Source organism: Adiantum capillus-veneris, chromosome 13 (assembly GCF_014529385.1).
Source record: "Adiantum capillus-veneris isolate H3 chromosome 13, ASM1452938v2, whole genome shotgun sequence".
NCBI lineage: Eukaryota > Viridiplantae > Streptophyta > Polypodiopsida > Polypodiales > Pteridaceae > Adiantum > Adiantum capillus-veneris.
This window is the reverse complement of record NC_140943.1, coordinates 22,988,641-23,060,670: the sequence shown is the minus strand read 5'-3', so window position 1 is coordinate 23,060,670 and position 72,030 is coordinate 22,988,641. Positions and strand designations below refer to the sequence as shown.

Genomic DNA, 72,030 nt, shown 5'->3' with positions numbered 1-72,030 from the left:
GTCCGGACAGTAAAGCCTACATCATGCAAGGTGGGCTTGAAGGACAAGAGAATTTCGACAATGTAATTTCACTGTTTTTTGCAGCTCTTGTTATGCACTTTTTAGGATCCACCAAGACGATACAGAAGCGCAATAAGGAAGCTTTCTTCAGAAGTAGACTCTGTGATTTGACCCAGGTCAAGAAATATCAACAGCATATGACACAGCTAATGTATCATTTTTCTAGGGGTTATTTCAAAACAGAGTACAAACAATACTACCTGAATTCTTTCCCCGAGCCTTTCTCTAATTTGATTGAACAAAGGATTAAAACTGCAGGTTTGCATGTAGATGAAAATATTTCTCTAGCACAGATAAATTCATTCATTGATGAAGTCACTGACTTAGAATGTGCTAAAATAAGAGTAAGGAAAGAAATAAAGCAGGTAAAAGGATTCAATACAAGTTTCTATGAAAAGGAAACAAAAGCTAAGGCCTTTGGATACAGAACAGCCAAAGAATGCAACTATAAAGTCAAAGCTCGAAGAAATAAATTTGGCAAGAAATTCAAAGTGGTTCGCAGAAAAAGGAAATTGAGTAAAGACGAACGAAGGCAAGTGAAGTGCTACATCTGCAACAAGCCAAGACATATCGCTCATGAATGTCCAAAAAGAAAAAAGAAATTTGGGAATACTGTCTTAAAGGATCGATACGAATACGAGGTAATCTATTGCAATACCTTGCACAAAAAGGATTTTCCTATTACCGAGAACATTGATTTTGATGCTGATGAAGAATCTACTTCAGACTCTTCTGAAAATTCATCTACTTCAGAGATTCCAGAGGAACCTGTTTTGTCTGACGACAACGAGCCTCGACTACGGAATATGGTAAGGAAACTCTTTTCCTTTCCTAGGCAAAAGAAGCAACAATCATCTAGTCTAGGGTCAAGTTCTAGCTCATCTGAATAATTGGAAGAATGGAGAAATAAGTATCCGCCACTCAAGCTTGATCTGTCCCACAAAGACCAACAGAGATATCAACCTTTGCCTCTGTTTAGAGATATGGTTGAAGATGCTCCTGCGATTGCCCTAAGGGAAGATTGGCGCAAAATGATGAATCATAAAAGAGAATCTCCTACACCTCATCAGAGCAGAGAAGCTACTTCTACTCGTTTCTTTCCCAACAAGGAAACAAGTAGATATCAAGAAAAAACTCCTCAGAATCCATCAGTAGTGCAATTTGATGAAGATATACCTGAAGCTTCTACCACTAGAGATCAGCCTCTAACAGAAGCTTGTGAGTATATTCAGATTTGTAGCAAGAATGATCAAGCTATTCTCCAAGCTATACAGAAGGTACATGCTAAATGTGATCAACTACAAAATCAGATTCGTTCTGTTGAAAGCCAATTAGCTACTCTAGAAACAAAGATTGATCATGTTTATGAAGTAGCTAACCATCTGTCTAATGTAGTTGCTATGAATGATATAGCTAATGAAGACCCTACCGATTGGATTCCTACTAGCCCATAAACAGCTGTAGTATCATCAATTTTGATCCCAAATACAATCAAGCTTTCTACTCTGAAGCATGGATCAAATTCCCAATTGAGCAATCTTTTAGACTTGATGCTTTATGGGATTCAGGATCTGTTGTTTCCTACATCAACCAAGCTCTGGTTCCTCAACATTTGGTAACCAAGCTTTCTCATGGTATTACTGTTTCTTATGCAAACAACACTCGTGGGCGCATTTCTACAATTGTCATGTGTAAAATGGCTTTGGGCCATGCTAAGATGCAGGTCACTCTCTATCTTCATCCTCATCCTAACACTGACCTTACTCTTGGTGCTGATATCATATCTCTGCTCACGCCCTACATGGTAAATCTCGATCTTTCTATCAGCTTTTGCCTTGATGGCAAACCCTATACTGTGCTTACTAAAGCTCGTGGAGCTCTTTTGCTGGGGAGGGTAATTCCCACACTCCCTAATCCTCACAGAAATGAACGCTTTTTGGCATGGTTTGAGGCGGAAAAAACTAAAACATCATGCTGAGCTCCCATCACTTGCTAATCATCTGGCTAAGCAAACTAGTGAAAACCCCTTAGCCTTCTGGGACAAAGAAGAATACTCGGTCTCACTACCTGGTACCCCACAACTGGCAGGTTTAAAGGCTACTCACCCAGGAATGTCTTTGGAAGACGCAAAGCTATGCAAGGAAGAAATTGATCAGCTACTGCAAACTTGTTTAATCGTCCCCTCTAATAATGCTTTTGATTGTCAAGCGTTTTATGTAAATAATCATTCAGAGAAAAAGAGAGGGAAGAAAAGGCTAGTCATTAATTATAAACCAATCAATGACTGGCTAGAGGCCAAACGTTTTCCTTTACCACTAAAGGATGATCTGCTCCACCGAATCAAGGACAGTCAGGTATTCTCCAAATTTGATTTAAAGAGTGGATTTTGGCAATTTAAGATCAGACCTACTGATCGATACAAAACTAGTTTTATTGTCCCCTAAGGAATGTTTGAATGGACAGTCTTACCGATGGGACTAAAGCCTTCTTCCTTTGAGTTCTCTCTTCTTGATAGTAGAGGTGTGTGGATGGCTTCAAGCATACGCCAGTGCTTGGTAGGTGTAGGAAGGTGGAGGTGTCACTTTACAGGGTGTCCAGCACATGCAAATTCTTTTAGAGATAGTGCGTGGTAGGTGCACTTGTCACTTTACAGGGTGTCCAGCACATACAGGTTACTTTAGAGAGTATAGAGTTTGAATCTCTTTATAGGTGTCGATATTCAAGATGCGTGCAGGTATATATACAAAAAGTACAGTATCTTTTGCTTTAACTGAGGTTGAATCCATTTTTTTCACAAAGTGGAATGTGACATCATGGCTTAGGTAGCTTTGACACGCGATAACAAATCGGCAATATTATTTTTGCACCCAGGCACATATTCATAAGTCGCATCAAAATGACTTAGCTTGTAACCCCATTTGTAGATGCGAGCATTTCCCACCTTTCCTGCATTCTTTTAGTGGAGGAATTTATGAAAATGTTTTAAATCACTTCGTAGGGTGAATGGCACTCCTAATAAAAATAATCAAAATGATAGCACATCATTCACTCCAGCTAGCAATTCTCTTTGGATTGAATGATACCGTTGCTCAGCATCTTTGAATCTTCTAGAAGCCCATCTACAAATGATAGGTGTATCATTCACTTTTTCACATAGTGAATCAAATGGAAATGCTCGCATCTACAGATGGGCTTACAGGCTAAGTCATTTTGATGTGACTTATGAATATGTGCCTGGGTGCAAAAATAATATTGCCGATTTGTTATCGCATGTCAAAGATACCTAAGCCATGACGTCACATTCCACTTTCTGAAAAAATGGATTCAATCTCAGCAGTAAGGTCAGTGTTAGGATGAGGATGAATATAGAGAGTGACCTACATCTTAGCATGGCCCAAAGCCATTTTGCACATAACAATTGTAGAAATGCGCCCACGAGTGTTGTTTGCATAAGAAACAGTAATACCATGAGAAAGCTTGGTTACCAAATGTTGAGGGACCAGAGCTTGGTTGATGTAGGAAACAACAGATCATGAATCCCATAAAGCATCAAGTCTAAAAGATTGCTCATCTGGGAATTTGATCCATGCTTCAAAGTAGAAAGCTTGATTGTATTTGGGATCAAAATTGATGATACTACAGCTGTTTATGGGCCGAGTAGGAATCCAATCGGGAGGGGCTTCATTAGCAATATCAGTCATAGAAACTACATCAGACAGATGGTTAGCTACTTCATAAACATGATCAATCTTTGTTTCTAGAGTAGCTAATTGCCTTTCAACAAAACGAATCTGATTTTGTAGTTGATCACATTTAGCATGTTCCTCCTGTATAGCTTGGAGAATAGCTTGATCATTCTTGCTACAAATCTGAATATACTCACAAGCTTCCGTTAGAGGCTGATCTCTAGCAGTAGAAGCTTCAGGTATATCTTCATGAAATTGCACTGCTGATGGATTCTAAGGAGTTTTTTCTTGATATCTACTTGTTTCCTTGTTGGGAAAGAAACGAGTAGAAGTAGCTTCTCTTTTCTGATGAGGTGTAGGAGATTCTCTTTTATGATTCATCATTCTGCGCCAATCTTCCCTTAGGGCAATCGCAGGAGCATCTTCAACCATATCTCTAAATAGAGGCAAAGGTTGATATCTCTGCTGCTCTTTCCGGGACAGATCAATCTTGAGTGGCGGATACTTATTTCTCCATTCTTCCAATTCTTTAGATGAGCTAGAACTTGACCTTGGACTAGATGATTGTTGCTTCTTTTGCCTAGGAAAGGAAAAGGGTTTCCTTACCATATTTTGTAGTCGAGCCTCGCTGTCATCAGACAAAACAGGTTCCTCTGGAATCTCTGAAGTAGATGAATTTTCAGAAGAGTCTGAAGTAGATTCCTCATCAGCATCAAAATCAATGTACTCGGCAATAGGAAAATCCTTTTTCTGCAAGGTATTGCAATAGATTACCTCGTATTCGTATCGATCCTTTAAGACATCATTCCCAAATTTCTTTTTTCTTTTTGGACATTCAGGAGCGATATGTCTTGGCTTGTTGCAGATGTAGCACTTCACTTGCCTTCGTTCGTCTTTACTCAATTTCCTTTTTCTGCGAACCACTTTGAATTTCTTGCCAAATTTATTTCTTCGAGCTTTGACTTTACAGTTGCATTCTTTGGCTGTTCTGCATCCAAAGGCCTTAGCTTTTGTTTCCTTTTCACAGAAACTTGTATTGAATCCTTTTACCTGCTTTATTTCTTTCCTTACTCTTATTCTAGCACATTCTAAGTCAGTGACTTCATCAATGAATGAATTTATCTGTGCTAGAGAAATATTTTCATCTACATGCAAACTTGCAGTTTTAATCCTTTCTTTAATCAAATTAGAGAAAGGCTCGGGGAAAGCATTCACGTAGTATTGTTTGTACTCTGTTTTGAAATAACCCCCAGGGAAATGATACATTAGCTGTGTCATATGCTGTTGATATTTCTTAACCTGGGTCAAATCACAGAGTCTGCTTCTGAAGAAAGCTTCCTTATTGCGCTCCTGTATCTTATTGGTGGATCCTAAAAACTGCATAACAAGAGCTGCAAAAAATAGTGAAATTACATTATCGAAATTCTCTCGTCCTTCAGGCCCACCTTGCATGATGTAGGCTTTACTGTTCGGACTGAGATCATCCCACCAGGCTCTTAACATCCCCGGAAAACCTGCTATAATCATGGACAGAGATTGCCTCTGTGTTAGATCTTTATAATTGATTCCATATGGGGTTGAGTTGTAGATGAATTCGAACACTTTCCAAATCTGCTCCTGGGAAAGACCGTCGATATCAAGTATGGTCATATCTCCGATCTTTGTTACTCCCTTTAAATTTGAGGATGTGGATGAAGGTGATTCAACCTTGACTCCTTCAGTTTCCATTTTGACAGGATTTATTATCCTATCTTCTTCATCAGAAGAGAGCAGGTATTCTGAGTTAATTACTGACTCATCAGAAGAGGAGGCTTCTAGAATAGAAAATATTTGGGGTAACAGCACATCTAGCTCCTCCAATTCTTCTTCTTGATATTCCACACATGCGTCATCATGGAATACTGTCCACTCACTATCCTCTGGTAGGATAGTTCTGACAACTTCTTCTTGTTGTTTCCTCTTTTCCCAAGTCTGGACTTGAGCATTAACCCCCCATCTAATATTGGGATTAAACCCAACATTAGGGTTAAACCCATCCTCTAAATCTTCTAGGGCAAACGGTGACATGTTTGCAGGCAGCTGGGTTACTGATTCGATGGTGGGTTCATGTAAAACAGTTGAAAACATTCTTGGGAAATTCTTGTCACTGGATTGATTGTGGTTCTGAATCAATTGCACAGGCTCCACAGGTTTTACTTCCTTTCCTTCCTTTTTATCTTTCATGTCTTGATATATTACCCCCCGAGGAAAAGAAGGTAAGGACGAAGTAAGCAAAGAAAGTTTGTTGAGTACCTGATACTGCAGAGCAGCAAGTTTGTTGAGTACCTGATACTGCAGAGCAGCAAGTTCCTTCAGAGCATTAGTGTGCCAATTTGAAGAGGACTCCAAAGGTTGTAGCCTGGTAGTAGGTGAAGGCACAATATATGGCATACTATGAGACAAATCTTTATCATGGATGTCCTTAGCATTCAAGATATCAATGCCATTAGGAACATAGGCAGACGCCATGATGAGATTACATAACTTGCACCGAAATAAACCTTCTGAATCTTTGTAGCTTTCGGGGTGAAGACAGTCCAGAGACGGTGGTGACCGTATGGCTACAAGAGATTCGGCAGAGCTTGAAGAAGAGGCATAGTACTGGGGTTTAGCTAGTACAACATCTAACTGCTTCCTTAACTTTGAGCAGCCCAGTATCTTGTACTGGTCTGTAGATCCAAGCCTCTACACTTGTAGGGGAGAAGGGGCAGTGACTTCATTTAAAATATTTTTAGAAATATCTAACTGCCATTCATCAGGGAATGTAACTTCTTGCCAGGAAACCATTTCAGGTAAGGTGCCTTGAGTGGTCTCATCTACCTTCATGACAATATTATGTCCCTTGACTAGAGATGCATCTTCCTTCAGATACCCAGAATTGTATACAGAAGGTAAACATGTGTTTACAGTTTGAATGATCATGCGATATGCAATCTGGAGATGATCTGAACTATGCATAAGATCTAAACCATGGGTTTTGATCAATAGAGACACAATCTCATCAAAGTATTTGTCTGTCAAACTACAAGGGAAATTAGGAAAACGTTCTATATAGATGGGTCCATTTGACAGGCTTCCTTGTAGGACACTTATAGTCTGGTCTGCCAGATTCTTATGTCGAGTGTCCAACAGTGCTCCAATGCATGAGACATTCAAACATTTACGTAACAAAGAGATTATGCCTATAGCTATATATCCTATATGCATAAACTGATGACCTTTGTAACATTTAATGGCCTAAAATCTTATTTGTAGCGGAAATTAGCATGAACATAGTGGGCATTTCATTAGAATAGATTCCTAATGAGAATTACAAGAGTGCTTGGGTGGAGAGAGCAACAAAAAGCATAACACCTAGTTAGATAGCATCGACAATACTTTCAAAAGAGAGAGCAATTAAGCTATTGACAACAGTTGAGGACCGGATTTGCATGGAGCCGGTCCCCCCTCCAAAAGGCTTTGTATTATGGTTTCTCCCATCAAGAGAGACATTGTACAATACAATTCTTTGTGTTCCTTCAAGACTAGCTAGTGCAATGAAGATGGAAGCTTCATACACCAAGCAAAACACTTAATCAAACACAACTTGAATTATCCCCGTTCTCAGACCCAAGACCTCACACACCTTCGAAGATGGTGAGAGCTAGCAGGTTATGAGAGTAGATTGAGAGGAAAAAGAAGTATCTTACGAGAAAGAAGTACATCTTAGCATAGCTTAGCTTAGTAATTAGCTTGGTAGAGAAGATGAGCATGCATTGAAGCTTGGCTCTTGGTTGGATTTGCATCCACATGCCAAGAGAGTGTTGATGTAGGCTTCTATCTCACAAGCTTGGAGTAGGTGATGAGCTCTCCATTAAAGCTTGGGAGGAGATAGAGTATTTTCCCTTCACACATGGTCAAGTGTGAGAGTGTGTGTGTTAATGCCAAGCAAAAATCAGCCCCCCCCCTCTCTTGGGCGATCCCTAGCTGCTAAATTAGTCTGGGTTTTGCCTCATTGGACCTCCCCAGGTCAAGCCAATAGGGATTAAGCAGCATAAGTGATAGCCTTCTGACATGTGTCCCCCTTTCCCCTTTTGTGAGAGCTTTAGGTAATTAAATAATTAAACTAAACTCTCATTGGACCCCTTTGCCTCCTGGCCAATAGGAATCAGGCAAGCCATGGGGCTCTTGAATGCTCATTGGACCCCTTGGGAGACTGCCCAATAGTCTTCTAGGACACTTAATTCTTATTGGTTTCTTTTATTAAATGTTTTTAAATTAATTAAACTAGATTTACTCTAGCCTAATTCTCATTGGTCCACTTCAAGGGTCTTCCAATAGGAATTGGGCACACCTTGTGGGCATCTGGCCTAGGGAGCTGACATGTGTCCCTCATTCCCTTTGTGTAAAGGGAGCCTGTGTGTGTGTGTGTGGCTTTCTCTCTCATCCCCTAGCTTTGGGGCTCGCCCCCTCCCATGTAGGGATGTAGAAAGACTTTTTGGGCACACACTAAGCATCCAATTTTCCCTAAGGTTGACCTTTGGACACAACCTTTGAATTTTGGAACCTTAGTATTTTGGAAGTCTTAATGGGCTGAACCTTAGGGTCTTTTTAGCCCATTGTTTCACATGGCTCTGTTGCAGATGGCCCCCCCTTTGGATCCCTATTTTCCCTCCTTTGGATCCCTACTGTGGCCTGTCTGCTAACTTAACCAATATTCTAACTTTTTCTCCCTTGGCACTTCCCCACATTAAATGATCAGTTTAATATGAGAAAATCATTTAGGAGAATTAGATATTGATTATTATGACATTACCTCTCTCTTGAAATCATAGTCGTCCTCGACTATGGTGTAGAGAAGATAAAGCATATGTATGAGTCCTTTTCTTAGCGGGTAGAGGATCCCTATGTTACCCTACGACATCATTCCATAATGGATGACTAGTCCATTTGGCGCTTGAGAGCCTGAGGCTGCCGCAAGCATGTCTGCACATTAGTCCTATCAGTCTTCCATAGTAGAGTGACAAGCTCTACTTGGTGTTCGGGAGACGTCGTCTCCGCAAACTTGATCTAAGCATGCATACTACTTTATTTTTGTGCACAAATAAAGAAAAAGAGAGTCTTATAAGACAAAAAAAATTTGTTCATTTTTAACATTTTGTACATTTGCTTACTCTTGGGAAGCATTGTAAGCATTGACAAGGTTTAGGTTATCCTTTAATTGTATGCCTTGCATCCATCTAGCATCTTCAAAAGGATAATTCTTAAACTTAATAAGATATCGTCGGATAGTCTTACCGCCTCTTAATACCTTGTCTTCATGTCGGAGAATGGACTCGGGCTGCAGCACCTCCTCGTGGTCCTCGATCTCCGGTGGGTCTTCAATAGTTGGTTCTTGAGGTGGCTCTCCTTTGTAAGGCTTTAAGAGGCTCACATGAAAAGCATTGTGTATGAGCCAATGATTGGGCAACTTAAGTTGATAGGCCATCTCATTGATTGGCCTAAGAATCTGGAAGGGACCATAGTACCTTTTTGCTAGTTTAGCATAGTACTTTTGGTGGCCCGTAGGATTCTTGCCCGTCGTGTGCCTTAATCGAGCCTTGGGAAACTTTAACAAGACCCAATCGTTTTCTTTAAAGGCTTGGGCTCTTCTGTGCTTGTCAGCAGCAGCCTTTTGCCTTTGTTGTGAGATAGAGATAGCATCCTTAATCTTTTGGAAAGATTCTTGTAGGTCTCGGCTATACTCATCTGCAGCGAAGATCTTCCCATGTACCTTAAGTAGCAAGGGACTTTTTGATCTTCCCTCAATTACCTCGAAAGGTGCTTTTCCTATAGAAGTATGTACAGTGTTATTGTAAGCATACTCTACTAAGGGTAAGTACTTCTCCCATTGGGATCTTTGATCTACTTCCGTTACATAGGCTTTTAGTAGATCGAGAATAGTTAGGTTAGCTATTTCACTTTGGCCATCAGTTTGTGGATGATAGGCCGAAGAGAAGTTTAGCCTTGTTCCTAAATTCTCAAAGAGACCCTTCCAGAAATTACTGGTCATTCTAGGATCTCTATCCGACACTATGGACATTGGCAAGCCATGGTACTTGAAAATTTGTGAAATGAAGAGGGTTGCCATTTGATGGGCTTTGATAGTCTTTTTGACAGGTATAAAATGAGCTTGTTTACTAAACCTGTCTACTATCGTCCATATTCCGTATTCCCATGGATAGACTTAGGCAATCCAAAGATAAAATCCATGGATATGCTCTCCCACGGTGAATTAGGGATTGGCAAGGGTTGAAGCAATCCAAGTTGCTTCCCTCTATCAAATTTTGTCTTTTGACATACCACACATTTGGAAACATACTCATGTATGTTCACTTTCATGGTAGGCCAATAGAAATATGTTTCAATTCCCTTTAGGGTAGACTGAATCCCTCTATGCCCCGCATATGGGGGAGCATGAGATTCATACATTACTTTCTCACGTAGTGAGTTAGTAACGCATAGTCTATTGCCATAGAGAAGATAACCATCTTGTAAAGTAAATGGTTCTTCTTTCTTCCCTAATGCAAGGGCTGAAATCACATCTCTAAAATCGGGATCAATAGCATACTCATCTATCATTGAAGATAGATCATTGTGAGTTGCTATGGAAACCGCATTCACTCTCGGTCGTCTTGAGAGTGCATCGGCTACTTGATTATGCTTGCCAGCAATGTGAGCAATATGAAAATGAAATTGCGAAAGGAAATTTGCCCACCTCATTTGTTTGTCGGAGAGCTTGGTCTGCGTCATGAAGTACTTAAGACTTTGGTGATCCGTTCGCAGAATGAAAGGAGTCCCCAATAAATAGTGCTTCCATGAGTCTAAGGCATGTAGAACTGCAAGGAGTTCTTTTTCGTATATGCCTAGAGCTTGCTCAACAGGGTCGAGCCTTCGACTCTCATAGCCTATGGCGTGCCCTTCTTGGAGCAGAACAGCCCCAAGGCAATCACCACAAGCATCACATTGGACCTCAAATGGTTTTGAGAGATCCGGTAGTGTAAGCACAGGTTGAGAGATAAGCTTTTCTTTAAGCTTTTCGAAAGCATTGTTCTCCTTAGCAGACCACGTATACCTAACATTTTTCTTTGTTAGGTCATGTAATGGTCCCGCAATTTGTGAGAACTTTTCTATGAAGCGTCTATAGTATGCACACATACCTATAAAGCTTCTTAGTTCATGAAGATTCCTTGGTTTAGGCCATCCTTTTATTACCTCTAACTTGGATGGATCCATTTGGATTCCATCTTGAGAGATAATGTGACCTAAATATTGAATCTCTTGCAAGAAAAATTCACTTTTCTTTCGATTAACATAAAGTTTATTCTCTCTTAAAACTTGAAATATTACCTGGAGGTGTTGCTTGTGTTCCTCTAATGAATTAGAGTAGATGATAATATCATCAAAGAACACTCCAGTGAAGGTTCGATGAGGTCTGAACAGCTTCTCCATCAAGCGGTTAAATGTGGCTGGTGCATTAGTCAAGCCAAAAGGCATGACAATGTATTCGTAAAGACCAAATGTAGTACGAAATGCGGTCTTTACAATGTCTTGATCAACTATCCTTATTTGATGATAGCCACTTTTTAGGTCAATCCTACTGAAGTAGGTCGATCCTTGTAGCTTATCAAATAGGTCTTCTACCCGTGGAACGGGAAACCTATTCTTGATAGTGATCCTATTTAGTGCTCTATAGTCGACACACATACGATATGTGCCGTCTTTCTTTTGCACTAATAGCACAGGTGAGCAAAATGGAGATGAGCTAGGCCTAACCATGCCCTTCTCAATTAACTCATGCACTTGCCGCATAATCTCCTCTTGTTGAGCTTGAGAAACTCTATAAGGAGGTTTGTTAGGCGGTGAACTTCCTGGAAGAAGTTCAATTGCATGGTCGTCATTACCTCGTTTAGGAGGTAGCTCACAAGGGATGTCGTCAATAAAGACATCTTGAAACCCCTTGAGAAAATTGGATAACTCTAATTCCTTTTGGTTGCTTTTATTTTCTTTTGCTAAAGCATTAGGTTCATTTTGAGAATCTTTAACAAAAATCATGTACACGGAAATAGAGCTCTTTATTGACTTGTTGAAAGCTGGTGTATGTACAATGGGATTGTTACCCATCTCCCTAGCATCTATATACATGTCCTTTTCCCTGAACTTAAAGGAGATTCTCCTTTCAGGAAATTTAACATGGGCAGCCAAACGGTCAAACCATGGTGCCCCTAGGATTACATCCTCATGCTTGAGAGGAGAGATAAAGAAGTCCTCTTTGTCCACATAGCCTTGAACATGAAGCCTCAATTTCCCGATTAAGGGAGTGACTGAAGCTTCTTGCCCCTTGAAGGCACTGTCTGCGGGTAGGATATCTCCCATCTCGTAGGATTGTATGCCTAGCTTGGTGGCTAACTCCATAGATATGAAATTGTGAGTAGAACCAGGGTCAAAGAGAATAAAAGCATCATGTTCTCTTACCTTTCCCCAAGCATGGCATAGAGGAGATCCTTTGTGGTGAGTTTGGTGAATCTCCTCCTCTTGGATTTCAACCAAAGAAGCTCTAGGAGGATCTTGGCGGTTGTTCTTTTGGGGACAAGCGCGGTACGCATGCCCTTGTTCGCCGCACTTGAAACACCGGTTATCTTTACGATAACGCTCAAGCTCTTCAGGAGAGAGTTTATTCTTTCCTTTGTAAACTCCCTTCTCTTTAGCTTTGTTGGAATTGCCCTTAGGAGACTTTTGGACATTGTCCTTCCCCTTAGGCTCATTGGAACCTTTGTTTTCCGGGGGCTTATTATTTCTTTTACCCCCCGTTTGGAAATTGATTCGCGAGGCCACCATAGTATGGTGTATTACCGCCGATATGGTACGTGGCCTTTGGGAGTTGACATACTCCGCCATTTCTTCGGTTAAGCCCGCACAAAATTGTTGCTTTTGCTCTCCAAAATCCAACTTTTTGAAGACAGTGGCTTTGAGTTGTAGGTCCCAAAACTTGTCTACATATTTGTGGATGGATTCATTGGGAGAGAGCTTTAAGCTTCGCCATTCGGTGAGTACTTTGTCTTTGGCATCGGTGGCCAAAAACTGCTTCATAATGGAAGCTCTTAAAGCCTTCCATGTTCGTGGAGCTTCACCGTTGGCTCGTAGGCTAGACCACCATTGTCTGGCGGACTTTTGAAAGTGCATAGCTACATGGCGTAGCTTAGAGGACTCCGTGAAGCCCTCATCTCCAAACGCCGCATCGAATTGCTGGATAAAGGCCAAAACTTTGTCTGTAGCACCGAAGGTGCCATCATAGGTAAGGAAAGAGATGCTCTTCCCTCCCTCTTTGAATTTCTTCAGCTTGGACGACCTCTTCCATGCGGCATAGGATTTCCTATGGCCTCTTCTTTTTGATGGTTCAAAAGTTGCACCATCACTTTCTTCAGAAGATGAAGAATTTGAAGAAGGTGGAGAAGAGGGTGACCTCTTTCTCGCCTTTTTCTTGTCTTGATCTTTGTCGTCTTCACCATAGCTTTCATAAGAGGAAGAGGATGAAGAAGATGGAGAAGAGGGTGTCCTCTTTCTCGCCTTTTTCTTCTCTTGCTTTTTATCATCCCTCTTTGAATTATGGCGTGGAGAAGAGTGTGATGGTCTTCTCCGCTTTGGTGGTGATGGAGAGCGTTTAGCCCGCCGTCTTCGTGGAGCCATCTCCGCCGAGGTGGCGGGAGACTCGCTTCTTTCTCGTTCCTTCGGTGGAGGCTCTTGAGTTCTCTTTTGGGAAGGAGATGCATCATCAAGAAGTAAGTTCTTGAGCCCTTCATATGGATTCTCTTCTTCTTCCCGAATCGGAGAGAGACCTCTTTTGGTAGTCTCACAAGGAGGCTTCCTAGGTATTCTCTCGTCATGGTGATGAGCTTGGAGAATCCCGTGAGCACGGAGCTGCCGTTGCACTTCACTTTGGAGAGATGGATTGCCCATGGCTTGTTGAAGCCTAGAAACAAGATAATTAACAAGCATTGAAGCATCATTAGTAGCTTGCTCATGAGCAAAATCAAAGTTATCAACATTAATTTCACTCTCTTTAATATTGTCAGCCATTCTAACAACTTTTAGGTGTAAACTTTTTAGGTGTACTTTGGCACTTCAAGCCCTAGTTGCTACTCCTCTTTACCCCTTTAGAAAAAGCACTCAAGCTACTGTACCCGCGGCTCGAATACCATTAATTGCAAGGAATAGAAGAGAGGGTCTTTCGACACCAAAACAGCACCGGCTCCTGTCAAGCTTCTAATAGCTCAATAGTGGTTAAGCCGTAGGCAAGCCCCGTAGGACTCCACTATTAAGACCATAGCTCTCGACGGTGATGCCCCGTTAACTGCACAAAGGCAGGCGCACTGCAAGGCTAAAAAATCCCTATTCTACTTACTCACAGGCAATTAATAATACCAACCATTTGTAGCTAGCTTGAGGACCTCCCTTCTTGAGCAAGAAAAGAGAAACCTTGAGCTCTGATACCAATGTAACATTTAATGGCCTAAAATCTTATTTGTAGCGGAAATTAGCATGAACATAGTGGGCATTTCATTAGAATAGATTCCTAATGAGAATTACAAGAGTGCTTGGGTGGAGAGAGCAACAAAAAGCATAACACCTAGTTAGATAGCATCGACAATACTTTCAAAAGAGAGAGCAATTAAGCTATTGACAACAGTTGAGGACCGGATTTGCATGGAGCCGGTCCCCCCTCCAAAAGGCTTTGTATTATGGTTTCTCCCATCAAGAGAGACATTGTACAATACAATTCTTTGTGTTCCTTCAAGACTAGCTAGTGCAATGAAGATGGAAGCTTCATACACCAAGCAAAACACTTAATCAAACACAACTTGAATTATCCCCGTTCTCAGACCCAAGACCTCACACACCTTCGAAGATGGTGAGAGCTAGCAGGGTATGAGAGTAGATTGAGAGGAAAAAGAAGTATCTTACGAGAAAGAAGTACATCTCCTCACATAATCACTCATATTAGCATAGCTTAGCTTAGTAATTAGCTTGGTAGAGAAGATGAGCATGCATTGAAGCTTGGCTCTTGGTTGGATTTGCATCCACATGCCAAGAGAGTGTTGATGTAGGCTTCTATCTCACAAGCTTGGAGTAGGTGATGAGCTCTCCATTAAAGCTTGGGAGGAGATAGAGTATTTTCCCTTCACACATGGTCAAGTGTGAGAGTGTGTGTGTTAATGCCAAGCAAAAATCAGCCCCCCCCCTCTCTTGGGCGAGCCCTAGCGGCTAAATTAGTCTGGCTTTTGCCTCATTGGACCTCCCCAGGTCAAGCCAATAGGGATTAAGCAGCATAAGTGATAGCCTTCTGACATGTGTCCCCCTTTCCCCTTTTGTGAGAGCTTTAGGTAATTAAATAATTAAACTAAACTCTCATTGGACCCCTTTGCCTCCTGGCCAATAGGAATCAGGCAAGCCATGGGGCTCCTGAATGCTCATTGGACCCCTTGGGAGACTGCCCAATAGTCTTCTATGACACTTAATTCTTATTGGTTTCTTTTATTAAATGTTTTTAAATTAATTAAACTAGATTTACTCTAGCCTAATTCTCATTGGTCCACTTCAAGGGTCTTCCAATAGGAATTGGGCACACCTTGTGGGCATCTGGCCTAGGGAGCTGACATGTGTCCCTCATTCCCTTTGTGTAAAGGGAGCCTGTGTGTGTGTGTGTGGCTTTCTCTCTCATCCCCTAGCTTTGGGGCTCGCCCCCTCCCATGTAGGGATGTAGAAAGACTTTTTGGGCACACACTAAGCATCCAATTTTCCCTAAGGTTGACCTTTGGACACAACCTTTGAATTTTGGAACCTTAGTATTTTGGAAGTCTTAATGGGTTGAACCTTAGGGTCTTTTTAGCCCATTGTTTCACATGGCTCTTTTGCAGATGGACCCCCCTTTGGATCCCTATTTTCCCTCCTTTGGATCCCTACTGTGGCCGGTCTGCTAACTTAACCAATATTCTAACTTTTTCTCCCTTGGCACTTCCCCACATTAAATGATCAGTTTAATATGAGAAAATCATTTAGGAGAATTAGATATTGATTATTATGACAACCTTTCTTCAAGGCCTTTTGCCTGAACTCAGAAAGCTCTTCAAAGAGATGGATAATATGGTTACCTGTCTCACTATCTCTTTCAGTAAGCTTTCCATGTGTTTCATGATACACGGTGCTAGAAGAGAGGGAAAAATCCTTATGATGTTTATAGATTTGAACAGAAGATACATTTGGTAAGCTCCACTTTCCAGAGGGATTAGCTTCGTCGAATTCGATTGCGTGGTAGGTGCACTTGTCACTTTACAGGGTGTCCAACACATACAGGTTACTTTAGAGAGTATAGAGTTCGAATCTCTTTATAGGTGTCGATATTCAAGATGAGTGCAGGTATATATACAAAAAGTACAATATATTTTGTTTTACAGCTGAGATTGAATCCATTTTTCCACAAAGTGGAATGTGACGTCATGGCTTAGGTAGCTTTGACACGCGATAACAAATCGGCAATATTATTTTTGCACCCAGGCACATATTCATAAGTCACATCAAAATGACTTAGCTTATAAGCCCATCTGTAGATGCGAGCATTTCCCACCTTTCCTGCATTCTTTTCCTGGAGGAATTTATCAAAATGTTTTAAATCACTTCGTAGGGTGAATGGCACTCCTAATAAAAATAATCGAAATGATAGCACAGCATTCACTCCAGCTAGCAATTCTCTTTGGATTGAATGATACCGTTGCTCAGCATCTTTGAATCTTCCAGAAGCCCATCTACAAATGATAGGCGTATCATTCACTTGTCCACATAGTATTCCTCCCCATGCCTCTTCAGATGCATCTGAATATACAATAATAGGATTGTGCGTAAAGAAGTTATTGGAATTTCCAGATCAGCTGCACGATTGTAAACAGGTCCAGTCATTTGTAGGATGCCTGCAATGGATCGCGCCACAATATCCACACTTGGCAAAAGATCTGCTACCCTTCAAGCAGCTGGAACGAAGCAAGGAATTCTTTTGGTCTGAAAATTTTTCCTTTCTCTAATTTGATTAAAGAAAGGATTAAAACTGCAGGTTTGCATGTAGATAAAAATCTTTCTCTAGCACATATAAATTCATTCATTGATGAAGTCACTGACTTAGAATGTGCTAAAATAAGAGTAAGGAAAGAAATAAAGCAGGTAAAAGGATTCAATACAAGTTTCTGTGAAAAGGAAACAAAAGCTAAGGCCTTTGGATGCAGAACAGCCAAAGAATGCAACTATAAAGTCAAAGCTCGAAGAAATAAATTTGGCAAGAAATTCAAAATGGTTCGCAGAAAAAGGAAATTGAGTAAAGACGAACGAAGGCAAGTGAAGTGCTACATCTGCAACAAGCCAAGACATATCGCTCCTGAATGTCCAAAAAGAAAAAAGAAATTTGGGAATACTGTCTTAAAGGATCGATACGAATACGAGGTAATCTATTGCAATACCTTGCACAAAAAGGATTTTCCTATTGCCGAGAACATTGATTTTGATGCTGATGAACAATCTACTTCAGACTCTTCTGAAAATTCATCTACTTCAGAGATTCCAGAGGAACCTGTTTTGTCTGACGACAACGAGCCTCGACTACGGAATATGGTAAGGAAACCCTTTTCCTTTCCTAGGCAAAAGAAGCAACAATCATCTATTCCAGGGTCAAGTTCTAGCTCATCTGAATAATTGGAAGAATGGAGAAATAAGTATCTGCCACTCAAGCTTGATCTGTCCCACAAAGACCAACAGAGATATCAACCTTTGCCTCTGTTTAGAGATATGGTTGAAGATGCTCCTGCGATTGCCCTAAGGGAACATTGGCGCAAAATGATGAATCATAAAAGAGAATCTCCTACACCTCATCAGAGCAGAGAAGCTACTTCTACTCGTTTCTTTCCCAACAAGGAAACAAGTAGATATCAAGAAAAAACTCCTCAGAATCCATCAGTAGTGCAATTTGATGAAGATATACCTGAAGCTTCTACCACTAGAGATCAGCCTCTAACAGAAGCTTGTGAGTATATTCAGATTTGTAGCAAGAATGATCAAGCTATTCTCCAAGCTATACAGGAGGTACATGCTAAATGTGATCAACTACAAAATCAGATTCGTTCTGTTGAAAGCCAATTAGCTACTCTAGAAACAAAGATTGATCATGTTTATGAAGTAGCTAACCATCTGTCTAATGTAGTTGCTATGACTGATATAGCTAATGAAGACCCTACCGATTGGATTCCTACTAGCCCATAAACAGCTGTAGTATCATCAATTTTGATCCCAAATACAATCGAGCCTTCTACTCTGAAGCATGGATCAAATTCCCAAGTGAGCAATCTTTTAGACTTGATGCTTTATGGGATTCAGGATCTGTTGTTTCCTACATCAACCAAGCTCTGGTTCCTCAACATTTGGTAACCAAGCTTTCTCATGGTATTACTGTTTCTTATGCAAACAACACTCGTGGGCGCATTTCTACAATTGTCATGTGTAAAATGGCTTTGGGCCATGCTAAGATGCAGGTCACTCTCTATCTTCATCCTCATCCTAACACTGACCTTACTCTTGGTGCTGATATCATATCTCAGCTCACGCCCTACATGGTAAATCTTGATATTTCTATCAGCTTTCGCCTTGATGCCAAACCCTATATTGTGCTTACTAAAGCTCGTGGAGCTCTTTTTCTGGGGAGGGTAATTCCCACACTCCCTAATCCTCACAGAAATGAACGCTTTTTGGCATGGTTTGAGGCCGAAAAAACTAAAACATCATGCTGAACTCCCATCACTTGCTAATCATCTGGCTAAGCAAACTAGTGAAAACCCCTTAGCCTTCTGGGACAAAGAAGAATACTGGGTCTCACTACCTGGTACCCCACAACCCGCAGGTTTAAAGGCTACTCACCCAGGAATGTCTTTGGAAGACACAAAGCTATGTAAGGAAGAAATTGATCAGCTACTACAAACTGGTTTAATTGTCCCCTCTAATAATGCTTTTGCTTGTCAAGCGTTTTATGTAAATAATCATTCAGAGCAAAAGAGAGGGAAGAAAAGGCTAGTCATTAATTATAAACCAATCAATGACTGGCTAGAGGCCAAACGTTTTCCTTTACCACTAAAGGATGATCTGCTCCACCGAATCAAGGACAGTCAGATATTCTCCAAATTTGATTTAAAGAGTGGATTTTGGCAATTTAAGATCAGACCTACTGATCGATACAAATCTAGTTTCGTTGTCCCCCAAAGAATGTTTGAATGGACAGTCTTACCCATGGGACTAAAGCCTGCTCCCTCACTCTGTCAAGAAAGAATTGAGGTTCTTTTCTCTGATTGCAAAGAATTCTTACTACTGTATATTGATGATATCATAGTCTACTCCAGAGATGTTGAAAGTCATATTAAACATCTTAAGCAGTTTGTGCAAAAGCTTCAAAATACTGGACTAGGTTCTTAGTCTCAAGAAAATGGAGCTTTGTCAACCTCAGACTACTTTTTTGGGGATGGAGATCTTCTGTGGCTGTATCAAAATGCAAGAACATGTTTTAAAGAAGTTATTGGAATCTCCAGATCAGCTCTGCAGGATCGTAAACAGGTTTAGTCATTTGTAGGATGCCTGCAATGGATCGCGCCACAATATCCACACTTGGCAAAAGACCTGCTACCCTTCAAGTAGCTGGAACGAAGCAAGGAATTCTTTTGATCTGAAAATTTGTCTATGGTTGTGCATACAATCAAGGACATTTGCCATAAATTACCTCCTTTACAAATCCCTACGCACAATCCTATTATTGTATATTCAGATGCATCTGAAGAGGCATGGGGAGGAATACTATGTGAACAAGTGAATGATACGCTTATCATTTGTAGATGGGCTCCTGGAAGATTCAAAGATGCTGAGCAACGGTATCATTCAATCCAAAGAGAATTGCTAGCTGGAGTGAATGATGTGCTATCATTTCGATTATTTTTATGTAAAACATTTTGATACATTCCTCCAAAAAAAGAATGCAGAAAAGGTGGGAAATGAATGGGCTTACAAGCTAAGTCATTTTGATGTGACTTATGAATATGTGCCTGGGTGCAAAAATAATATTGCCGATTTGTTATCGCGTGTCAACGCTACCTAAGCCATGACGTCACATTCCACTTTCTGAAAAAATGGATTCAATCTGAACTGTAAAGCAAAAGATATTGTACTTTTTGTATATATACCTTTTAATATCGACACCTACAAAGAGATTCGAACTCTATACTCTCTAAAGTAACCTGTATGTGCTGGACACCCTGTAAAGTGACAAGTGCACCTACCACGCACTATCTTTAAAGAAATTTGCATGCGCTGGACATCTTGTAAAGTGACACCTGCACCTACCTAGAACTCAAAGGAAGAAGTACCTTTCATCCAAAGCGCATAAGTTTCTCTCCTATAGACCACTCACAAGTCTAGCATCTTATCCCTGCACAATTTGTAATCTTGATCTTTCTATCAACTTTCGCCAAGTCTTAGATGGTTTTGAATGCTTTACGATAGCCAATGGTAACTGTTGAAGCTTACCAAAGGTATCTTCTACTCAAATCTATAAACATCATAAGGCTTTTGCCCTCTCTGCTAGCACCATGTATCATGGAAAGCTTACTGTAAGAGATAGTGAGACAAATGGATGGGTTTGACAAGCTTCCGTGTAGGACACTTATAGTTTGGTCTGCCAGATTCTTATGTCGAGTATCCAACAGTGCTCCAATGCATGAGACATTCAAACCTTTACGGAACAAAGCGATTATGCCTATAGCTATATATCCTATATGCATAAACTGGGCAAGTGGATGAGTCTACACCTATGCAACCTAGTAAAGCTTCATGGAGGTGTCAAATATATAGACGATAGAGAGCAATCATGAATGATGCACAAGAAAGGGCTCGTGATTTTTCAACAAAGTTGGGCTTGTGCCGTGCCAACAAGTGGCAGCACATGGGTGGTGCATAGTCAAGGATAGCAAGGATGTTGATATTCGCAACAAGCAAGGGTAGCTCCACAGAAGAGCTGCAAGTCTCGGCATGAAAACTAGCTTCATAATATGGTGAAGATAGCCAAAAAACAAACATATTCACAACAATAGACTTTTCGACTACACAACCACAACTCCGACTCGACAACACGGCAAGATCCATCATATGCATCCAATTCCCCATGCCTATGCATTTACTTGGTCCAACGCATAAAGCCTACTGGACAGGGCACGACTTCCGTTTCTCATAATTCTTGGAACAACCACAGTGCCAATTCTCCACCATACTTTTTGCATGAAGTGCACTCTATAGTTAGCATTTTCACTCTATGTCGCTTCTTCGCAAGAAGTACCGCAAAGAGATGTGACTTGGTCTCACTACTGTACAATTAGCATTTTCACTCTGTGTCGCTTCATAGCGAGACGCTCGGCGAAGAGATGTGCCTTGGTCTCATTGGTCGAACAGGTGTAGAGAAAGACGTGAAAATGGACAATTTTACAAACAGCTATAGATGTTCTATAGCAACGCCCACCAAGCAAGACTAGTTGTAACTATGGTAACTGATGCACGCGTGACAGTAAAACTCGGTATACAACAAGGAGCAGATCCAAAGGACAGGCTTGCTTCCCTGCATCTTTCTCAGCACAGAACTTCAAAATCTCTCTCTCTCTCTCTCTCTCTCTCTCTCTCACAACACACACACACACACACGAACGAGAGAGAAGGTAATCTCTCTCTCTCTCTCACACACACACACACACACACACACAGAGAGAGAGAGAGAGAGAGAGAGAGAGAGAGAGAGAGAGAGAGAGAGTCTTCAAATCCAGTACAACGAAGAGCACCACCACAAGGCAGGGAAGGGTGGAAGAAAATGCCTCCTTAAACAGATGCATATGATAGGAGTACAAATGGGGCGATTGTATATGCGGAATGAGCAATGACCATCAAAAAAAATAAGCGATGGTAACAGATCGCTGCCTATACCCACGAAAAAACCCTAAACCCATGTATTTTGGGGCGATTGTATGCGGAATGAGCGATGACCATCAAAAAAATAAGCGATGGTAAGAGACCGATGCCTATACGCATATGTATATGAACAAAAAAGGCTTGCTTCCCTGCATCTTTCCCTGCAATGCAGAGATGGGCGGCACAAACCCCTTGATCGACATGAAGCCTTGGGCCATTCTTGCTCCCAATTCATTAGCAAAAATGTTCCCCTTCTCACTGGCAGAAGAATTTGTCCCTTCTGTAGAGCACAATCGCTCCTTCACACTTGCTGTACGCGCCCCTCGAAACTAATGGCGCTTGAATGGGGACGACCTTGGGACTCCGGTGAGGAAGATGCAGACACACCCAAACCAGGCGAGCTGAGCTCCATCCCCTCTTCATTAGAAAAGAGCCTTCTGTCATCACCCACATCTACTTCAAAAATGCATGGATGCCGACCCAATTCTTCGCCTGAATTGGCTTGCACATTTGCACTGTCCCCCTTTGCCCTCAAACCGAAGATGCCAGCAATGGAAGCAAAGAGAGAGGCAAAAATCGCAGCCTTCACTTGGCCGCGGCGAGGAAGACAGGCTGATGCACTTTTGCGGTGTGGTGAAGACGACAATGAAGAAAATCGAGAAGAAGTGGAGGAAGCAGAGAACGATGCAGAGGAGGCAGAGGTGGAGTCGTCGGGGGGGAGTGAGCTGATAGAGGCCATTGACGAAGCTTTTAAGGGGGGCGGGAGGCCGTCAATGGGAGGGGAAAACTTGGTGGAAATTCAGGTCACCGCCTCCATATGCTTTATAGGAAGGATGGATAGTTCTGTGTGGGCATGTGCTCGCCTTGCAGAGAACGGCACTAGCGTGGGTAAGAAGTTACGAAACCCATTTAAGATTCCCATCACCCCCGTTTCTTCTCAGATTTCCATCACCCTTTTGAGATTTCCATCAGCCACGTTTTTTCTTCTTTTTATTAGCCCCACGTGGCATGATCCAAGCCATTTTCCACACATGGCGTTTGCAAGAGCAGCATGGATGTAACTAGTAATGTGTTTTATAAGGGGTATGAGCCTCCCGAAGACCGGCCACGGGAGGGGACCCCCCACCTAGGCACGTTAGCCTCACTCCACGCACTCGCGCACCGTGGGGACTCCACGCAAGGTTCCCCGGGGCACGCTATGACCCGTCGGCAGTGCGGCGGAGCCTGAGGCTACGTGGGGCTAGGGACCCGAAACGCGAGACCCGCGAAGACCCGCGAAACGCAAACGGCCGTCGACCCATGGAACGCAACCACGCCCGAGCCGGTCCCGTCCGAGCCGGGCCCTCCTGAGCCGGTGCCGTCCGCGCCAGGACCCCTTGAAGCAACACCTTGTCCCTCGGCCGCGCGCGGGTATAAATCCCCGCCGGGCCCCTTGAAGATAGAAGTTCCCTCGGCCGCGTGCGGGTATGAATCCCCGCCGGGCCCCCTCCCCGACGCGCCCAGAAACCGGGGGGTCACATGTTTAAGCTAGTGTGTGATGTGCATGTTATCTCAACACTCATCACATTTGAGCCTGCCAAGGTCTCCCATGCCTTCTTCAATACACTTGAAGTAGTCTCTATGCCTTCTGACATCCTCGTTGACAACTCGAGCCCTCTTCACATGAACTCGTCGGAGCCTCTCGGTATGGAATCGACAACTGTTGAATGCATGTACAGAATCAATGTGGGTGGTTTGAGCATATCGCCTAGCGATGATTCTACTGGTCTTTTTAGCACATGGGAGGCAAATGAGACAAATTTGTTCTCTATAGTCGGAGTGATGAATGTCTCGACGAGTGCAATGGAATTTTCTACTTGCCGCCCCTACCTATGTACATTGCACCCCCTGTTGTCTATAGCACAACTCTGCAGATGGAGGATAATGCTTGACAACTCTTTCAACATCTCATAAGTGTTTTCTATGGATCCTGAGTTTGTCTACGTTGTGCACTTACATCTGTATGAGATTGTTTTTAGCATAGCAGGTGCTCGGATATTTCAAATCTACCTTCGGAACCATAACATCTATCACTCAATTAGTCTTGTTTATGTCAAAGGGGCAGCTCTACATATTACAGAGACTTCAGTATTAATTCTTTGGGTTGCATTTTTAGTCTATGGATCCAGATAGGTCTGACCCTAAACGCTGCAACATCAAAAAACAATGCAATCTTCAATGGCATTGAAATATGGAAGCTTAACAATTATCGTCTCACAGTTAGGCTCTATCAAGTCCAAGATTGCACCCATTATCGGTGGTGCCATGAGGGTGTGGTAGTTATGGTTCTTATCATTGTAGGGCTTCTTGTCCAAGGTCTACAAGCACTCATTGTCTGCATGGTTGCATCTACTCATACATGGCGAGAACTCTACAAGCATGGCAAGCAAGGTTTCCACATTTTCTCACATGAGTGGCAGTAATAGTTATGTCTTATCCGTGCCTTCAAGCTTGGTCCGACAATTTACCTTTGCAGAAAATTTGGAAGCTACAAACAATTTTGATTAATCTCACGTGCCTAGAGTCAAAGGGTTTGGCAAGGTTTACAAAGGCATGATGAATGAGGCAACTAAAGTCACAATAAGGAGGGGGAATCCAAGATAAGAGCAAGGGATAACTGAATCTCAATCAGAAATCGACATGTTGTTGAAGCTCTGCCATAGGCATCTTGTCTCCCTTATTGGGTATTGTGATGAAAGTTGTGAGATGCTTTTGGTATATGAGTATATGGCAAATGGGCCTCTAAGACTCCGTTTATATGGCCTCCATTGTCATGGAGGCAAAGACTAGACATCTGCATTGGTGCTCGGGGGTCACTAAATAATTAGGTGACTATCACATGAGTGCAATAGAAGGGGTTATTAAATTTTATTTTTTTCACGTACAGAAGGGTACCATGAAATAGAATTGAGAAAAAAATTTACTGATTCATAGGAAAATGGTGTATTTTATTTGTGAAAAGCTCACAGATAAGGAGTTTTTAAAATAGTCCCTGAACGCACGCGATAGACACAATTTATACATGGTGACCAGCCCGAGCATTGGTGTAGCAAGAGGGCTTCATACCTTCACACAGGAGCCGCACAAAGAATCATTCACAGCGATGCGAAGACAGCCAACATACTTTTGGATGAAAATTTGGTCGCCAAAGTTATTGAAACTTTGGATTGTCGAAACCAGGACCGCCTCTTCATCAGACTTGTGAGCAGTGTTGTAAAGGGAAGCTTTGGCTATCTTGATCCCAAATACGCTAGAAGGAAACAATTAAAAGAGAAGTCAGATGTATACTCATTTGGTGTGGTTTTGATGGTGTGATGCGCGCTTTCTATGATCAACCCAACTCTTCCTCGGGATCGAGTGTATATAGAAAAGTGGGCCATGCATTGGCAAAAGATGGGGTTCTTGACCAGATAGTGGATCCGCATTTTGTAGGAACCATCAGCACTAGCTCTTTTAAGAAAGTATGGGGAGACAATTGAGAGGTGCTTAGTTGAGCAAGGCATTGACAGGCTGGCAATGGGTGATGTGCTTTGGAAATTGGCCGAGTAGGGTATATGCATGAATAGGTGGTTCACTAGCTATTTATTTTTGGGGATTGTAGCAAGGGGATGGGATGTTTGGTAGCTAGGTGAGGAAACATAAATTTTACTTGAATATTTTAAATTAAGAATTGAATCATTCAAAATGTTTATTCTTTTGAATCGTTTATAGAAATTCACTACGTGTGTAAAAGTAGTGGGGGCCGGCACGTTACCGAACAATTATGAAGCCTGCTCATTGACAGTTGTAGAGAGCGAGCAACGCTGGTGGCCAAGTGACTCCCCCAGTTAAGGCAAAGGAAAGCAAGTCAATAGGGCGGAGGAAGAGGAAAGCCCGTTCTCCATCTCCCTCTCCTCCACCATCGGGACTCCCCTTTGTTTACACCATCGACATCCCTTGCCAAGAAGAGGGCAAAGAAGGTGTTCACTACTGCTTCATGCAAGGCCTCCACTCCTTCCTAGAGGTACTATTGTACAAGCATTCATATGTTTTACTATACTTATGTTGATGTTGATATTGTGACCTCAAAGCCTTAAGTATTACTAGTGCATGCAAGCATTCATGTATTTTAATTTTGGTTGTCTCTGTGCATAGTACATTGTTGTTTCCAAGGTCCTTAAGCTTATAAGCTTGCTTTGAAGAAAACTTGGGTTAGACACTAGATGTATGTGCATTCATTCAAGCTTCATAAGCTTATAAGCATACATTTAAAACCTGGGTAGAGGCCTGCAAGCATGCATTTAAGCGTACATGTTTGTGCATAAGTTTAACTTTTATTGGTTGGTTGCCCATGTTTTCATGTCTTAGCTTTTTCCTTGTTTCTTATGGGGCAAGATGCATTGGTGCACTCCTTATGTTCCTTTTGAGAGGAAGATAGTTTTTTGAATTAACAAAGCCCAAGCACATGAAGTATATGACCTTCCCAACTTGAGAGTGGATGTGCGATCCCTGACAGAAGCCGAGTAGTAAAGTAAAATGTAGAGATGTGAAGTGACAGTTCTGGAACATGTTTTATACATTGTTCACATTTGTGTATCAGGAACCTTTGAGAAATTATGGCATGGAGGTGACTAAAGCATTTTCCAGGTGCTTTCTATACGACAACTGAAGGGACAGGTCGATTGGGCTTTGTTTTCAGAGAGTATGATCACACATATGGATGCAGCCAAATTGCAGGCAAAGAAGTAGAGATGGGCAATTTTCCATTCCTCCATCGCTTCTCAAATTTCTTGACGAATGACGAGGACTCTGGATCACTTGGAGGTAGGACACAAGACTCCAGCTTCTAGAGTGGATGATGTGCAGAAAAAATTTGTATTCTGTCCACCATCTCTTGCAGATCTATATACTATTTACAACATGGTTGAAAGCAGACATGCTTTGGCATTATCAGAGTGTAATGAAGCTCCCAAGAAGCTTGAATTTCATAAGGTAGATGTGCATTGAGATGAAGGTGCCAATCTCCTAGTAGACACGCTCATCATGCAATTGAAAGATGCAACGACGGCTCCATTACAGAAGGCAAAAAGAAAACATGGATGTTGTGGATGTAGTGCATCCTCAGCACTATCTCACACGGGCATGGGCAAGAGGGGATCAATGGCCCACGCCTAATTCTCGGAGCACAAGCATTGTGGGATGTCGATCTTGCAATGCACCCCAAATTTACCAATTTGCCCGAACTGACCCAAATTTACACAGTGGCGGTTTCATCATAGAAGAAACCCTTCTCCCTATACTTTCAACAAGGACGCACAAGCGAGGTGGTTAAGGTGGTAGGCTTGCAAAGGAGACGTCATCGGTTTTTTGAATCCGGGGGAGGAGGGGTGGGGGAGGGGAGCGCCCAAATTTACAAGTTTTGTTGCACCCAAGTTTACCTGTTTTCCCGAATTTACACAAAGCACATCAGATGGCTCAAATCGCACCCGATCCCCAAAATGGGTGTGGGTCATTTTGATCCCCTCCTGCCCATGCCCGTGTGAGATAGTGAGAAGGGTAGTGCATGTGGAGCAACTTAGAAATAATGTCATCAGGTTGTCACACTGACACTCCAAACATTGCAAGGAATTGTTGTGGACAAGGCAAAAATTGAGGCTCTCTTGAGGCTATGGCTAGGGCTCAAGAGAAAAGAGATTTAGTTCATGAAATGGAGGAGTGTACACATGCAAGGATGCATTTTGTGACAAGCATGCATGTCAAACTAGTCTTGCTTGGTGGGCCTCGCTATAGGACATATGCAAATTGACATTTAGCATCACGCACTAAAGGAAACAGGAGCATGAGTAATTTGGCAACGACGGCAATGTGTGAAAGGGATATACATTTAAAAAATGCTATTATGTTTTTGGGAGGAGGCAAAGTTAAGTACTTCAATTAATAGAGATTATTGGGATGATTGATATTATGTGCATCAAATAATAGAGATTGATAATAGAAATCAACATGTTGTTGTTGGTGTAAATAAAATCGCAAGTATTTTAATAAACTTCAACATGAAATGAAGTGCTTTACTGACCTTTAAAGTTGTGTTGGCGCTTTTCAATTGTCCACTCTACAAGCCGATATTTGAGTCAAAATACAAGAAAGGAATGTGAATAGTTAAACATTATGTCATTTACATTATGTCATGCAATGAAATGTCACATATCGAAATTGCAAAGTATACAACGCACATCATGCAGAAGTGCCATACAAAAGTATGGTGGAGAGCTGGCAATGTGGTCTCTCCAAACATTATAAGAAACAAAAGTCGTGCCTTGCCTCGTAGCGTTTATGTGTTGCGCCAAAAAAACGCATAGTCATAGGGAGTTGGATGCAGATTACGAACCTTGCAATGTAGTCGAGCTGGGGTCGTGCTTGTGCAATTGAAACTTCCAGTGTTGTGAATATATGTTTTTCGTGCGAGACACAAAACACGCATAGTACAAAAGATGTAGGATATTGATTAAGCTTAAAGAGAAACAGATCTAATTTAATGTTCTATGTCGAAGGTTTGCTACATAAAGAGTTACGGGTGCTGTTCGGTAGATTTTTCCTTGCTAAAATCACACTATCTCCCTCTTCTGAGTCATCAACTCCCTATCCTGCCTTATGCTGTAGCCAGTCTTCTATTTGTGGTGTGCTTTCTCCTTGTAGACCAAGCAGGGCATCTTCTCAATTATGCAGTTTGGAGGCCATGCAATAGCATGCTATCACACGTAAGGTATGTCCTTAGGAACCCTAGGGGTCTTTACAATCGCAAGGCTATGTTCATGGGAGCGGCCAAAGTGCTCACCTTGGGCTGCAAGAAGATGGACTTCTATGTCCAAGGTCAGATTCGAGCGAACTTGCATCAGTCGGACTATACGTTCGTCTGTTGGTTTCCCTATGCAAGGTCTCATGATAACGAGCGTCTTGAGTTTGACGTCCGGATAGCGGAAGGCACCATATTCACTGTTACTTGTTAAATTTTTTTTGTCCCTAGTTATTTTCAAGCTTGAGCAGTTATTTCCTTTTTTTTTTACTTGTCCTCGGTTACTGTCAAGCTCGAGGAGATATACAAGATATGTGTATTTTTGCTTATTACTTCCTGCAATGAAGGCTTTTTTTTTCCCCCCTAAGATAGAAAAGAGCCTTTGGCTCACCAAGTAAATATTGGCAAATTTTTAGCATTGTTTAGGCTTGCTGTTAAAAACACGCAATTCAAGTTCGATACTTTTCTTTTCACCTTGGGAATAAAGGTGTTAAGCTAATACTTAAGGTAGAGGGACCATGCCTGGACACTATAAGGCTCTCAGAATATACAATATAATATTAACGATGATCAAGATATACTATGCAAACAACGAAGCCATAAAAATTTGAGTGAGAATCATCTATGCGGGAAACAAAACATGAAGAATAATTTTTTGATCTGCACTCTCCACAAGCGGGCTGCACGCAATCGAAATCTCCACATGAAATTTGAATATTTTCAAAGAGCAGCGCATGTGGCTTCAAAGAGCGATGTAGGTGGCTTTTTACTTTGTGATGGGAGCGCACAGTGCGCTTTGATTTTTATAGTTATAGTTATAGGAGCGCAGAGTGCTTTTCAGAGCAACGCATGAAAAGCTGGATTGAAAAAAAAAATTGCAGTGCATCGACGGTTTTCACTAATAGGTTTTCACGGCCTTTTTTTTATATAATTTGAAGATCTGCCACGTGGTGGCTTCTGGGACAAGATAGAGGAAAAAGAGCTTTTGGCTCACCAAGTAAAGAAGTACATTATTGTTGTCTGCCCCTCCACCAAAAGTTGCACCTATGGATATGGTCACCTTTGCTTTCCACAAAGGTTGTAGTGCTTGTGGGTTGACGATGTACGATGATGATGCAATTGGCATGTTTATGCTTCCCTATAATCATGCCTTTCACATGTACTATTTTGGCCACATTGGTGCAAGCAAAGATACATGCATGGAGATGGGATGCCCTGCAACCCATCTAGATAGCTATGCGCGCTTTAGTGATGGGATGCATGCAACCCATTTTGACAGCTATACGCTCTTTAGTGATGCTCGACAGTACTGATTCCAATTTTCAAGGAGTTCATTCAAAAACCAAACCATCATCGGTGCCCTTAAGTAATTGTAATGCATCTAAAAGCATGGAGTACGGTATTCACCCTAAATTATTTTTGTAGCATTGAGTTAGAACTTGTTTTCTATATGTTGGTATCAAGGGAACCCTATTAACCACCCGGGGGATTCAGTGTGTTTTTTCGTATGGTACCACGTGAGTGTACAATAGGGGGGTTTTTAGATTTTGTACATAAGTGTATACAATAGGGGTAGCCCCTCATTATTTCATACTCATACCGTACACATGGGGGGGGGGGGGGGGGGGGGGGGGGGAGGAGGGTGGTTACATTGGGGCTACATTCAACTACCTGAGCCACCTTAAATACATTAGTAAGCCTCTCTCTCTCTCTCTCTCTCTCTCTCTCTCTCTCTCTCTGCATCGATAATACTTTCATGGCGTGGTGAAAGTAAGGGCAAACTTGAAATTATCTTTTTTTGGTCAAAATTAGAAGCTTTTGTCAGTAATTACACTAAAACTTATGTAAATTTCCTCATTTTATTAAAGCCAAGCTCAAACCCTCTAATTTGTCGAAATTCCCAAAATACCCTTCAAATTTTTAAAATTCCCAAAGTACCCATGTATCTATTTTGGTTGGACTGATCAACCTTTTCTAATTTTTATTCCTTTTGTACAATTGAGATGCATTTTTGAGTGGTTAGCATGTAATTTGTCACATATTACCTCACAGAACAGGTGATTATTTTCACAAAGATAACACATAAGTGTAGTCATCAACAAAATGTCAATCATTGAAGAACAAGAATACATCCTAATTCATCTCTATCCTGCCATACATTGGAGAGAGAGAGAGAGAGAGAGAGAGAGAGAGAGAGAGAGAGAAGAAGAAGAAAAAGAAAAATAAGAAGAAGAAGAGAGTTTTAACATCATAGGAAACTATCCCAAGATACCTTAAAGATCTAGCCGACGAGGAGAGTTGAACTCAAGACATGTTATGAGAGAGAGAGAGAGAGAGAGAGAGAGAGAGAGAGAGAGAGAGAGAGAGAAGGGGGGGGGGGGGGGGGGTTTGGAGAATGTTAAAGCTGGTATTTATTATGCTAGTTCAAATGTAGAAATGACACATGTGAGAACATAGATTTTCACTCTATATTTGTTTCACCACCTTTCATGGAAATGAACTACACCAAATACTTGGACAATACTATAGTGCTCAAAGGGTGTCTGATACAACTTTACCTATTTAGCTCTTCGAAAGGTAACGCTTAAATTAAGTTCTCTACTGGTTGGAACAAATTATTACCTTCAGTTTGATGACACCATTCCATGAAACAATAGTTAGTCTAGTAATGGTTCCCTTTGTGATAAGATCCCATTACCATATTAGAAAAGCTCAAAATATTGTCCAAGCCTTCAAATTTCTCATCAATCCAGCAAATAACGACAACATTATAGGCTCTTGTTTGACCTTGCCTCTCTTGGCAAACTATGCACATCAAGGTTGCCTCAATCTCTCTCTCTCTCTTACTCTGCTAAATCTTCCTCTCTCTCTCTCTCTCTCTCTCTCTCTCTCTCTCTCTCTCTCTCTCCATCTTTGGAGACCTCTACCTTGCTCAAAAGTGTGCTTTACATTGATTGAAGAAAGGCACCAACCAACCTTTCATGTGCCAAAAGGGTGACAGCCGACCTCCCCTACATGTGACGAACCCCCTACTGGCTCCTCAAAAAAGAAAATAGTCCCTAGCCAAGAATTTGCCTCTACGTGAGCTCCTCCTCCCCTCCTTGGGCAGCCTACCTCCCCACTTTCCCCCTCCTCATCCTACCTCCGTTCCCCTTCTCTCACTCCCCCATTCCGATGGCACAGGCATGTTGTTAACCCTTCCGTTACCTCCCTAACCTAGAAGGTTGCAAAAATCCAACCCTAACTTTCTTATTAGAGCATCACAGATCCCTTTCTTCTCCAAAATAACACAAGCCATTCTTTGAGATTTTTCTGTTTTTATTTGCCTCCGAGCGATGGTAGAGGTGAGGGCTGAAGGTGTATGCAAGGTTGAGAACTTAGATAGTGAAAGTGATCGTGTCGAGCAACGGTGATCCACTTCCCCAGAGTCCTGTTATGCATATATATATATATATATATATATATATATATATATATATATATATATATATATATATATATATATATATGTAGAGAGAGAGAGAGGCCTCCTCTGCACGCGATTAGCCGTGATATCCTCCACCACCCTTCCATAGGGTTCTGTTCATGCAATCCGTTGAGTGCCAAATGGCATCTTACCTTTCCTAGCACATTCTTTTTATCTACCTATTTTTGCTTCAACCTTCTTTCTAATGAAGCATCTCCCTTCATTCTGTCTAATAAAGCATTAAAAAGTACACCCTATTTGCACACATCCCTTTTAATAGAGCGGGAAATCGGCCATTTTTCATAACCTCTACAGCAGGATAGCTCCAGGTCGCCATAGCCAAGTAGCTTCTTATCTACTGCTCTCTCACTCTTCTCTCAGCCTTGTCAAGATGCGTGAGATCTTGCATGTGCAGGGGGCCAATGCGGCAACCAAATCGGCGCCAAGTTCTGGGAGGCCGGCATTGATCTCACGGGGTCATACAGCAGTGATGCTGATGTGCAGTCAGAGAGAGTGAATGTGTACTTAAATAGCGATTGGCTTTGCTTATAATTGCGAGAGAGAGATAAGACGATAAATACAGAGAGAGGTCTGTGTTGGGGACGTCCATGATGAGAGATGCCCCAAGCCTTCTATCCTTTCTTTGTCTTTCACACTCTAGCTGAGCGAGCTGCATAGGACTAGAAGCTCCGTGAGGTTGTGAACTTGTGAAAGAGAGACTGGGTTCGCCACGTACATGAGAGATGCTGATGAATAATGACACCACTGCTTAGTTGCATTACTCAGGCTTTCATATGTCCCCTGCAAATACGGGAATATCTTCCTTAATGAGTCGCAAAAATTTTGGAATGATCGCAATGTTTACATGATTACAGTGTAAAGTCCAGAAGAAACATAAGGTTCAGAGGCACTACCGACTGATCATGTCATCTGCATGTACTTGAGAGTATAGTTTGACCAATGGAACACCTGAGGTTACTCAACAAAGAGAAATGGCTTTCATAGTTAAGTGGTCTCTTGTGCATTAGCCACTACACGTGATTTATCAGAGCTTAAGAAATCCATGGAGGGCCCCGACATCTTCAGGCACAATGGAGAAGGACGTAGCAGCACCCCTCCTCCTCATATGTTTCAAGCCTCACATGTAGAAAATGGCATGGCGAGTGCAAAGTTTGCTCCTGCAAGTGCAACATTTAGCAATTTGAGGGCCAGATTAAACTCAAAAGCACAGAAAGCTCGTCGGGAACAATCAGAGTGGGGCCCTGGAAATGCAGGAGATGGCTGGATGCTCGAGTTTTGGAAGGCGCTCAGCACATCAGAGCCCATACATACATATGTGTAGGTGAAACTACCAATCGGTGTTGGTGTTATGTGTGCGTGCGTGCATGTGTTTTCCTCTTCTTGAGGTTTCCCACCAGTAAAGCATTACGAAAATAATGTGTGTGTGTGTGTGTGATATGTTTATCTTCAACTGCCTCCTTCAATATAGCCTGCAATATAGTTGTACAAGACTGATCGCAGGGTTTGTATTCTTGGGCATCAAAATTAATGCATACACTGAGAAAGATATGACAATATGATTGACAGGGAGACTAGTCATCTCTCTAGAGAACATTTCTGATGAGTTTGTGTATGTATGATGCTGGCAGATAGAGCGCATCACAGCTATGGCAACCAAGTACATTGGTGGCGGTGGGCGACAAGTACCACTGCCGCCATTTTCTGCCTCTTCACCAACAGGGTCAGGAAGCCCACTAGATGCAACATTGCAGGTCCCACTCCCCACAATGGGAGGAGGGGCTCCACCTGCCGAGCCAACAGTTGCAGAAATAGCGGCACGGCCTTTTGGATTGACAGAAGCCGAAAAGCCCTTGGTAGTAGAATTGGCAGTGGCATCTATGGAAGAGCTTTTACAGGTGGCTTAAGCTGGGGAACCCTTGTGGGTAGCTGGTGGTAGTCAAAAGCCTGGTGCTGTCCAGGCTTTTGACTACAAGAGGTATACCTTCAGAGATTCCCAAGAGGTATTGGGCCCACACCTCCGGGCCTCACTTCCGAGACTTTCTGACACACAGGATTGTTCATCATGACTTTTACTTCTCTAGTGGAGTCTTTTATGGATACGGTATGTTTCATATTCAGGTGCATGCATGGTTTCATAAGGCTGGCACACTTTCTTTCAGTGTAAGAATGCATATGGCTAGGTTGATACTAGGTTGAATATGGCTTGATTAGGAATTGAAGAGTTTTGGTCATATTTCTGCTCTACTTATTTGATTTGATGGCACCACATTGGTCTTAGGCTCAGTTGATCCCATGGCTGGAATCTTGTTTAATATAGCTTAACCGTTTCTCGTTTCCAGAATCGTTGGGCTGCAATGTTCTCTTCGATCGTCTCAAGGGTAAGAATAGTGGAGTTCGTTTCAACGAGGGTTGCTGGAACTTATGATGGGGCTATTCAATTGGTAAGTGAACTTGTAAAGATATTTGAGTATGTATCTGCTATTATATAATGTCAAGAACTTCTTCTAGGCAGCCTATGTAGAATCTTTTGATAGCCCAGTATGGTTGGTACTGTCTAGAATCTTCTCTTGTACAAATAGGTACTTGGTATGGTGGACTGGTTCATTGAAACACCGGATCTGGAGCCAGGTACTATGGATAGTGTTCGAACAGGCCCCTATGGGCAAATTTTCCGCCCTGATAACTTTGTCTTTGGCCAGACCGGAGCTGGCAACAACTGGGCCAAGGGTCACTACACCAAAGTCGTGGAGCTCATTGATTCTGTCCTTGACGTTGTCCGCAAAGAGGGTGAAAATTGTGACTGCCTTCAAAGGTGAGTGCCTTTAAGATCTCATTCTATCGTTCTTTATTCTATTTTATTATGTGAAATGCTGTTCTATTGGAATTGGGGTTGCAGAGAAACACACACAGCTTGGAGAAGACGAAGGAAGCTCAAGGCACACTATAGAGAGTGTGTTACTTAGTGTGCAATGGAAAGATAGATAGCCCTAGAGTGATGGGCGTATATGCAATGCACGGGGGAAAAAACCTCCTAAAGAGGGAAAAAATGCCGCGGCGGTCCTAGTGTGTTCACACACATCACTACCACATGTATATGGTAGCAAATCCCCCCTGGAGTGATGCGATGAACGAGAGCTGGCACATGAGTAAAGGGAAGTGCCATGCCCTGAGGACAGGATCAGTCCACAAAGGGGAGTAAGCCCAAAGCTTTGTGGAAAGCTTCAAGCTTCTCATGAGACAATGCCTTTGTGAAAAGATCTGCAAGGTTGTCCTGTGTTGGCACATAAGCCAAGCTGATCTCTCCTGCTCAGAGCCTCTCCCTGACATAGTGGTAATGCACCTCAATGTGCTTTGTGCGAGTATGAAAAACTGGGTTCCTCGCAACTGCCAATGCGCTCTGACTATCAGTGTAGATAGTGTTGGCAGTGTCCTGTCCAACACCCAAATCAGCCATAAGGCATCTGAGCCATACACACTCAACCGTAGCTGTGAAGACTGCCCTGTACTCAGCCTCACAACTCGAAGTGGCCACAGTAGGTTGCTTCTTGCTCAACCATGATATACATGAACTGCCAAGAATGAAAAAAAACCACTTGTGGACACTCTCGTGTCAAAAAAACCAGCCCAATCTGAGTCCGAAAAAGCATGTAAGTCTGGCGGCAATGATCCCCCCTTGGGATAAAACAAGCCAAGATGTAAAGTGCCACTAAGGTAGCGGAAAATCCTCTTGACAGCCTGCCAATGCTTAGACCCTGGGCTATGCATAAATCTGCTGACCTGTGAGACTGCAAACTGAATATCTGGCCTCGTGTTGCATACATAAATGAGGCAGCCAACAACAGTTTGGTAAAGAGTGACATCAGCAGGATCACCAGCATCATGTAGACTCAACTTCAAACCTGTTTCCATGGGAGTGGCAATAGGTTTGCAATCCTAAAGTCCAAACTTACATAGCAATGTCTCTATGTAACTTTTCTGACACAAGGCAATACCACCATCACACTGCTTAAACTGTATACCCAAATAATGATGCAACAGCCCCAAATCTTTCATCTTGAAAGTAGTATTCAAATCAGCCTTAAATTCAGCAATATGTCTCTCATTTGGTCCAGTGATCACAGCAAATCATCAACATAAAGAACCACGATGAGAAATACATCACCCTCACGCTTTACATACAATGCGCTTTCTGTTGGACTGTTACGAAAGCCTTGTTTGACCAAATGAGTGTCAGCTTTCTCATACCAAGCACGAGGAGATTGCTTCAACCCATACAAAGCCTTGTTACATTTGCACACTTTGTCCTCTTGTCCTTTTATGACAAAACCGCGAGGCTGCGTTACATAAACTTCCTCAAATATGTCACCATTCAAGAAAGCAGTAACAATGTCTGATTGATGTACATCCCAACCAAAATGAGCTCCCAATGCACATAGAAAACGCACAGTAGTCATACGACAAGTGGGAGCAAAAGTCTCTTCATAATCTATGCCTTTTTACTGTGCATAACCTTTTGCAACAAGTCGAGCCTTATGGCGATCAATCTCACCATCCTGCTTGCGTTTCAACTTGTAAACCCACTTCGTACCAATGGCCTTTTTGCCAGGAGGCAAATCACATAAAGTCCATGTGTCATTTTCTATAAGTGCATCATATTCAGATTGCATGGCAGCCATCCAATTTTCTAAATTCTGTGCTTCATCAAAAGACAGAGGCTCCTCAACATCATGTAAGCTAGACACAGCCAAAGCATAACAATCTAATGCATAAGATGCATGGCGAGAGCCTGAACGAGTACGACTAGACAAAGGTGCATCCAATTTACTGTCACGCAAAGTGTGCACCAGCCATTCTGGCATACCTATAGCCTGCTCATTTTCAGCCCTTTCCTGATCAAGTACATCATGTACATATGCATCAGTAATAGGCTGATCTAAAACATTTTCAGAAACCCCCATAGGCTGTACATTTGCCTCATTGGAACTTACATTCGTATTTCCACCACTGAAAAGAGGCAACAAAGTGTCATAAATGTCCTGTGAGCTTACATTACTGTCTCTAGTACATGATAGCAAGGGCTGAACAAAATCTTCCACAAACACTACATCCCGAGAAACCAGAATACGTTTTGTTTGCGGATGATACAACCTGTAACCTTTGCTTTCAGCACTATAACCAACAAAAATACATTTGACAGCCTTATCATCCAATTTTCTGCACTGCACTTGTGGCACCAAAGCATATGCCAAACAGCCAAAACCACGCATGTGCTCAATAGAAGGCTTTCTATCATGCCATGCTTCATATGGAGTAATAGACTGCAAAGCTTTTGTAGGACACCTGTTAAGTACATAAGTGGCACACATAGTGGCCTCAAGCCAAAAAGAATGCAGCAAAGCTTGACTTTTGACCATACATCGTGCCATTTCCGTAAGTGACCTATTTTTCCTCTCAGCAACACCATTTTGTTGAGGTGTATAAGGCACTGTACATTGGTGTTTTATCCCACGACTAGCCAGAAATGCATTAAATTAATGAGACATATACTCCCCCCCTCGATCGGAACGGAGGGTGCCCATAGTACATTTCGAGACATTTTCAGCCATAGCCAAAAATTGCTTGAAGCACATAAAAACTTCGGACTTCGCTTTAAGCGGAAATACCCATGCATGCCTGGAGTAATCATCAATGAAAGTCACAAAGTACAGGTAATTGCCCAAGGACGGAGTTTGCATGGGCCCACAAACATCACTATGCACAAGCTGCAACCTGCATGTGGCCCGAACTGAACCATCCTTTGGAAACTTAGAGCGCTGCATCTTACCCAAAATACAGCCTTCACAAACATGTTTGACAGGTGCTTCAAGAGGTGGCAAAGAAGCAACCATGTCAGATTTCTGCAAACGCAGCAAACTGGCAAAATTCAGATGACCAAAACGTGCATACCAAAGTTTTGCATCTGAAATAGTCCTTGAATCTGCAACAGCATTTGCAAAGTTTTGTCCACACTTGTCATACAAAGTGAGCTTATACAGCCCACGGCACAAAAGCCCAGATGCAACAATTTCATCACCAAAATTGAGATCATGAACTGTACATCTGTCATCCACAAATTTGACTACAAGTCCAAGTCTAGCAAGTGCGGATACAGATAAGAGATTCTTCTTGATTCCAGGTACATAAAGTGCATCAACAAGTGTGAAAGAACCGCCATTAGCAGCAGTAAGCACAATCTTTCCAACTCACTGAACTAGATAAGAGGCATTGTTGGCACAAGGGATTGAATTCCCATGAGGGACAGACTCGAGAGAGGTAAACAATTCACGATGTGAGGTAATGTGCTTTGTAGCACCACTGTCGAAATACCACACATGTGAATCTACAGAAACTGACAAGCATGCATCATGGACAGCAGGATTGTAAGTGCACTCTGCGCTAAAAGCCCATTCTGCATCAACATCAGCAACACAGTCTCTTTTCACAGAAGACTCAACAATGGCTGCATTTGTAGTGGAACCAACATTTGCAGTGAAACCACCCTCTTTCTTCTTAGCCTCTTTGGCCTTCAACTTAGGACACGACTTGATCAAGTGATCATTGGCTTTACAATAATGGCAACGCATCTTCTTTTTGCCCTTATCACCAGAATTACCAGACGAAGTACTGCCAGCAGAAGCATTAGGAACATAATTTTTGCCACTCACAGCAGAACCATAAGAAGTGGCTGCATTGCTGTTACCACCCTTTCTTTGAGAAGCAATAAAAGCCTGTTCAACTGCACGCTCCCTAGTCCTGTTTTTTCTGGAAAGTGACTCTTACAACAGCAATGTCAATAATGCATCAAACTTGACAACTTCAGGATTTCCTTGGGTCATCAATCTCCAAGTACTAGCAAAAGTCTGGTAGGAATCTGGTAAGGCATCAAGAACATTCTGCACAAGGGAACTGTCTGAAATGACTTCACCTGCAGAAATAAGCTGCTCATTGATATCCTTGACACTAGCAAGGAAAGTGTCCATATCATCTTCCTCATGGATAATCTTCGACTCCAGCTCTTTACGCAGCAAAGCAATTTTAGCCTCATTGCGGCTTGCATAAAGACCTGCTAAAATATCCCAAGCCTGTTTTGCAGATTTTGCTGAACGGATGTGAGGAACAATGGTGCGCTTCATAGACAACGCAATCAATGCATGAGCCTGTGCATCCTTAACATCCCAACGATCTTGTTCTACCGTAGGCAAAACAACTCTAACAGCTGCAATCCTTGCAGCAAGACCTGCAACATCCTCAACATCGCCTACATCCTCAGAACAAGGACGTACATCAATGCCCTGCACAATGTTCCAGACACCCTTTGACACAAGAACATGTTGCATCATATAAGCCCACATAGGGTAGTTGTCCCCATCCAACCTGTCCTCAGCAGCAAACATCTTGAACACATCTGTGTTGTTGTTGTCAGCCATGGTAAATGCTGACCTGATGTGAAAACTGTTCGAAAATATGAGAAATGGAGCGGGAACAACCTGTGCTATATAGCACAAACCGTAGAAGACTATAAGGCACCTGTTATACAGAAAACGGCACTGGAAGAAATTCTGCACAAAATGACGAAATAGCCTGTGCAGTACTGCCTGTAGTGGAAATGGAGGCCGAATTGAGCCCAAATCAAAATTCTAAGTAGACCAAGCTCTTCGAGCCGTCCCAAAATTTTTGTCGACCTGTGAACGCTCACCAAAGCTCACTGAAATCGGAGAAAGTGAGCAAGCTTGTGCTGGAGTAGCTGGTGACTAAGCCCCGGAGGACGTGACCTGCTCTGATACCAATTGTTGGAATTAGGGTTGCAGAGAAACACACACAGCTTGGAGAAGACGAAGGAAGCTCAAGGCACACTATAGAGAGTGTGTTGCTTAGTGTGCAATGGAAAGATAGATAGCCCTAGAGTGATGGGCGTATATACAATGCACGGGGGAAAAAACCTCCTAAAGAGGGGAAAAATGCCCCGGCGGTCCTAGTGTGTTCACACACATCACTACCACATGTATATGGTAGCATGTTCTTCATGCCTTCTTTGCCATTTCTGCAATGGTACAGTTCCATTTATGTCTAGTATAATGATTCTGTTATTAGTTTTGTTTATATTTGACAATGTAGCTAGCCTCAATCGTCTTGTTTGAAAATAATGTTGACATCTTTCCTCTGTGAAGGTTTAAAAACAATGTTCAGATCTGTCTTCAATGAAGGTTGTCAGATTTCTTTAAGACCTGGAACGCCGGTTTTTTCTTTCTGTTGTAGCTACATATCATTAAAAAGCTAGCTTTCTCTATTGATCAGTTAAATCTGTGACTGCTTTCTTTGAGGCCTTTGTTTTGTAGTTTTGAGCTCTATCTCCTGCAGCAAGTTCGCATTCTCAACGGCTTCCTTGGGCCTCATCTTATTAAGCTTCCTCTTTTCAGACTTCTTCAGCAAGGATGATGACGATGCAAGGAGGAGTGCTGACACTCACGATGGGAGGCCAGCACCTTGCAAGCGAAGCGATTGCCAGACGTAGGGTGGGTTCTCAGTTCACTTTAGGCGTGACTCATTTTTACCTGCTCAATGCCCTTAGGCTTCAGCTATGGCTTCCAAGTCCTGACCTGCTACTCAGTGACGTTAGTCCTGACGTCCCGAACTGCTAGAGCTGGCGTCCGATCGTGTGTTGGCATCCCATCGTGTGTTGACACTCACGATGGGAGGCCAGCACCTTGCAAGCGAAGCGATTGCCAGACGCAGGGTGGGTTCTCAGTTCACTTTAGGTGTGACTCATTTTTACCTGCTCAATGCCCTTGGGCTTTAGTTATGGCGTTCGAGTCCTGACCTACTAATTAGTGACGTTTAGTCCTGATGTCCCAAACTGCTAGAGCTGGCGTTCGAGTCTTGACTTCTTACACTATAGCCGCCAACGCTGTTGACTCCTTAAGCCTCTCGTTGTTTATTCGATGCATTAAATCGGCTTTTAGATCATAGTTTGAATCATCTATCGGTAGTCACACTAAATCTTGTCACATTTGGTCAAATGTTTTCAAGGCAAGCTCGAAATCTAGCTTAGATTTTGCAAGTTAGTGATACTCACAATTTTGGATGGTAGTGTTGTGTTAACTCAATAAAGAATGTACTTAATCTCAAAATAGATGTGTGAGATCATAGCGTTAAAGATTTTAAGATCGTTAATTTCTTTTACATGTAGCTACAAATTTTATAGTCTCAATTTCTCACATGGTCATATGGCTTGACCGGGTGTGTTATCTTGAGCTATAGTTTCTTGCCAAGACACGTCTAGCATACCTTGGGTTTACGTGTCACACATACATAATGTTTTTATTTTGTATATAATTACAAATATAGACACGTCTACCATACGTTGGGTATATGTGTCACACATACACAATGTCTTTATTTTGTATATAATTACAAATATAGTCTCAATTTGTCACATGGTCATATGGCTTGACCGGGTGTGCCATCTTGAGCTATCGATTTTTACCTTCAGTTCTTCTAGCTATTTATATGGCTTGACCGATCTCTTGAGCTATCCATTCTTACCAAACGTGTAGTTGTGCTTCTTTTTACGATAAAAAGCGTCAAAAGATTTTAAGATGGTTAGTTTCTTTTACATGTAGTTACAAATTCTGTAGTCTCAATTTCCCACATGGTCATATGGCTTGATCGGGTGTGTTATCTTGACCTATAGTTTCTTGCCAAGACACATCTAGCATACCTTAGGTCTATGTGTTATACTACCACTTTGAAGTTAGATTCCTTTGACTCTATTGAAAATGTGTTTGATTTTAACGTGTAAGATAATCCTTAAATCCCAAGTGGGAGCCCAAGATGAGGTGGATAGTTTTTTTGGAAAAAGAAATTATGTGATGAAAATCCCAAGTGGGAGCCCAAGAAAAGGGTATACTGATTTTTTTTTAGAAAGAGGTCTTCGTACAAGGGAAGACTCTGACAAAATTTTTAAGATTTATAATTTATGTACAAACTCAAAATTAAATACAGATGGTGCTTTTTTAAAAGTTTCATTTTGCTTAAGCATAGACGTGCATTCATATCACATATAATTTTTTTGGTTCAAAAAGATTAATCTTTTAATGGGTTGTTTTGTAATGTGTTTTGATTTGATGAGTGAAGTTTTCCATGGTTGTTTAAGATTATGCATTATTTGTTATTTAGAGAACAATCCATTTCATATGTGTGCCTTAAATCCCAAGTGGGAAGCCTACTAAGTAGGTGGCTAGTATCATATATTTTGAGATTGAGATTTGTATCAGTTTACAAGGAAAATGCTATTTGCTTTTTGATAAATTACATTGAAACGATTGGTTTATTTTAATTTAGTATTCATTATATTTGTTGCTTTTCATGGTTTGTTCTCTTAATATCAATTGCAAATGAAAATACACTACAATGTACACTTTTGTTCATTTGCAGTTCAACATGTATTTTTGCAAAAGCACGTGCTTCTAAAATTGTTATGTTACTAGTAGTGGGTCATTACATTCCGTACAAAATCCATATGAGGGGGGATGGCTCATTGCGATAACGTCCATATCTTGTCCGTATGTAGGGGGGTAGGTTAGCAAGTAAGATACCGTACATAGGGGGGTTTCTTTAATTTTGATGCATGCAGGTGACATTCCCCCATTACTAATAGTGAATCCCTCGGATTAACCATAGCTTCTGGTAAGTATTAATAATAATCATAGATAGATCAATCCATGCTACATAGTGGTGGCTATCAGTGATAGGGTTGTAGCTACCATTGGTAGATAATGTAGCTAGCACTATGAGACTAGAACCTACCAGGATCACATTGGTAGCTTCTAGTAGTTAAAATGTTCATTGCCTAGACTAGTAGGGCTCCACTAGTATAGGACTGGTAGGTACCATCCTAGAAGGTAGCTGCCACTTTCAGATTAGTAGTTTCCAGGACCACTCTTAGCACCACAAAGAGGTGGCTACTAGTGTTTGGGCGGTAGCTACCTTTGGTAGACAATGTAGCTTACCTGAGAGGTGTCACTATGTACAAATTCTGTGTGTCGTGTGCGTTCAAGGACTATTTATAAAACTCCTTATCTGTAAATTTTTGACAAATAAAATATACCCTTTTCCTATTCATCTGTAAATTTTTTTCTCAATTTCTTTTTACAATATCCTTTTGTATGTGAAACTATGAGGATAAATTAAATTAATAATCCCTTTCGACGCACTCATGTGATAGTCACATAATTATTAAGTGACTCCCCCCCCCCCCCCCCGAGGTAGCTACCACTATGAAATGGGTACCTACGAGGATCACATTGGTAGCTAGTAATGGTTAGATTATGCATTGCTTAAACTAGTAGCCACCAATACATGACTAGTAGACACCAGCCTCATAGTGGTAGTTGTCATGCTATTACTGATAAATGTAGCTATTAGTATGGTAGTGGTCCCTACCATACTGGTAGCTACCAGTGATAGTTGCCATACTATTACTTGTAAAGATAGCTACTAGTTTAGTATTGGTAGCTACCAATTTAGTACTGGTAGCTACAATATTGGTAGCTACCAGCCTCATTGTGGTAGCCACCATGCTATTACTAGTAAAGATAGCTACCAATTTAGTAGTGGTTACCAATATGGTAGTGGTAGCTACCATTCTCCCATTACATAGCATTCTCCCATGGAAGTCATGATGATAGCAAGGTAGTTACCAATGTCAGCAAGGTAGCTACCAGTGTAATAGTGGTAGCTTTCCTTATTGTATTGATAGCCACTATTACATTGGGAGATTTCAAGCTGATAGTGGTAGCTACCAGTCTCATAGTTGTAGAGCTCCCAAGTGTCTTGATCAAGGTAGCTACCAAGATGATACTGGTAGTTACCAGTCTGTCATGGTTGCCTTGGTAGAGTAATTACAACCACTACTAGCCTGGTAGCCACCTTTACACAACTAGCTGGAATGCTACTCCTTGGAAAGGTTACTGGTAGGCTTTGATTATGTCAACTACCACTATCATCCTGATAGAAACCAGACTAGGGAGCGCAGTCAGCCAGCTAACAAGATAGCATTGGTAGGTATCAGGATATGATTGGTAGCTTCTAGGATAGTATTGGTATCTACCTACATAGTACTGGTAGCTCTCAATGCTATCCCAATAACTACCATTGTCATGTTGTAGCCATATGTAGCTTGAGGCAGTGTTCTTAATTCCTTAATACTTGTCATGACAACAGAGGATGAGCTTGCCAAAAAGGTGGAGGTTGTAGGAGGTAACAATTGTGAAGAACAATTTTTGGAGACGCACCTACAAGTTGAGAAGGAAGGTGTGGGAGACAAAGACAGTTTTGTTATATCCTTAAGGGAGATAATAATGTGTAAAGTTGAATCATGCTCATTGTTGCTTCTTTCCTGCAGATGAGACTTCTAGAAAGCCTACATAGGATGGAAAAGGGCCAGGAGAGACATCGAAGGACCACACGGACAAAGAAGCAATAGATTCAATTAGCATGTCACCCTTTTTGTCTTTGCAATAATTTACCATTCCCTATATATTTTGAAAGCCAAAATTCACTTTTTCATGTCCTAAGTATCATTGTTTTTTATCTCTTTATTCTTTTTATGCTCAAATATGCTACCACTAGCCTCAATGTGCGCTCCTTGCCGCACTGTCGAAGCAAGAACCTTTCCTAACACTGTGTGCGAGCCACAGACGGCTCCAAGCACACAACTAGCTTAACTAGCATTAGGGGAATTTTGAGGTCATTTTTGTGCCTTTTAGCGTGTAGAGAGAGAGTGGTCTCAACCAATGGTTGAAGAGCTTCCGTTACGGAACCTCTATTTTTGAAAACTCACAAAAAAAGCAAATAGTCTATCTTTACCGCAACTTTGAGTTGGTAAATAGCAATGTAAACAAGTAAAAGTGCAAAGGCATTTAATAGCTGTCGCTTTTAGAAAGACGTACTTCTCATATTATATTGTTTTCATTTTGCACGTTGCCATCATAAAACAACGTTTGGATTACATCTCATGATCTTTTCCAGTTTTGAACCGTTTTTTGCACATTCTGCTTATTCTTCTCTTGAACTCAGACTAGACTTCTCTGCTCATTTCTTTTTTCACCATGGAATCTTCATCACGATCAAAACGACCAAGAACTTCCATTGAATCCATTATCACTTACAACACGACTGATCAAAATGGACAGAGTAGAATTTCTATATTCATGCCCATTGTAGTTTCTATAGACTTTAGACTCAGAAAATCTAGAACAATGTTTTCAGTGAAGACTTTAGACTCAGCAAATGTACTTGAATTTGTGGATGAGGGTTGGAACACCAAAACAGTGAATGGAATCACTTGTTATGTGCAAGCTGGCTCAATTGCTTGCAAATACATGATAGGGACACAAAACTTCATTATGTCATTTTATTACTGAAGATGGCACTATGTTGGTGGTCAGATAACTCCACTTGATCAAGACATGGAGGACTTCATTGACAGCCCAATAGAAGACATTGATATATGGGTAAACAATGAGCATCTGTCAATTGTAAAGATAAGAGGCATGTGTAGCTTACAACAATTGAGATTGGACCTGCAAAATGATGAAATTGAACTGCCCACAACATTTTGCTTTCAAGTAAATGGTAGAAAGGTAACTATTATGCCTAAAAGTCTCTTGTTCTCTTATTGGTTCTTTATTTAACTTTGACTGTTTTTGTAGGTATCAAAAAGGAATGAAAACAGGCTACAGTGCAAGGACATCTTGGATGGCATTGTACATTTGGTGCCTTAACATCCTTCAAGGCAATTTTGTAACACATGCCCTGCGAGGATCTTATTTTGTATCACATGACCTACAAGGATCTTATTTTGTATCACATGATTTAAAAGGATCTTTATTTTGTTATTGAAATGCAACTTTTTCAAACATCCAATGATTTGATTTTGTAACAGAGTCTTAAAACAAGTATTCAATTTCAAATATTTGCACTTACATACAAGGGCCAATTGGTTACAAGTGGGCTATAGAATAGACAATTGGATACAATAGAGAACTGAGAAGCTTGATACAAGTGGGCTACAATAAGCTAGAATAGTTTTTGGCAGGAGTTTTCCTGTCCCTAGGGGACTTCCTTAATGGGGTTGGTGCTTTTGCAGGAGATTTTCTTTTTGAAGTGGGCTCTTTTGTCCTGGGAGACTTTATTTTTGAAGTGGGCTTGATTGGAGGGCTTGAAGGCTGCTTCCTCTTTCTCTTATCATCCATCTCTTCACTTGCCTTTTCCTGCTCACCACTCTCTTCTTCATCTTCCATCTTTGCTTTCCCCTTCTCTTCAACATCATCATCTTCAAATACCTCTTACAGTTCTCCATTTGCTTCAATCATATACTTGATAATCCTTGCTCTTGTCAACCATAGCACTCTCTGTTGATCTATACAAGGCAATAGAAAGCAAGTTTTAGGAACAATAAAATGAGAAAAAATACAGCTGGCAAATATGAAATATGCTATACTTCTATATCCTGATTGTCATTGCAGTATATGAAGTCCAAGAGGAGCTTGGCATTTGTCAATACCCTCCATCCACATGAATGGCTTTCAGGCTGGATTGGAACCTGCAATTCATTACATGTATTTTTGGGAAAAAATCTTTGAGGATAATCCATTGAAGTGAACAAAGCATAAAGAATTCCAACCTTCACCACTACAAAATGGATGTCATTCAGCATCTATAAATCTTATAGTAGCACTATCCAAAATTCTTTATAAATGAGGTTCTGCTTTACTAAAAGTATGTGCTTATGGTTTACAAAATGTGTCTGCTGCTATACTTACAATTTTGCTTGACCATGTACTCCAGCAAGAGAATTGACAAAGTAGCATTTTCTTTTCACAATATCAATTGCAATTAAACTCCAATGTGAGCTATAAAAACAAGCCTCAGTTAGCCTTCTAACGTGAATTAGCAAATTCTCTTCACAAGGTGTAGGTAGAAAACTTACCTCTCATGATAAGAAATCAAGAAAAATTCACAGATTTCCAAGTCCACATGAGTCAACCACTTTGTGAGCTCTCTAATGTTTGTCTCTGTCCTGAGAAATTGGGAGATAGCAGGGTCTAAAATCTCCACCTTTTGTTGAAGGTCTGGCTCATATGAATGCATCATTAACCTGGTAAAGAGTTCTTGTTATATAAAGAGTTCTTGCTATAAACAAAAATACAGAGGAAAACAAAAACAACCTAAGGCATGTGATAAGGAGTGGAGAATTCATCTCCTTGGTCCAGTCCTTGAGAATTTCCAAGGTCTCAGAGTCAAGTGAATTGTAATCCTCCCTAGGATCCTCCCCACTGAATAGAGTGACAACAAAACCATTAGGATTGACACTCCTTCCTTTCCTTTTCCTCTTCTTCAGTAATATCAAAAACTCCTACTTCAGGCTCCTTGGGCTTCCTCCATGGAGGAATGTTGAGAATATTGAATGCCTTTATATCATGCATAGGGACAGGCTCCAAAATTTTTGAAAACCTGTATGTCAGCCTCCTAAGAGTGATCATGTCTTTGTCCATCAGAGTAACCCTATGGGCATGAGCTGCACAAATATAGGCATCTTGGAAAATCTCAATCATAAAGTCCTCAGAAGCCTCCTGGATACATGCCAATGCAGTACTAGTCCACCTCATGGAAATCTTATACTCCTCTACAACTTGTCTGCACAGTCTCTGGAAGGGCAGTTTGGGAATTGCAAGATTGATGGCCTTTATGGCCTTCCTTATCTCTCTTAGACATTTGACCCCCTGCTTGAACTTTCTCTTTGTAAGGAGAGGCTTAAGCTGCACAGGCTTGGAAGCTTTCCTCTGATGTGTATCTTTCCTTTTGCTTGTTTTAGGGTCAGGTAGAAAAGAATCCTTTCTCTGAGATTTGGTCTTCTTTGTGCCAGCAAAGGTTGGTTTGCCAGGATCTTTAGAAGTGGATGGTTGGTTTGGTAAAGTACTAGCTGAAGCTATGCTAGGCTTAGGAATCTCTTCTTCATCTTTGGATAGAGGCTCATCAACTTTCCTTGCAGTCTTCTTGGTCCTTGCCATCTTCAAAAGGAATAGGAATGATTGTTGCACAACAAACAACAAACATTAGTAACAAACAACAAACATTTTTTTCCTATTATGACACCCCGTGCGGGATAACCATAGCATTGGAAGTTTCCACCTTCCAAGCGGCTCGCGACTGAGTGACACCCCGTAGGCGAAATAGCAAAGCGAGGAAAAAGTTCACACATACAAAGATCGCGCACGGGGTGACGGGGTGACGATTGTTCTTCTTGGTCCTTGCCATCTTCAAAAGGAATAGGAATGATTGCTGCACAACAAACAACAAACATTAGTAACAAACAACAAACATTTTTTTCCTATTATGACACCCCGTGCGGGATAACCATAGCATTGGAAGTTTTCACCTTCCAAGCGGCTCGCGACCGAGTGACACCCCGTAGGCGAAATAGCAAAGCGAGGAAAAAGTTCACACATACAAAGATCGCGCACGGGGTGACGGGGTGACAATTGTTCCAAGTGCGGGTAAAATTGGGTTGTGAAAGCGCCGCAAGAATCGGATAATAGCGCAGCAAGAATCGAGAAAAATTGGGCAAGAATGTGCTCGATTTGAGTGCTTCTCGGGCTTGTATAGGGCGCTATGTGCAACTCCCTAGGTGCACAACTCCCTAGGCGCATACTAGCCGTTGGGCACAAACTTAGAGGCGGAAACCGCTTGGCACACCCCCCGAGGCGGCATTTTTGGCCATATAAACAACCTACCCAACCCACTTTTCCGCTCATTGTCCTTCACAAGGCTAGAAATAAAGCCTCCAAGCGACACCCCGTGCGCGAATTTTGAAGGTGTCGACCGCTTACCCAGTGACACGCCGTAAGCGAATTTATTGAGTGCCAACTCTCTCCTCACCCTCACAGCTCGCATAGCAAGTGACACAATTTGTTGTAATTCTTTCTTGCTTGCTTAGATTTACAACTTGCATACTTGTTTGTAAACCATTATTAGTTTTTTGCATTATTAAGGAAGGGTAGTTTATTGATATATTTTAGTCATAGAAGAAATATATTTCTTAATGTCATGTCTACTTCTTAATGTCTTGATGGACTTCTCTTTTCTCTTTCTCAGACATTTGTGGATTGTCCTAATGGATACAGAGGATATGCAAGAGACCGCTGATGAGAGGCTGATGTCTTTTCTTTACAAAGTTAATGAACTTGCAAGATTTCAAAGTGTCAAAGAGATTTTTAATGATGCCTTTGAGCTTCAACTACTTGTGGATGGCTTCTCCAAACAAATTAGTGAATTGATAGAGATATATACAGCATTGACCAAAGATCACAGGCTTGATAATCTTGTTCATTTTCTTGATATATGCAAAGCAGGTAGCTTGGCAAGGACAGGTATTGCAAAGAAGTGTTCAAGCCTTCATCCAGACTGGAAAAAGATCATAAAGCCTTGCAAATTTCATGGTAATATGCATTGCCAGTTGGTAGAGTATGACCTTGGACTTATCATTTTCTTCAGTGTACTCCCAACACCAGAGGGCAAACAGATTCCAAAGCAGATTTCTCAGGCTGAGGAGGACCAGGAGGAAGAGGAGGAAGAGGAGAGGGAGATGGAGTTCCATGAAGAGGAAGAGAAACTACAAAGCATTGAGATGTTGGAAATTGCAAAATTTAAAGCAGAAAACATCACTAAAGTGGAGAATGTTGGCATTAAGGATGAAGATGTTGATCCTTTGCATTGCACAACAACATTTTCCACATACAAAGTTAACAAAAAGGAATATGTTTTGCTGAATGACATTCAGCATGTTTTTGATCTAAGGGAAGTTTTGGCTGAGTGGGGATGTAATGACATAGGATTCATTGATTACTCTTCTTGCCCCTTAGCAGTCTTGGACACAGAGGCAAAAAATTTTATTGACAGCTCAAGTGTTGGAAAGCTTGTGCAGGACATTGTTCTGAGATATGAGCAACAGGGTGTACGTTTTGAAGAGGAGTTCAATGAGATCCAAAAAAGGCTTAAAATAGAGCATATGGGAGAGGAAAAGACCAGAGATTATGAAGTAAGGGCAACTAGATCCATTGATATATGGGAACCTGCCTTTTTTGAGGAGGATGAGTCTCCTAAGGTATGTTTATGACCATTTTGCTTTGTCTAATTAATGTGCCAAACAATTAACCAAGACATATTTTTGCAGATTGAAATACTGGACACAGACAAAATCCCTGGCAGGGGGAAGGGTTCCAGACCATTAAATTTAGGAAGGAACCAGAGCTTGGGACACTTTATTGGGAAGCTCAACAAAGAGACTGTCATTATATTCCATAACAAGTTTACAAGAGAACCATTGCTGCCAATGCTTGCAATTAAAGCACTTGCAAAGGTTGTTGGTTCATATCAGCTTCCTCCAGGGTTAGAGAAGTTAATATTGGTGGAAAAGGAGGAAGCCATCAGAATTTTTGGATTCTTCCCTGGACTTATTGGTTCTAGAGCTGGTTATTTTGCCACAATGGCATCCTATGTGCTTGCCCACATCCTATGGGACCTCATTTCTTGATGTACCTTCAAGACCATGATCTTTGATGGCATTGTGGAGAGCTTTCCACTGGTTATACTTCACATTGGATGAACCCTTCTTGGCATTTACCTTTCCTAGTTTGCCATGAAACCCTAGGAAATCTCTGGCCTTCACACCACCAACAAAGACCTTTCTAGGCACATTGTTTCCATTTGAAGATCTCTTCAGGTCTGTTTCAATCTTAACCTTATTGAGTTCACATTTCTAAACAGCTTGCTATAACCATCTCTGCTAATGCCTACCTTATCCATAGTATATTGCACATCCTCCTTGTCCAAGCAAGAGCTCTACAAAAATCCCTCAATGCACTGCTCCTTTGCCTTGTTAAACTTCTTCTCTGTGAAAATCTTTTTGGCAACCTTGGGAGGTAAAACATCACAATAATGTTTAGATGCCATTTCCATGTTTGATGCAGAGTTTGGTTGTAGCAAAGTCCTAAATCAAAAGGTACAAAATTAACTGATTATTGATCTTGTCCAAATGACACCAACAAAATAAACAAACAGTGATCAACTAAATTAAATCATTTAATAAAGAACAGCTGCAATAGGGTCTTAATAACAACCTAACAAAAAGATTAACAACCTAACAAAGAAAAGTAACCTACGCATATTAACAAAGAAAAGTAACCTAAGCATATTAACAAAGAATAGTAGCAACTTAACAATATAAAATAAGCATATATACCTTGCTGCTCTGATTCTCCTGCTGCAACCTCCTCCACCACGTCTCAAGGCTTCAATGTTCTTTGACTTCTTTTCTCTTTGTCTGTTTCCTAACATTGTATTCTTTCTTCTAGCTTGTTTGAGCTGAGTTTGTAGCTTTTCGTTGCTCTCTTTACATTCCTCAAGCTGTTGTTTAAGAGTATTTATCATTTGTTTGGCCAAATGATCTTCTAACTTAAGAATATCTCTCTCTACCGCAAGACTCTGTGTATAACCCAGCAACCCTCTTTGACCATCACCCACAAATTTTATCAAAGATGAACAATTTGATAATGGGGGAGTGCTCTTTGTCATTGGGTCCACTGGATACAATCTTCCATCAGTCCAGAGATCAATGTGTTTTTTTAAATCTTACCGCATTGCTTCAAATATGGACGAGGACACCTCTGCACATTTGTTTCTCTTGCGCACTGGACAATATTCTTCATTTATCTCAATGTGTAGATGGTATAAGCTTCTCTTCTCCATGGAAGTCTATTAACAATATTTGTTAGAGATAGTACTATAGAGAAAAGCTCTGCAGATACGAGGAAGAAGACGACACAGAAAAGGTTTGTTTCAGCAAGTGAAATTTTGAATTTTGGGCCAGAACTGACGTTTTTGTTAGTTTTGGAGGGAGTATTTTTTAGAATACTAAAGATCCTAGAAAGATTTGACAATGACATGTTTCAGCGGAGGTAAAAAGGACGCAAACTCACCTTTTTACAAACATTTCACTATTTTTAAAATAAAGTATATATTCTCTCTCTACATATTCTTACAGGGCACAAAAGTGACCTCAAAATTCCCCTAATGTAAGCTCAAAAGAGGGCAATGGTGTGTCACTCACCGCTCTATGCTCCTGCCGTGGAGGATTCCTTGCCGCGAAGAAGAAGGAGACGCCGCTACGTCGTGCTCAACCGCTTCACCGTCGTCGTGCCGCCGCAATGCTCGATCGCTCTCTCTCTCTCTCTCTCACACACACACACACACACACACACACACACACACACACACACACACACACATACACACACACACACACAAGGAGGTGAAGAAGAAGAAGATGGAGATGGAGATGGAGTAAGAGCACTCTTCTATTGCACAAATGAGAGAATAAGTGAATTTTAGGTTTAGTTGGCTTTTATATGAGCTCACCCCATTCACACTTGGGCGCCCATGCTTAGCCAACTAATCCCTTGAATGTCCCAGTTAGAGTGCGCCTCTCATCGGCGATCACTCTTACCCTTTTTCTATTGGACCGACAAGCCCGGTACCTGACTCTACCAAATAAATAATACAATGTCCACCGTAGGTTACAACGTCCATCTCGTAGGTGATAGGGTGTCCGTGAGCTGTGAGGGTTAACATGCCCCCCTTCCTGATGTAGATTCCGTCCTCGGAAGCTATTGAGTTGAAGCTCGTTGGTCGAGGTGGAAGAGCATTTGAGATGAATGTCCTTAGCCTTCATTAGTCACTGTAAAATCAAACAACATTGCACAGTAATTGCATTTTCATAAGCGATTAAAAGGCATATGCAATTTTAGGCAGACAATTGATTGGTAACAGAATTTTAAACAATTTGTCAGCAATAAGCATTAAATTGCAATGTAATCAAATGCATAAACAGATGTAAAGGTAAAAAATTAAACAAATCTGGGGTCGCTAATTTAACGGTCGAAAGGCACTAGAGATCGACTATTAATACCATGCGTAAGCTTCTTAATTTTCTCTGGTCAATTAAGTTGTTTAATCGCGAGAGCCAAGTATTTCATGTTCGAGGGATGACTAGAGGCTATACCTAGAGGACCTTGTAGTTAAGCTACGATAAAAGGAATTTCTCATGAAATCATTGCCTGACTGATTACCTTTTCTTTGACCCCCCAAAGTGTTTTCACAGTGATTCCATTTGATGTTTGTGCTTATTTTGTATGCCTTGGGTTTTTTGCTTTTCAAGGAAAAGCGCCCACACTGGGAACCTCTAGGGCTCTAGTACCATAGGCAATACATGTGAGTGAAGTACCAAATCAAGCTGAGATTTCTCTTCCAGCTTAAGATTTTACAGTGTGGCACTTTGATTTTTTGTTTGTTCATTTTCAGCATTTTAATTTTGTAACTTTGGGGGGTCATATAACACTGATACACCTCCCCAGGCTCATCACACTAGTAAACTCCCTTTATAATACTTAAGCGAAAGGTCAATAGGGTCAATCCCACTAGAAAGCCCTAGTACATTTCACACAATGCTACCTAAATCGGATTAAGAACCTAAGTAACCATTGATTATTAGGAAGGCATTCCCCATGGTATTAAGAGAAGATCTCTAACACCTAACTTGGTCAAACTAGCTTAGTCGGACTGCTCGATTTTTAAACCTAGACAAATGATTATGACAAACAATTACATTGAATTAAATGTTTGATACTAAGCAAATGCGGTGAATATTAGGCTACCAATCACAATTAAAGCAGACAATCATAGATGCAAAAAAGATAAGGGGCAATGCTAATGTACAAGAAACACCTCTTTGTGTCGAAGGTCGCGCTTGATTTGAAGAGTGAGTCGAGATAAAGATTCCATGAAGGTCCAAATCCTATCAATAGCAACACGCTCCTGTACACACTAGGAAACAAAAGGAATACCTCCAGGAGGCACATTAGTGGGAAAAGGTACCAACACTTATTGAACACAACAAAAAACATATGGAACCCTAACCTAATTATTTGCACTCCCCTTAGAGAGTCAAGGGAATAGGATATTGTAGAGGTTGGGGGGAAACCCTAAGGCTAAACCCCTATCCTCGTCGTCGAGATAAACAAAGTCATCATCCATGAGACCATATGTGCCATCCGTGTAGTCCTGTAAATTTTCTTCTTCATCATAGGTGCCCATGTTTACTAAGAAGGTCACTCGACGCCTATAGTCATCTTGGTCAACAGGGTAGGCTTGTGCAATGGGAGAAACGCTCTCTACTAAGTATAGATCAGACGTGGTCAAGAGACGTATCAGCCATTCTAACTCCTCAAAATTCCTCTCACATGCTAGTGTACCTATCAAATCCCATTCACATGCAAGCACTGGAAAGACCATGTGAAATATTTGTGAAAAGTAACGAGGGTACCTCTCACCCAAGGCAGGAGTGGATGACTCTAGCGTACTAGCCATATTTGTACACGCAAATAGATGATTGTTAGAGTGCAAATATTACAAGGGTCGTGTTCTTGTGAATAATTTGTTTTTATGATTTGTGTTATGTCTCTTATTCTTTTACTTTTTTATCTTGTTTTTGTGAGTATAAGGCTTTATATATACATTCCCTAAGATTGGAGATTAAGAGGTCAGGGAGAAAGGTTGAGAGGGAAGCAAGTGAATGATGGATGTCCACAAACACTCCCCCCTTCCTTGGGTAGATCATACCGTTTGAAATGATTTCGTCACCCTTTGAAACCAATTGTTCCAGTTGGTAATAGGTGAGGATTTTTGCAAGTAGTTTTCTATTACCCTAGGTGCCTCGTCAAGTTGCAAGGGTGGTAAGGTACTCTCCCAGGATCGAACTTGAAGTGGTTCATCAGGTGATTCTTGAACATTGGGAGGTGTGGATTCTTTTGTAGCTTCATGGAGGTTCAGTATTATAGATGGAGGCTGTGTACAAGATTTTACCTCTATGGATGTATTACATGAGGAGCTAGAAGCTTCATGGAACTCCCCCCTTCCTGAGCTAGGTGGAATAAATTGGTTTTGCCTTGGAGCCCAAACTAGCTCTGGACTAGGTGTGTAGCATTCTGTGATCTTTCCCTTCCCATGGTCTGCCATTGGCTTTAGCGTTACACTGTTTGACTCATATGGGTTTGTTGTCGATAGGGAAGGACACATTTTACGTTTAGGTACCCAAATTTGCTCATTTCCATCATAGTAGCCTTGGGCTTCTAATAGTTGTTTTGGAATCCATCGTGATTTGGTCTTGACCCTCCTAGAGCGCGCTCTTGGTTTTCCAGGGAAATTTTTTCTTGGAATGGATGGGAGGGTTGAGGTAGTTGGAAGTAAGGCCTTGGGGACCCATTGATATGTACTCTTAGGTCGTGCACGTTGAGTACTTGCAATATTACTGCTTGCTGCAACTACAAGTGTTGAAGTGCTAGGTTCATGGGTAGCCGGCAAAGACGAGTTAACCACCTTGGCTTGTGAATGTTGGCTATCCTTCAACTTTGCTAGAGTTTGCAACGTAGGTGACTTTGCTTGAATGATAGGGGTAAGAGTCCGTGGTCGCGTCGTGACACTACCAGTATCCCAATCAATAGTGCATTTGGTTGCCAACATCCACGTGCGTCCCAGGTTTACGTTGCCTTCCTTAGCTCCCGCGGGCATGACTAGAAACCTCTGCACTATGCTTCCATTGTCATAGACAACAGGGGTCTGAAGGACTCCAAGAATAGCAGTTTTCTATTTATTAATGCCCTTGACTTGCATCGTACTCGGGGATAGGGTCGGTTTCCCTAATTGACACCAAACTCCATAGGATAACAAATTGTGTTTAGCTCCCGTATCTAATAAGGCATTGTATAGTACTTTCCCATAGGGGCTACTTAGCTCAATTGGGTATCGTAGGGGTGGCTCAGATTCTAATGAGTCGTCATATGTGTCCTCGAAAAATTCTTGCGTGATTCCCAGATTAGCCTCTCGTTGGCGTCTAAGACGTTGTTGTCGTTCTCGAGCCTCAACTCTTGCTTGGATTTTTTAAAGCTCTGCTTGTTCCTTGGCAGCCTTCTTTTGATGGATGGCTTGCAACTCTTCCTGGGTTAGAGGATCATAATATCTTTTGAATTTACTCCCATTAAGGAATCCAATGGTTTCAACTCCATCTAGAGTCTCCACACAAATGGTACCTTGCGGGGTAATTTCACACACTCGATATGGTCCCTTACCAGCGTATTTCAATTTTTTCTTTTCATTACGTACCCCGTACATAAGAACTTTATCACCAACCTTGATGTCTTTATCCTTTAAATGGCTATCAAACCACTTCTTTCTCCTATCCTTCTCCACTAGAGAATTTCGCACAGCTAATTGCCTCTCTTCATCTAGCCTTTCTAGGATATATAATCTCTCAACTAAGGGGTTACCATCCCAACCTTCTTGAGAAGCTACTCGAAGACTAGGAATGACAAACTCCCATGGCATAATTGCTTCTTGGCCATACACCATCTTAAACGGTGTGCAATTAATAGTAACTTTATACGCAGTACGATAAGCCCATAAAGCCGATGTAAGCTTTAGGTCCCAATCAGTGGGATGAGCCTCAACTGTCTTTGTCAAAATGGAGATGAGAGTTTTGTTGGTACTCTCAGCTTGGCCATTTGCTTGGGGATAATAGGGTGTAGACTTGTGGTGAGATATCATGAAGTTTGATGTGAGTTCTTTTATTACTTCATTTATAAAATGAGTTCCATTGTCACTCACAAGTTCAAAGGGGCATCCAAACGTGTGATAATGTTCTCAAAGAGGAACTTAGCTGTTGTTTTTGCATCCGCCTTTCGTGTTTCTTTTGCTTCAGCCCATTTGGTTACATAGTTGGTAGCCACAATGATATATCGTGATTGCGTGTTACGTGCAGCCGGACTAATCGGTCCTACAAAGTCTAAGCCCCACTTTTCAAATGGTTGGGTTACCTTGATGGGATGTAGAGGCATCCTATCACTTCTTTCTGGCTTCTTGAAGCGTTGGCATTCATCACATCCCTTTGCAAAAAGTGATGCATCCTTAAACAGAGTGGGTCACCAATAGCCTGAAAAGTGACCACCAGTTACGCCCATGTGTGCCTCTTGTAGAATATATAAATACTCATCCTCGCGGGCACAGCGTCTAAGAACATCATCTTTTCCTCTCTTATAGAGAGTTCCAGCCAGTAAGCAATAGGGTTCGCATTCCTTGATTAATTTTTGAGCTATATCTTTTCGCAGCTCTTTGGGTGGAAAACCATTAACTAAGAAGTTAACAATCTTTTCACTCCATTCAGGCATTGTCTCAACAATGAACAAAGGAGTATCAGGCAATTCATCATCAACCCCCGTAGGAGCTTCGCCATTAGGGATACGAGATAAATGATCCGCCATGACATGTTTCCTCCCAGTCCTCACAACAACGGTGAAGTCAAACTCAAGAAGAATTAACAACCATCGTGTAATTCGACCTGTGGAACACGGCTTGTTTACCAAATATAGCAATGCTTGATGATCAACATAAAACACATACTTGGTAGCAAGAAGGTAATAGTGAAATTTCTTTACTGTGTAAATCATAGCTAGACCTTCGCGCTCTGTAGTAGTGTAGTTCATCTCGGCATCATTTAATTGGCGACTTGCAAAGCTAATAGGGTAGTCCAATTTATGTTCTCCTGGTTGAGTTAGAACACACCCAATAGCAAAATTTGATGCATCAATATGCACATGAAAAGGTACATTCCAATCAGGTGTTCGCAGGATTGGAGCACTTGTTAGGGCCTTCTTTAATAACTCATAAGATTGATGACATTCTTCCGTCCAGTGAAACTCGATAAGAAGCTTGTACAATGGACGCGCTATCTCGGCAAAGTTTAAAATAAACCTTCGATAATAACCAACATGGCCCATAAATCTTTGAACTCCTTTATAGTTTGTAGGTGGTGGCAAATCGGCAATGGCTTTAATCTTACTCTCATCTGTGGATATCCCGTTCTTGGACACTATATGCCCTAGAATGACTCCATGCTTAACCCAAAATTGGCATTTGAAAGGGTTCAATGAGATGTGATAAAATCTGCACCTTTCAAATATTTTTCGTAGATATAACAAATGCTTCTCCCAAGAAGAATAAACACAAAGGTCGTCTAGGAAAGCTTCACAAAACTCCCTTAGAAACTCTTTAAACGCGGTGTTTATTAATCGTTGGAATGTAGCAGGGGCATTTGTTAAGCCAAAAGCCATAACACGAAATGCAAACACTCCAAACTCTGTGATAAAGCAGTTTTAGCTTGGTCCTCTAATGCAATTGTGATTTGATTGTAACCAGAGTACCCATCTAAAAAGCTATAAGCTTCCTTGCCCGCAACTCTTTCAAGCACATGTTCTGAATATGGCAAGGGATAATGATCTCTCCTAGTGGCTGCATTAACTTTCTTGAGGTCCACGCACACTCTTAGTTTCCCATTCTTTTTTGGCATGATGACTATTGGAGAAACCCATTCTGAGTGCTCAATAGGGTATATGAATCCACATTGGATAAGTTTTTCAATCTCCTCTTGTACAATTTTGGCGTACTTAGGATTCATTGGATAGGGTCGTTGCTGGACGGATTTAGCAGTGTTGATCATGGGAACTGTATGTTGTACCACAGAAGGTGGAACGCCCTTCATGTCATGATATGTCCAAGCAAAGATATCCTTGTATTCCTTGAGGAGCTCCTTAAGTACAGCCTCTTCAGTTTGGGTAAGGTCTTGAGCAATAAAGACTGGTTTAGACTCCTCACCTGGTTTTGCTAATTCTATCTCTTTAACTACCGCTGGACCATCATAGACTCCATTGCTTCCATTGGTAGGTATTCGTTGGGCTTTGGCATACACAACCTTTCGCTCCCCCGTGGTATAAGATTTAAAATGTTCAGGAGCCGTATGTAAGTCAGCAGGCTCTTGTCGTGACAGAGGCCTTTCTTTTAGTTCTGCCTCCTTTTGTTGTTGTGCTAACTCTCGGTTTTGACGTCTTCTTATAGTTCGACTCAATTTTGGCTTTGTAACCTCCAATTGAGTGAGGTCAATGGGTCGCGGGCTGCACCACATGACACTCCGGAGATGTTCACCCCAATTGTCTACTAGCTTTGGATGAGCATCACATGCCCCTAGATAGCTAAGCCATTCTGCAGTAGATCTTTCCTTGTTTATCCTAGCTCTCACATTTGCTCGATATCGTCGTCTCTTATATAACCTTTGTTTCTTGTTAAGGTTTTGATTTTGGTAAATGTTTGAACTCGACTCGCCTGATAGGTCTTCGCTTGTATCTTCTTCACTCTCATATAAATTACCATAGATGGTCGTACTAGGCCTTGAGTATTTATGTTCTATACTTGGTTCACTCGATGTTTCCTCAGGTTCTGAATCTATTTCTTCCTGAGATTTCGTTTCCGATGTGTATTGGCCTGAAGCTTTTGAGGAATCATCAGTTTCACTCTCAGGTAGGTGTGCCTCTTTCTTATCATCGGATGTTACATGCGCTACACCTAACATGTTTACTGGTGCAATGTGTGGTATCTCTTCCCCATCTGGTGTTACCCAAGTTGTTCCTCTAGCTCCCCATGTATCTATAGTTTCCGCTAGGTGTACCCAATCGACATTGTCTGACTCAGCCATTCCGGGTAGGATATCCATATAAGGAGAGTTCTCCCCAATATCCGTTTCTTCGTTACACGTGTAACAATACTGTAATGGAGCTGAGTGAATTGTTGTGTCTGATCGATTATCAATGATGAATTTATTTCCTAGAGGATGCGTTCGACCACTTAAAAGATCAACTCGAATGACAGAGTCTTGGAACTGTAAGTAGACGTGGTTTTTGGACCAGTCATGCACCATTTTTGCTTCCCTCATGAATGGACGCCCTAAGATCATCTCAAATGACATAGGATGCTTGGAAAAATACATAGCAATGAATGTCTGCCTTACCTTGTGTCCCAAGACCTTGATCCTGAGATCCTTTAGCATGCCAATAGGCGTAACAATAGATCCATTAGCCATTTTTACCACTATGCTTGTGGCTTCAAGGTGAGGTCGCCCCATAGACTCCCAACAACTCTTTGTCACCATGCTGACTCCCGCACCACCGTCAAGGACCCCCTTTACAGTTAATCATTTAGTAGTGATTGGTAGAGTAGCATTAGATTCATCACCTTCAAAGTATTGCCCCAACTTGTTAACGGGTACTTCAATTACAGATTCATGTCCCGCTAGGTCAGATGGTGGTGCTAAATGTTTCTCATCATTCATTACCGAGTCAGGTTTGTTCATATGTGCAAACTGTGGTAATCCGGACTGTAATTCTCCATTGAGGAAGGCTCGAAGAGCTGAGAATAGCTCGGGGTCTTTATATAGTTTGGACATGATGGTGGTTCTAACTTCTGAAGATATGAAATCCATCAATTTGGCAACATTTAATGTCATCTTGTGGGACGTAGGACCCTGACAAGAGAATGGTGAAGATGGAATCTCCACTTCCTCAAGGGGGTCGGGCATTCCCTCACCAAACATTCTCTCTAGTAGGAAAGGTGTGTGTCCACTTTCAGATGTCCTACTCTCACTCTCTTCCCGAATGATACTGGGTATAGCTAACGGCCTGTAGTTCTTGTGAGGTTGAACTTGTGTGGGAAACACTGTGTCCGACATCTGGATATGTTTGGGTTCAGGTTCTAATGTTCGTTGAGTTTCTTCCACCAAACCCCTCAGTTGTTGGACTCGTTCAATTTCCACTGTTGGGTTTGGATAGGTTCCAATCTTTCTCTTGCAATCCTCATTTTTTGTCTCTCGTGGCTTATCTTGGGTGTTCGCAACTGGGTGGTTTAACTTTGAATACTCTTTTGGTGTTCGTCGTAATTCCCTCTCGTGATCCTCCTCACTGGCTTTTTCCTTTGTAGTAACAGTTTTGGCCTCCGTGGTCTCTATCGAATCTGAGTCATCCTCAGGGTCATTCATATACACGGGATCCTCTCCTGTCCCTATGTTAGTCTTTGAACTAGGTTTTGAGCTAGAAGCATTAAGGGATTTCTTTCTTCGTGTTTTCTTCTTTCTCGCTCGGCCAATGGATGCAGCATCTCTCTCTTCGAGGATGTAATTTTGCTTTTGGAGCATCAACCCTGTGAGTGCATTCACTTGTGCTATGTTTATAGTTGGTGGTGTCCCATCAACAATCTCTATTATGTTCAATGGTGTGATTTTCGGTGCGTTTGGATTGTTAGGACACTGTGCGATCAAATGATCTATGCCACAACGATTACAAGTGAGTATTGGCATTGCCAATGCACTCCCTTGACTTGTTTGCATTAGTGCACCATTCTTTTGCATTCTAATGGGGCACTCAGCTACTCGATGTGGTCCACCACATTCGTAGCACTGAAGAGGTGGTCTCCTGGCAAAACAATTAATGTTTTGGCCTCTTGCTGCTAGCGCAGTAGCTTGATATACCGGTTTGATTTGTCCCCAATGGTCTTCCATATAGTACATGGGACACTCCTCAAGCATGTCGACTCCATAGGTGATACTAGAGTCTATGTCGTCTTCGCAATCTACATAAGTACTAGATGACTCGCAACCTATTTGGTTCATAGGTGTAACTCTTGGATGAGGGGGTTGCGGTCCTAGCACTGGAGGTGGCAACGGTGTGGTTTGGACCACATTTTGGGTTCTAGGGACCATGTGCTCTAATGGCAACTGTTGCTCCATGGGTGGGGTAGGCATCAATGCAGGAACTCGAGGTGAGTTTGCCCAAGCTATAGGCGGTCTATTTTCCATGATGCGTTTAAGCATTAGGCAATCCTTCGCTTGATGGCCATACCTACCACACGTGTTACAAGTCCCGTTAAACTTTACTCTGAAAGTAGGGCATTCACTCGTAGTATGTGGGCCCAAGCAGATTGAGCACCATTGCTGCTCCCTTCTTGGAGACATATGAGTGTTTTGTGGAGCACGATTACCCCTAAGTCTTTCTTGGATGGCCTTGGTGAGATCTACCAAAGTCATCTCAGATATTGTTTGCTCTTTCACGATTGGCTTTATCTTCATTGGCTCATGCCCTGATGCTTGCGAGCTACTAGACTTCGGCTCGGCAGACACTCTTTCTCCTGCAATCATTAAATTATCCTCCAATTGGATTGCATTCATGGTGACTGCTTCCCAAGTAGTGATACCTCTAATGACTAGGCCATTATAAATACTTTCATGTCGTAGTCCCCTAATGAATCTATCGAGCAATTGGTTGTTGTTGAATCGCTCGTTTGGATTGCATCGAGAATTCAAATTCTTTAGGCGACTAATGAAGTCTCTCACGGATTCACCTTCTTCTTGTTGGGCTTTCTGGAGCTGAGAGGCTACACCCCAAAGTACTCCCTCTCGTATGTATTCTTTTAAGAACAGTCTCCTAAGAGTAGAGTAGATTATTTTCTCTTCTACTCTTAAGGTTCTATACCAATCTCCAGCCTTTCCGCTTAGGGTCAAACTCAAAGCCTTACACTTATGTAGCTCATTGTGCTCTTCCAAGGAATCGCACACATGTTCAAAGACTTCCATATGCTTTCTAGCATCTACGTCTCCACTGAATTTCTATGTGAGCTTAGCTACTTGAACTGCCTTGCTCCTAGGCTCTCTATCAGGTGCACTACGCATGTTTTCCGCAATAGAGCGACCGATAGTTTGAGAAAATGCTGCCAAATCTCCTATTTGAGCAGGTATAATGGGTGTATGTGCTCCTAGAACCACATGTGAGATGGGAGTTGGCCTTGGCCTTGGCATATGCGCGGCTCTTGGGTCCCATATTTCTTATGGTGGTGTACCAGACGGTGGTCCAAAGTTTACAGGTGTGGCCCTAGGCATAGGGGGTGCCTGATATGGCATGTTATTATTAAATGGCATGGCTCCACTTGTATAAGAGCTTGGATAATTCCATTGTGGATTGTAAGATCTTGGAATAATCGGAGGTGTAGGAGCTACATGAGGCTGAGGTACGACAGGTGCACGTGATTGATACATACATGTAGGTACAGTTGGGGGCACTGTGCTACTAGGCATCGGCGCAGTGTTAACAAATGAACTCCATGGTGTACTTCTTGTCATGCTCACCATTGGGATATGCATGGTAGCCGTAGTGTCATTAAGAGAAAGATGAGCTAGATCTGGGAAGGTAAAGCTGCCACTTGTGGGCTCAGATTGTACTGAGGCTCCTGGCGAAACAACATATGGAGGATCAATGGGGCTCACTGAGGGAGTCTCCATTTGTGACAGGGTTGGTTGGTTGGCCTTTCCCGTATCCAAGAATCTCATTAGGCCTGTTGAAGACAATCCTATGGAGGACATCACAGAATTTCTGTTGTTGCTCATCTATGCTAGTAGCACCCGATGTGGATTGTAGAACATCTAACCAACCCACATGATAGGTGTGTCCTATGTACCGATCAGTTAAAGCTTCTGCTTGTAGGTCATACTCCCAATTTTCGTTTAGGAATATCCCATCTAGGCCTGGCGTGCTAGAGGTTTCCCTTGAAGTGGAAGCATTATTGCTCCCCATTGCTTGCCCCTCCGTGACTGCTACCTTGGGAGCACTCGGTTGCTCGGCTTGCATGATTGTTGTCATAGGAGCCTTTGCTTTCAGGGCTCGACTTTGTTCTAGCCTTCGTAGGTTCTCAATTTCCCTCTCCCTTGTTGCTTGCATATAGCGTTCGATCTCTTGCACTTCGGCAAGACTCCTACCATCGGGTAGTAGAACCTCAGAGGGAGATAGTCCTAAAGGATCAGGAGGTGCAGTGGATGGAACATTCACATGCACACTCTCAAGAAGCATAGGGTCTATTTTAGGCATGAATGACGAATTTACTTCCCCACTCCCTTCATTTATTTCATTAACCGCATGTTCGGAGTGAGTAGCTCTACTAAGGGTCTCTTTTAAGCGGCGAAACACGCTGGACCCGGGCCGTGGGCCCATGGCATGCATGTCTTGACTTGAACTCTTAGGGTTTGGTGTAGAATACCCCTCCATGACTTCGTAGTCAGAGGAAGAATCACTAGACGCGATATGAGGATCTTGGGTCGCGCTACCTTGAGTACCGGCCGAAGGTCCAGAACCTAGGGTGGAGGAATAATGGGTGCCCGTGTAAATGGAGGCACTACCAATATGCTCGTGCTCTAACACTCGTCCAGAGTGTAGGTTCATATGACTTGGATCCCCTAGAAGTGTCAGTGAGTGCTCGTGAAGGCTGCTCACCTAGTATTTTTGGGTGTTTTGCAACCCAAGTCTTTTTTTTTGTTGATTTTTTGGTCCTTTTTTTTCTGACCCAGCTATAGAATAGAACGTATGATAGCTCAAAACGAGCGTCTCGGTCAGAGGGACGTGTCGTGCTTTACAGCCCTCCGTTTGGTCACTTTATGCCCTCGAAATCCCTAAAACCGTCAATTTCTAGTAGGGAACTAGGCCCAAATTAGAATGTCTAAGGGTGTAAGTGGGAAGAGAAGGGAGGAGAGTGGAGGACTTGCCCCACATTCTCTCATTCCCTCTTGAGGGGGTAGGGTATATATATAAGAGTGAGTCTAGTATATATCATAAGACTGGGCCTGGGCTTGGGCTTGGGGAAATGATCCCGATCCCGATTAAAATTTTAGTGTAGCCCCCCACTCACTCACACTTAAATATTTTCGTTTATATATATATATATATATATATATATATATATATATATATATAAGAGTGAGTCTAGTATATATCATAAGACTGGGCCTGGGCTTGGGCTTGGGGAAATGATCCCGATCCCGATTAAAATTTTAGTGTAGCCCCCCAGTCACTCACACTTAAATATATATAAGAGTGAGTCTAGTATATATCATAAGACTGGGCCTGGGCTTGGGCTTGGGGAAATGATCCCGATCCCGATTAAAATTTAGTGTAGCCCCCCAGTCACTCACACTTAAATATTTATATATATATATATATATATATATATATATATATATATTATTTTTTTTGAGGGGACGACCGCGCGCGGTTTAGGTGACCCTTTCTTGGCCACACACACTGTCAACACCTACCGAACCTCTCTGTCAACAGCTCACAGCTCACAGACAGCTCACTATCTTATCTACTTACTAACAGTGCTGCTAACCACTAACTAATCTACTAACTAATCTGTTAACTGCTTACTGACAGTGAGCTAACTGTCCACCTACTTCCTCTCTCACTACCTTACTGTGCAAAGACTGTGTGCAGGCAAACTTTGATAGAAAACTGTGTACAGACTGTGTGCAAACAGAAATTGCTGGCTGCCTTCCCACTTATTCATTCACTGCAAACAAGCTTACGACTACTAATTGTGCAAAGACTGTGTGCAAACAGAAAACACAACATTATGCAGAAATCACAGAACTTACAGACAATACAGAAATTAACAACTTGCAGAACAACAACTCATTCCTCTTCCTCTTCCTCTTCTTTCCTACTACAAACAGCTCATAGGAGAAGCACAAAGTGCCTCTTGGGCTTAGTGCAGGGCGATTCCCCGGCAACGGCGCCAAAAATGTGCGCTCCTTGCCGCACTGTCGAAGCAAGGGCCTTGCCTAACACTGTGTGCGAGCCACAGACGGCTCCAAGCACACAACTAGCTTAACTAGTAAGCTCAAAAGAGGGCAATGGTGTGTCACTCACCGCTCTATGCTCCTGCCGTGGAGGATTCCTTGCCGCGAAGAAGAAGGAGACGCCGCTACGTCGTGCTCAACCGCTTCACCGTCGTCGTGCCGCCGCAATGCTCGATCGCACTCTCTCTCTCTCTCTCTCTCTCACACACACACACACACACACACACACACACACACACACACACACACACACATACACACACACACACACACACACACACACACACACACACAAGGAGGTGAAGAAGAAGAAGATGGAGATGGAGATGGAGTAAGAGCACTCTTCTATTGCACAAATGAGAGAATAAGTGAATTTTAGGTTTAGTTGGCTTTTATATGAGCTCACCCCATTCACACTTGGGCGCCCATGCTTAGCCAACTAATCCCTTGAATGTCCCAGTTAGAGTGCGCCTCTCATCGGCGATCACTCTTACCCTTTTTCTATTGGACCGACAAGCCCGGTACCTGACTCTACCAAATAAATAATACAATGTCCATCGTAGGTTACAATGTCCGTCTCGTAGGTGATAGGGTGTCTGTGAGCCGTGAGGGTTAACACTCAATGATGATTTAGATCATATAATCGATGTGGTAGTAAAAAAGACTATGGTAATTGTGAAGAACAAATTCTAGAGGCGCACGTACATGTGGAAAGGTGTGTTACAAGGATGGTCTTGAGAAGGAAGATGAATCCAAAGATGATCCTTTAGTGGAGAAGACCAATTTTGTTGAAGCCATAGACACCAATCCTTTCATCTTGTAGACAATACAGATGATGCAAAGGGAAAGAAAGAAAAAGATGGCAGGCGGTAATTTTGGTTCTATTTTGTCAATGCAGATAATACTATGTAAAGTTCAATCCTGCTCATTGTTGCTTCTTCCCTGTAGATGAGGTTGCTGGAAGGCCTACATAGGATGTAGAAGGGCCACAAATTAATACATCAAAGGACCTTGCAGAGAAACATGCAAGATAAAATAGTTCCAAAGATGCGGGAAGAAAAGGTTCTACTGCAACTACAATCAGAGAAAGACTCCAAACTTAGTCTTTGTATCTTTCCTTTGCCCATTTTTGGCATTTTTCCTAAAAGCCTAGATTTGTAATAGATCTCCATTTCCTATGTATTAAGAAAGCCAAAATTGATTTTTTTTTTGTCCTATCTATCATTGTTTTTTATCTTGCTGTTTTTTTTAATGCTCAGGTGTTGCAATAGCCTCGTTGAGGATCTAGATCACATAATAGATGTGGTAGTAAAGTTTGCAGAAAAGACCCACCCAATGTAGATACTTCATTTAGGGTTGAGGGCAAAGTTCTAGATGCTATCACTCTTGAGGAGCAAGAGGATAAGGACAGGTTTTAAGCTACCTTGGGATTTTTTGAAGCTGGCAAGATTGTCTTCACTTCATAAGGCACTCAGTGAGTTGGGCTATGGGCTAAATGTGGTCATCACAAGTGAGTTATTGAAGGCAATTAAAGCTTTTGTTGTTGGAAAGTCTGAAGCAGTTGAGGACAATGACGATGCATCTGTGGATATTGGTGATAAACTAGATGGTGATGTATCTGGGAGTCATGGTGATGCTCAAGGGGGCCACTACAATAAAAGAATGCCTATCACATGGATTCAATAGTAGGGATTATTTTATTCTATACTCTCTCACAAATTTACATACAAAAGGGTGTTGAAAAAATGATACTGAATTTTTTTTTACATACTGAATAGGAAAAGGGTTCCTTCTATTGGTGAAAATTCACAACTAAGGGGTTTTATATGTTGGGGTGTAGGCCAGGTGGCCGTGGGAAACTACCTTTATTTACTTTTTCCCCTAATCAATATACAAAGAGAAAGTGAGAGAGTTGACTCACTCTCTCACTTTCCTCTCCACTAACCCACTGTGATGTGCTTCATCCCCTTCCCCCTTCTCCTTCAATCTCTTGTACACTCCTTCCCTCTCTTGCACACTCCGTATAAGATCTCATCAATTGGTATCAAGCATCGCCTAGGCTTCATACTACACCCATAAGTTCTATGCAATGTGTAAATTGCTCTAAGGCCTTGTGCCTTGACAAGCTCGATGCGCTTGCCAGTCAATGCATCTCGTATGACATGGTATTTGACCTCTATGTGTTTTGACTTTGAGTGAAATACCAAATTCTTTGGCAAAGCAATGGCACTCTGACTACACAATGCAGTATTGGAACCTCATGAATGCCCAAATCTCCCACTAGACGAGCTAACCATATAGCTTTCTTGCTTGCGTCAGACGCATCAATATATTCTGTCTCAGTGGTAGATGAAGACGTGCAGTCTTGGAGACACGATCTCTACGAAATAGCTGCTCTTGCAAACATGAACACATAGCCAGATGTGGATCTTCTATGATCCACGCAACCCGCATAATCCGCATCCGCGTAACCTACAATAGATGCATGGCTATTTCTGAAGCGTAAACACTTGCTTGTTGTATCCTTAAAATATCTGAGGATTTTCTTCACTTCTTCCCAATGCGTTTTGGCATGGTTTTCCATGTACCTACTAACCACTCCCACTGCATGTGCAATGTCTGGTCTTGTGGCTACCATAGCGTACGTCAAACTGCCAACAACTGAAGAATATGGCACTTTCATCATTTTCTCTTTCTCAGCAACTGTCTTGGGAGAATCTTCCTTGCTAAGTTTGGAGTATGCTTGCATTAGGGTACTCAATGAGTTCCCCCCGTGCATACTAAAACATTGCAAGACTTCGTTGATGTCCTTTTCTTGAGATAATTCAAGAATTCCACGTTGCATGTCTCTCTTGATTTGCATACCAAGAAAGTGATTGGCATTTCCCAAATCTTTCATGGAAAATTGAGTGCTTAGCATCTTTTTCAACTGATTGATCTCATCAATTGATTTGCCTGCGCGATAAGCATATCATCTACATACAAGATCAAGATGATTAAAGAACCATTGTTCAATCGCTTTGTGTGCAAGCAGTGATCCTCTTGACTTCTTATGTAACCCTGAGACTGCATGAATTTGTCGAATTTTTTATACCACTGCCGTGAACCTTGCTTGAGGCCATAGAGTGCCTTTTTAAGTCTAGAAACCAATTCTGCCATGGTTGGCATTTGGGTTTCACATACAAAACCCTCTGGTTGTTTCATGTAGACATCTTCATCTAGATCCCCGTGAAGAAATTGTGTGTTCACATCCATTTGGACAAGTTCCATCTCTTGAATAGCAACCAAGCCAAACACAGTGCGAAGTGTAGTCATCTTGACTACTAGAGATAAAATCTCATCGAAATCCACACCTTTTTGCTACTTGAAACCTTTGGAAACTAGACGATCCTTGTACCTAGGCTTTGGATCTTCCGCTATATACTTCTTCTTGTATACCCACTTGCGAGGTAAAGCATTTTTTCCTTTTGGTAATTCAACCAAATCCCATGTCTCATTAGCCACAATTGAATTGTATTCTGATTGCATAGCCTACTCCCACTTAACGCTATCATCCATTTGTATAGATTCTTTGTAGCAAGTTGGCTCTCCACTGTCAATGACCAAAATGTGGTGTATACCCGGCTCAAACCGCTCGGGTGCACATGATACTCTTACAGAGCATCTTAGTGCTTGACTGCTAGACTCTTCTCTCTTTGGAGCAATAGTAGTATCTTGCACTTGAGGATTAGGTTCAACACTACTGAACTGAGTTGGTTCAGAGGCTACATCCTCAAAATGAACGCGTCTGTACCCAACTTCTTTAATAGGCTTCTTGTGCATTTTTGATTCATTGAAAATCACTTGTGAGCTATGAATGACTTTGTTGGATTCTGGGTGCCAGAGACGATAGCCCATCTCTCCATTTGTACCATAGCCTATAAAAATACATTTGTGTGATCTGGGATCTAACTTGCAACGAAGTTCTTTGGGCACATGTGCATATGCCTCACATCCAAATACATGTAAATTCTCATAGCTTAATGTTTTCCCAATCCATAGTTCCTCTGAAATTTTGAAATTCTAAGGAGAACTAGGTGACCTGTTGATGATTGCACTGTTGTTAGAACAGCTTCCCCCCAAAACTCTGGAGTAAGCTTTTCCATAGATATCATAGAGATAACTCTCTCTTGAATCGTGCGATTCATTCTTTCAGCTATCCCATATTTTGTGCAGGTGTGTAGGGAGCAGTAAACTGTCAATGAATGCCTCTTCAATTGCAAAAGTCCTTGAACTGCGTGGAGACGTATCCTCCACCATTGTCCGTGCAAAAGCTTTGAGATTTTTTTTTGATTAGTTCTCAACCATGGCGAGGAATTTTTGGAACGTTGAAAAGATCTCTTCCTTACGCTTAAGGAGATACACCCACACCTTTCTAGTAGAATCATCTATGAACATGAGAAAGCAGTTTCCCCCCCTAGAGTTTTATGTGGCATTGGACCACACAAATCACTGTGCACTAAGACTAGGGGTTTGCCTAGTTTCTTGTTCAGTGGCCAAGATGTCAATCTAGTCTGTTTGCCATATAAACAATGCTCACACAATGGAAAGTCCATGTAATCTAACACAGGTAAGTAGCCAGAATGTTGAAGTGTTTTCATTCCCTTTTGGCTTATATGCCCTTGCCGGCAATGTCACGACTTAGTAGATGGTAGCTCGGCAACATACATAGAGTGTTCGTTGACACTCAAAACAAACATAGAGTACATGCATCCGTTTTAACAACCTTTCATCATGACAAGGTTGTTCTTGCGGATTAGCCAAGAACGATTATAAAAAACTGTAGTGTAGCCAATATCATCCAATTGCCTTATAGAAAATAAGCTCTTTGTAAGCTTAGGCACATGTCTGACATTCTGCAACACAAAAGTAGTGCCATTATGCATCTAATGTTTCACATAACCAATGACAATAATGCCAAGCTCATAGGAATCACCAAGCTTGACTATGCCATGTATGGATGCATAAGAGGAAAACCATTCTCTATGCGGTGTGACATGAAAACTTGCACCTAAATCAAGAATCCAATTTTGTGCATAACCTTCATCATGTGCAACCAAAGCATTTGGAGTAAGATCTGAAGTGAAAATGAGAACATCTGAGAGATCTGATGTCACCTCTCCATGAATCTCTGTTGGCATAATGTGCATCATTAGAGAAGGAGCATCCTCTATTGCAGTGGTAGTTATGGGAGACTCAACCACATTGAGCTCCTCAATCTTTACCGTACTTTTTTCTTTGCCAAAATTATCTTTTTGCATGTTTTCTGATCTCTTAGGAAATTGCGACAATCCTTTTTGTAATGGCCCTTCTTGTGGCAATAGTAACATTCGACATTTCTGGTATTGCGGTCTCTACTTGAGTTCCTGTGTCTGCTAGGAGCTAGGACTACGAGGATTTTTCTCTCTACTTTTGCTTTTGTATTTGTTTCTATCACAACCTCTTGCCTTCATTGAACGGCCAACCATATATGCATCTCCATGTCTAGCACCATCGAGAGATTTACATCAAATTTCTTCAGTGAGCAACGCATCTATGACAGCATTGAACACTAACTTGCCCTTCGGAGCCGAATTACTAATGGATGTGCAAAAGATGTCCCATGAACTGGGTAGAGAGCATAACAAGAATATAGACTTGAGTTCATCGTTAAACTCCTTAAAGCCTTGAGATGTCAACTGATTGAACAAGGATTTGAACTCATTTAAGTGACCAAAAGCTACCTTTTTTCATGTTGAGCTTCATAAGCTTTTTCATGAGAAAAAAAAGTTTGGATGCACTTTTGCTCTCCCATGTTGAACATAAGCTATCCCAAAGTTCCTTGGTTGTTGTCTTCCCTATGATAGTGAAGAACACTGACTCGGCTAGATATAGACATATCGTAGTTATGTCTCTCGCATCCAAAAGCTCCCACTGAGCTTGCATATAGTCATCATCCTCTGCACGCTCTTTCAACGGTTTTGATAGGCCTTTGTTTGTCAAAACATCTTTCATGCACTCTTTCCATATGGTGAAGTTGTTGCCATCAATCTAGCGAATGAAATAATCCTCCTTTTTTGAAGAAGAAGCCATCACTGATAAAAGGGTTTGAGAGGTGCCAAACTATGGTGAGAAGCTGCAGAAATTTGGGTAGAGTAACCTTTGTATCGGTAGTAAAATC

General features: G+C 41.8%; 2 protein-coding genes and 2 pseudogenes across 2 annotated transcripts; all 4 read left to right on the top strand.

The window, feature by feature from the left end:
* The first annotated feature begins 21,668 nt into the window (after window positions 1-21,668).
* On the top strand, window positions 21,669-22,903 carry LOC147443702 (uncharacterized). Its single transcript, XM_086526504.1, has one exon. It carries the CDS (start codon window positions 21,920-21,922, stop codon window positions 22,886-22,888), a length of 969 nt encoding a protein of 322 aa, XP_086382630.1. The 5' UTR covers window positions 21,669-21,919; the 3' UTR covers window positions 22,889-22,903.
* An 8-nt stretch (window positions 22,904-22,911) lies between these two features.
* On the top strand, window positions 22,912-25,415 carry LOC147443701 (receptor-like protein kinase THESEUS 1 pseudogene; annotated as a pseudogene).
* Window positions 25,416-33,167: 7,752 nt separating this feature from the next.
* LOC147443700 (uncharacterized) lies at window positions 33,168-33,446 on the top strand. Its single transcript, XM_086527716.1, has one exon. The coding sequence runs from the start codon at window positions 33,168-33,170 to the stop codon at window positions 33,444-33,446; it is 279 nt and encodes a 92-aa protein (XP_086383842.1).
* Window positions 33,447-33,891: 445 nt separating this feature from the next.
* Window positions 33,892-34,941, top strand: LOC147443699 (uncharacterized; annotated as a pseudogene).
* The last annotated feature ends 37,089 nt before the right edge of the window (window positions 34,942-72,030 follow it).

Coding starts and splice junctions, on each gene's coding strand:
- LOC147443700 (XM_086527716.1), top strand. CDS start 33,168: ATGGAGGGCCCCGACATCTTCAGGCACAATGGAGAAGGACGTAGCAGC.
- LOC147443702 (XM_086526504.1), top strand. CDS start 21,920: ATGGTAAGAGACCGATGCCTATACGCATATGTATATGAACAAAAAAGG.